At 44.6% G+C, this 72089-nt stretch overlaps 2 protein-coding genes across 2 annotated transcripts in view; one reads left to right on the forward strand and one right to left on the reverse strand.

Moving 5' to 3' along the window:
* Positions 1-11712: 11712 nt before the first annotated feature.
* On the forward strand, positions 11713-58703 carry LOC146350504 (uncharacterized). The gene is made up of 8 exons (XM_084845135.1): positions 11713-11827; positions 22104-22897; positions 34870-35031; positions 45600-45780; positions 46612-46763; positions 50777-50803; positions 52506-52624; positions 58262-58703. The coding sequence occupies exons 1-8, from the start codon at positions 11713-11715 to the stop codon at positions 58356-58358; spliced, it is 1647 nt and encodes a 548-aa protein (XP_084701261.1). The 3' UTR covers positions 58359-58703.
* An 11478-nt stretch (positions 58704-70181) lies between these two features.
* The window catches only part of BLOC1S2 (biogenesis of lysosomal organelles complex 1 subunit 2), a 5421-nt gene continuing 3513 nt past the window's right edge, over positions 70182-72089 (reverse strand). Inside the window, exons 4-5 of the mRNA XM_084845137.1 lie at positions 71166-71270; positions 70182-70678 (exon numbers count right to left, since the gene is read on the reverse strand). Coding sequence (XP_084701263.1) covers positions 70647-70678; positions 71166-71270 — 137 coding nt within the window. The 3' untranslated portion in view covers positions 70182-70646. The remainder of the gene's footprint in view (positions 70679-71165; positions 71271-72089) is intronic.

Genomic DNA, 72089 nt, shown 5'->3' on the forward strand with positions numbered 1-72089 from the left:
TGGGGTGGGTTAGGGTATTTTAGAAATATGTTTTAAAGTAAAATTTTATTGTTTTAAAATTGTATTGCTGTACATCGCCCAGAGTGGCTGGGTGACCAGCCAGATGGGCGATTAAGAAATTCAATAAATAAATAAATAATCACAGCTCTCAATGAGGAAACGGAGGCCAGTTACTTCCACTGGTGAAAAGCTGTAGCGCGATTCTGAAAGCTGTAAAGAGCACAATAGCACTCTGATGTGTCGGAAAGGCATGCTAGTTGCTCTAGCTACTCTCCATGGGGATAGTAGTGCCAATGCAGAAAATACCAATGGGGAAATGAGTGAATGGGGGTGGGGAGATTACCTTGACCACATCACTGCCAGGTTACAAAGGCATGCCCAGAAGTTAATGCAGAGGAATGTGGCACGCTGCAGCAGAACCACCTGGGAGCCGCTTTAACTAAAAAAAAATGGAGTAAAATGACTTTCCGATAATGTGACTTTTGAAGGTGGAAGCTGCTGGTTGGCAGCACACTGGCCACGACATCATGTACCACAAACAACTTCAAAACACTCCCAGTCCTCAGGAAATCCCTTGCGAAGACAGCCCCAAGTTGTCATTTTTATAAGCAATAGAATGTTGAGGCTTATAGGTTTTATTCTGGTTATACATTTATATTGTAGTTTTAACCTGTAATCATAGAATCATAGAATAGTAGGGTTGGAAGGGGCCTACAAGGCCATCAAGTCCAACCCCCTGCTCAATGCAGGAATCCAAATCAGAGCATCCCTGACAGATGGCTGTCCAGCCTCGTCTTGAATGCCTCCAGTGTGGGAGAGCTCACCACCTCCCCAGGTAATTGTTGTATTGCTCCAACAGTCAGGACATTTTTCCTGATGTTCAGCCAGAATCTGGCTTCCTGTAACTTGAGCCCATTATTCCGTGTCCTGAATTCTGGGATGATCGAGAAGAGATCTTGGCCTTCCTCTCTGTGACAACCTTTCAAGTACTTGAACAGCGCTATCCTATCTCCCCCCGATCTTCTCTTCTCAAGGCTAAACATGCCCAGTTTTTTCAGTCTCTCTTCATAGGGCTTTGTTTCCAGTCCCCTGATCATCTTTCTTGCCCTCCTCTGAACCCTCTCCAGTTTGTCTGCATCCTTCTTAAAATGTGGTGCCCAGAACTGGACACAGTACTCCAGATGAGGCCTAACCAGTGCTGACTAGAGGGGAACTAGTACTTCCCAGGATTTGGAAGCTATGCTTCTATTAATGCAGCCCAAAAGAACATTTGCCTTTTTTGCAGCCACATCACATTGTTGGCTCCTATTCAACTTGTGATCTACACCAATTCCAAGATCCTTCTCACTTGTCGTGTTGTTGAGCCACGTATCCCCCATCTTGTAACTGTGCATTTGGTTTCTTTTTCCTAGGTGCAGAACTTGGCATTTATCTCTATTAAATGTCATTCTGTTGTTTTCTGCCCAGTACTCCAGTCTATCAAGATCACTTTGAATTTTGTTTCTGTCTTCCAGGGTATTAGATATCCCGCCCAATTTTGTGTCATCTGCACATTTGATTAGCATTCCCTGCAACCTCCTCCTCCAATTCATTAATATAAATGTTGAAGAGCAGTGGTCCCAGGACTGAGCCCTGCAGTACCCCGCTCATTACCCCTCCCCAGTTTGAGAAGATCCCATTGATAAGCATTCTTTGAGTCCGATTCTGTAGCCAACTGTGGATCCACCGGATCGTTGTTTCATCTAGTCCACTTTGAGCTAGTTTGCTCATCAGGAGATCATGGGGCACTTTGTCGAAAGCTTTGCTGAAGTCAAGGTATATTATGTCTACAGCATTCCCACAGTCCACAAGGGAGGTGACTTGATCAAAAAATGCGATCAGATTCGACTGGCAGGATTTTTTCTTGACAGATCCATGTTGGCTTCAAGTAATCACTGCATTGTTTTCAAGGTGCTTACAGATGCTTACAGATGGATTGCTTTATAAATATAATATAATATTTTATAAATATTCGTAATATATTTTATATTGTTTTATGCTGCACTTTGCGGTTTTAATTTTTTTTAACCACTCAGAAAGCTTTGACTATTGGGTGGTATAGAAATTAAAGAAAGAAAGAAAGAAATAATAAAGGTGAACCTCTCTCTCCCTCTCTCTCTCTTTTAGCAGCTCATCTTAACTGAAGGAGCACTGCGTTACAACATCCGGGACTGTTTAAGTTAGAGAAAAGGTGAGTAAGGGTTGACATGTGTTAGAATCATAGAATCATAGAATAGTAGGGTTGGAAGGGGCCTACAAGGCCATCGAGTCCAACCCCCTGCTCAATGCAGGAATCCAAGTCAGAGCATCCCTGACAGATGGCTGTCCAGCCTCGTCTCAAATGCCTCCAGTGTGGGAGAGCCCACTACTTCCCTAGGTAGAATGTGCTCCCATTTGTGCAGATATGTGTTTACCCTTGTTCAGGTTCCCATAGGCACGCATTTGTTAAGCACAACAGGGACCTTTAGACATTGGTCATAGAGCATCTATGGTTTAGAGAAGACCTCCCCACCTAAGAATCCATACACATATGCAAGAACTTTGCACATTTATTGATTATTGACAAGAATTTAAAATGCACAACTGATTTTGGGGAAATTAACTTGGTAAAGCAGCATCATAATAAACACAAGCATAATAATAGTGAACCTGAAGATATTCCTTGAGAACTGTACATTGCATGGGGATATCAGCTGTGTTCTTGGTGGAGCCAGTTCCTGAAACCCAAAGCAAGGCTGCAGACATGCATGAACAGTCCATTCTGCAAGAGAGGGGTGGATTGGAGTGATAACACAAGGAAGCGGGGAGGGGATTAGGTAATGCAGAGCCCCTAAGGTAATGCTTCCAAGTAAGCATGATTACCCAGCACTCAATGAATGAATATTTACAGCGAGAGATAGCAATTGAGCCCAGGTTTGCAACAGTGCAGTTTCATAGCAGCGGGACTGGCTCTCCTCCCTATTCCTGAGCTCAATGAATATTTAAAGTGAGAGGCAGCGACTGAGCCCAGGTTCACAAAAGCACACTTTTGACAAAAAAGGGCCGGCAAAGGAATTCTCCCAACTCCTCTGCTCCTATACTCGGCAAAGTGCAATTGAAAGCAATGAGTTACTTCTGGGTTGACATTCAGCCCTTTGCTTTCCCCACACCCTTACCCTCTCCCCACACAACTTTCCTTTCAACCAATCAGCACCACTTCCACCAGCCTGCACCGAAGCCAGCTGAGGTCACACAGACCTCAGAAATGGTGGTTCAGCTATTAAATAAGGATGGCAAAACGATAACAGATGACAAAGAAAAGGCAGAGGTGCTCAATTCCTACTTTGGCTCAGTCTTCTCCCAAAAGAGGGTCTATGACTGCCCTGGCAAAGGCAAAGTACAGGCTGAAGGGGCAGGATTGCAGCTTGAGATCGATAGGAATATGGTCAAGGAACACCTAATTGCTTTGAATAAGTTCAAATCTCCAGGGCCAAATGAACTGCACCCTTGAGTAATAAAGGAACTGGCAGAAGAACTCTCAGAACCGCTGTCTGTTCTCTTTGAGAAATCATGGAGGACGGGTGAAGTGCCAGATGACTGGAGGGGGGCTAATGTTGTCCCTATCTTCAAAAAGGGTAAAAAGGAGGAACCTGGGAACTACAGACCAGTCAGTCTGACATCAGTCCCTGGGAAAATTCTGGAGCAGATGATAAAGCAATCCATCTGTAAGCCCCTTGAAAACAATGCAGTGATTACTCGAAGCCAACATGGATTTGTCAAGAACAAATCCTGCCAGACAAATCTGATCTAATTTTTTTAACAAGTCACCTCCCTTGTGGACCGTGGGAATGCTGTGGACATCATATACCTCGACTTCAGCAAAGCTTTCAACAAAGTGCCCCATGATCTCCTGATGAGCAAACTAGCTCAAAGTGGGCAAAGTGGGATGAGACAATCTGGTGGATCCACAGTTGGCTACAGAATCGGACTCAAAGAGTGCTTATCAATGGGACCTTCTCCAACTGGGGAGAGGTAACGCGTGGGGTACTGCAGGGCTCAGTCCTGGGCCCAGTGCTCTTCAACATTTTTATTAATGACTTGGTGGAGGAGGTGCAGGGAATGCTGATCACATTTGCAGATGACACAAAATCATTTGGGCAGGATAGCTAATACTTTGGAAGACAGAAACAAAATTCAAAGTGATCTGGATAGACTGGAGCGCTGGGCAGAAAACAACAGAATGACATTTCATAGGGATAAATGCCAAGTTCTGCACCTAGGAAAAAGAAACCAAATGCACAGTTACAAGATGGGGGATACGTGGCTCAACAACAGGACAAGCGAGAAGGACCTTGGACTTGTTGCAGACCACAAGCTGAATATGAGCCAACAATGTGATGTGGCTGCAAAAAAGGCCAATGCTCTTTTGGGCTGCATTAATAGAAGCATAGCTTCCAAATCCCGGTAAGTACTAGTTCCCCTCTACTCAGCATTGGTTAGGCCTCATCTGGAGTACTGTGTCCAGTTCTGGGCACCACACTTTAAGAAGGATGCAGACAAACTGGAGAGGGTTCCGAGGAGGGCAAGAAAGATGATCAGGGGACTAGAAACAAAGCCCTATGAGGACAGACTGAAAGAACTGGGCATGTTTAGCCTTGAGAAGAGAAGACTGAGGGGAGATAGGATAGAGCTGTTCAAGTACTTGAAAGGTTGTCACAGAGAGGAAGGCCAAGATCTCTTCTCCATCATCCCAGAGTGCAGGACACAGAAGAATAGGCTCAAGTTACAGGAAGCCAGATTCTGGCTGAACATCAGGAAAAACTTCCTGACTGTTAGAGCAATACGACAATGGAACCAATTCCCTAGGGAGGTGGTGGGCTCTCCCACACTGGAGGCGTTCAAGACGAGGCTGGACAGCCATCTGTCAGGGATGCTCTGACTTGGATTCCTGCATTGAGCAGGGGGTTGGACTCGATGGCCTTTTAGGCCCCTTCCAACCCTACTATTCTATGATTCTGTTCTATGATTCTATGAAACTCCCAAACTATGCTGAAGCTGCTGTGACAGAAAAAAAGTCACAAAATGAGTTTGAAAAAAACCCCAGATTTAGGGCAAGAAACGCCATGCTAACTATGTGTGTCATCTGACACAATCAACTTGGGGGCAGAGTAGAACTGGACTAAAAGCCCCGTGTAGATTAACCCCCTTGTTAAAATGACTTATAACAACAACAAAACAGAACTAAAAATGCCATACTCAGCAGACAGCAGCACTGGTAAGAAATAAAAAAAATAGGCATAGCGCTACCCGTAACAGAGGAAAATTGTGAGAATGGGTTTTCCATCCTACTGATGGGTTTCTCAGTTGCCCTACTCGCAAAACCCTTTTCAGCCCATTCATATTCATATTTCCACTTGGGGCTGATGTACACTGTGCCCGCCATCACAACACATTCGGTGTCCTGTCGGGTTAAACGCTGTTGCATTAAAACGTGATTATCCATACTCAGCCATTTTCCCCGTTGCGGTGCTTCATTGAATGTGTGAGCTCGGTTCACACTCAAGCACTGTGCTGTTTTCCTGCTCTTAAAGATGGCGGCTCTCATTGGAGGATCAGAAACTGTTCCTGTTTCTGCTGATTCCACGCCTGCCGCATGGCAGTGGTGTGGGAGAGGCTTGTCGTTTTCTGCATGTTTTCCTGGCCTTGGGGAAAATGACCAGCTTGTCCCTTGCTGCCACCGCCACTGTAGCAGGTGGGGGTGGAGGGAAGGAGGAGGCACCTATCCTCTTCTCCCCTCTCACCTGCTGGAGGCGAAGGTGAGTGGCTGGGGGGTGTCTGCCAATGCTCTTTTCCCTGTGCCAGCCCTTGACAGCCGGCATGAGGAAGAGGGGCAGTGGCGGCAGCACCCAGCGCTTGTGTTGGGGGGGGGCGGCTGCTGGCATCTTCAAAGATTCGAAGCTTCACGTCAGCCCAGTCAGTAGTTGGATGGGCGACGCCTGGGAATCAGGCTTCCTGCATTGAGCAGGGGGTTGTTCTATCCCTTCAAATGGGGCTAAGTTTTATCTCCTTCTATCCCCTGCTTCGGCTTTTTTTTTGTTTTTAATTAAGGCATTATCTTTGAAGAATCGTGGCTTATCTCTGTGGTTTTTTTTTCTATTTCAGGCATGATCTTTGAAGATTTGAAGATGTGAAGCTTCAAATCTTCAACCTGAATTAGAAAAAAAAAAAATCACGGCGAAGCCACGATTCGTCAAAGATAACACCTTAATTTTTTTTTTTAAAAACCCACAGCGGGGGATAGAAGGGGGTAAAACTTAGTCTCATTTGAAGGGATAGAACAACCCCCTGCTCAATGTAGGAAGCCTGATTCCCAGGCGGTCGCCCATCCAACTACTGACTGGGGCCGACCCTGCTTAGCTTCTGAGATCACACAAGCACGTGCACATCCAGCCCTTTGCTTGTTGCTGAGGAAACACTGAATGCTGAGGAAGCTATGTGATCAGTAGCTGGAAGACAACATGGGGCCATCGAGAGCTGTGATTGTACAGGAGGGAAATACAAACTCGGCCGTATATGGACAGGCAGGGGAGGGGACTACGACAGATATGGTAGCAAAGGTGGAAAATCAGAACACATTAGGGGGAAATACCAGGGTATCAGGGTATTGAAAGCGGGAGCACAGAAGAGGGAAATTCTGGTTCCAATTCGAGGTGGGCACTGCGTAGTGTGAAAGATGGGCGGTGAAACCTCATTGGAAGCAAAAAAAAACCCATAAGTGTAGATCAGCCCCAGGTAGATGTGTCCTGGAATATTCAGAGGGGGAAATCACTTCTTTGCATAATTTATCAATTTTGCTACCTGCCTAGCTTGAGGTCATTGAAATATTTATGCAGCTTTGTTTGAGAGGATAATGCTATATCTTGCCTTACATATATGAACTAAGGCTCCTAAAATATTCTCCTTTGCTAAAGGTCAGGCTTTCCACAGTAACTATGTTTCTGGAAATGTGTATGCATATGACTGCCACTTGTGTGCCTGTGTGTGCAGGAATTACACTCTGAGCTATTCTACGACACATGACAGAGGTGTACAGAATTATGAACAGTGTGGAGAAAGTGGACAGGGAGACACAGAACCTGGGGTCATCCCCTGAAGTTGATTAGTGGGGGAGTCAGGTTAGATAAAAACTAGTACTTCACACAGTGCATAGTTAAACCATGGAATTTGCTACCACAAGATGTAGTGATGGCAATCAACTTGGATGGCTTTAAAAGGGGATTACACAAATTCATGGAGGACAAGGCTCTGAATGGCTACTAGTCATGATGGCTATGTTACCTCCAGTACCAGAGGCAGTATGCCTATTGTAAAGGAAGGCAGGACCCCCAGGCTCTACTAGCCCTCTTGATCCCCTGCCAATACCTCTCTGAACTGGCTCGGAGGAAACCAAGAGGAACCCAAGCCAAACCCAAGAGGAACCCCCAACCTTCTCCCCACCTTGGGAAGGAAACCGTAGCCACTGAATTTAGCACTGACCCAGTAAAAAACTAGCAGCAATAGTCTGAGATATTTATTTACATGTTACGGGGCAAGGGAATGGGAAGAGAAACAAAACAAAGTACAGTTTAGAATTCCTGCAAGTGCCAATTCCCTGTATGGAAACCCAACATAGAATAAAACATTAAAAGACTACCTGGCCTAGCTAATCACACCTCGTGGTAGGATTCTTTGTCCTAGCCAGCATTCCAACACCTTCCACCAGGACTGAATAAAGCCAAAGGACAAAAGAAGGGTGGCCACTTGCCTCTTTTATCTAGTTACTGCCCAGCTTCTAGTTTGTTCATCCCACCCTTCCCTCAAGGAGGATGAGATGGATTTTTCACACCTCTCCAGCTGTGCTGGCCCTTTGACATTCCAAGCTGGTTTATGACCTTGAGTTCTGATAAGACCTCCAGCCTGGCGCCTTCAATCCTGGGATGGCCCACATCTCCTCCAGGTAGCCTGAATTGCAAATCTTCCTGCCCGATGGATGCCTGCCTGCCTGACTACGGAGACCAGGGTTCACATCGCAGATCATCTACGAAGTTCACTGGGTGACCTTGGTCCAGTCACAGTCTGAACCGTGCCTACTTAAGAGAAGGATCAGTGCCAGGCCAGAGCTGTTCTCCAAGCCCCCAAGCTGATAACACTGCCAAATATTACTCAGGCAGATAACATAAATACTCCTATTGTAAAAAAAAAAAAAATGTACTGGAACTACAGTAGTTGCGGCGATGCTATAGTTCAAAGTTCCTGCTTTGAACTACACCACTGGAACTTGGTCTCATTGCTCTGAAGTCAAAAGGGGCCTTGGCTTAAGTGAAGACTTCCAACTCAAGCAATCTCTTAGCAAACAACCTGGAGAGACTTGGCTTGGGGATCCAATTTTTGTTGTGGCAGGGCATTAGGAATGACATAAAACGGGCTAACAAAATAACATTTCTATTTAGATACTAATTGCCTAACTCGCTTCAAAATTTACTGTAAGTAAGCCAGCATACTTGGGAAAGAACATTAATCTTGGGGGATAAAGGTTCAAGTCTCTGCTCAGGTATGAGCTCGTTGCTGGGTATGGGTAACTCTTTCTCTCATCAGTTCTCTATCTGTAAAATGGGCACGGTATTGACCAGCACAAAGGGCTGAGGAGTAAAGAAAATGGCCCCTCTCTCCTGAGTGTCCTGCTGTAGCTGGTTCAGATCCCATGCTAGGCAAACACAGGGACCAATCCAATAAGCAAGTCCATTCAGCAGACAAATGGTCAATAACAATGGTTACAATCCAGTATGGGACCAAGTGAAGGCAGGAGTGGTCAAGATACAGGCAGTAGTCAAAGCACAGTATCACCAGGCAAGTAGGTGGTTTCCAGAAGAGAGGTCTGAGGTTCAGCCAAGGTCAAAACATGGGAGGGTAATCAAGCAGAAACACAATCCAAAAGACAGAATCGGGCAGAAACTAAACTAAAGATTTAGAGAAACTAAAGATAAGACATTGTTCCAGCAATTGCTAGACTGAAACTGAAGACTTTTATAGCCAGAACTCAGCTGCAGTTAATTACAGGCCCTCTGGCAAAAGTCCTACTCCTCAGGAGGACCTTGCTTCTGAGGAGTCCTTTCCTCCTGAGGAGTCTACCTTTATAATTGAGCACTCCTTCTCAGAGGAGTCCTACTGGCTTGCCTCTTGAGGCAACAATGCTCTCTGGGGCTAGGTGGTCACCCAGCTTCCACCTCAGAGGTCGAACTCTCCTCCTGCAGGAATGGACCCATGGCTATCTCCCCTGAGGGCCCAGACACCCCCAAGTCTCCTTGGCTCTATCTCTAGGAGCTCTAGCACCTTGTAGGAAGAGAATTCCTCCAGCCAGGGGGTGGGGGGGGGGATGACACCCAAGTCCCCTTTTCCTGCTGCTTTTCTTGCAGCACTGAAAAGCTGTTATCTCCAATCAGCAATGCAGAATGATCAAGATAACAGCTTTTCTCTACTGCATGGTGAGAAAGGGGCTCCCTTTCTCATTGCACAGGACATAAAGGCAGCTGCCGGGGGGGGGGGGGGAGAAGAGTGTGTGTGTGTGTGTGTGTGTGTGTCCATCCAGGCAAGCACACTGGGTGCTGGATGCAAGCATTGTGGCGGCCTCACCAACTTTGGGCTGTGGTCTTGTCCAGTGCTGGCGTGCTGCTCCCCAATGTATTTGCCCAGAGCCAGCCCTTGGGTTTAAAAAGTTTTCCCACTCCTGTTTTAGAGCATTTCTACACCAGCCTAAAATCCCAGGGCTTTCTGCTTCCATTTTAAAGGCAGGATCACGATGGGCTCCCTTTACAAGCACTTCCCTCCCCCCTTTCCCCTCTTATCTGTGTTCTATATGTTTCATTAAACAGCCACTAGATGGTGATGTGGTCTAGCTCCTCTTATTGTGGGATTTCCTCTTTTCATGAGGAAACTCAAGGTGCTGTAATTTGATAGCTCATATCTCAGATCCTTTTAAAAATGGGATAAAGGTCATATAGTGCGGGAGATACCCTGGAGCTTGACAATGTCATGAAATGGGCCCGCAAACTTCCAAGGGTAATCAGTCTCAATAGCAAGATAAAAACCCCATGTGGAGAAACCCTTAGTGATAGAGCTTTTAAAAATATGTAAAGGTTGCCTCTTTCTTCCTGACTTTCATTAATTTCCAGTCATTGTAGTTGCAATGAAAACTACATAAAAACAAATTATAACTGGGAAGAAATTAGTTGTTTCTAAGTGAGTTGTGGTTTTTAAACTTATTTTTAGTTGATTTTCATAGACTGGGATCTTGAGGCCAGAGGGGACAACATCCCTAGGTTCCCCTCAGCTCCTTCTGTCTTCATCCTGATGTGGATTCAGAAGAGAAGAGGATGGGCAGGAATCTTACAGCAGTTTTTTCCTGCTACTGAGCCAAACAGGGAAGGGAAAGCTTGACCTACATGTCTTTATATGTGAGTTACTGTAATTATGTTTTATTTATTTTTATTTGTTGTAAGTCATCCTGAGGTCTTTTTAAAAACAGTAACATGTATTGGGGTAGAAGTTTAACTAATGGAGGGAGCAATCCTATGGCTGCTAGACAGCCATAGGATATATGGTTTTCCAGGAACTAACCTCAAAGCCCGCACTCTGAGGTTGGTTCCTGGAGAACCGACCTCCCCCCGCCTTCCGCATTGCCTCACAGGCAGCACGGAACGGCCCTGTGCTCCGCACTTGGAAGAGTTCTGCGGAGCGGCCAAAACAGGGCATTCTGGGGGGTGTTCCGGGGTGGGGAAGTCAGAAATGCTGGTACGACACATCCTATGTGTTGTCTGGCAGCTCCTCCCCCACTCCACCTTCCCATGGCTGGACAGCCGAAATCTGCTGTCTAGCTGCAAATGCAGGGCAGAAGAAGTGCGGAGGGAACGATCCCCTCCATGCTTCTCCTGCCCTGCACTGGATAGGCAGTCGCCTATTCCCATAGGATTGTACCTTAAGGCTGCAATCCTATAGCCACTTACCTGGAAGTAGGCTTCATTGCACTCAGTGGGACTTACTTCTGAGTAGATATGTATAGGGCTGTGCTAGAAATGTTGTAGGCCCCTTCTGTAAATCTTGCCCTTGGGGATTCTTTGAGTGTCCCCAACCTTTTTACAGCTCAGTAGGATCATACAGTGAAATCAGACATGTTACTGTACAGGAAAGAAAAAAAATAACATTCCAGCCTATTTCCTCCCATTTACAAACCTTAGATTTTTAAAAGAACAAGAAACAAACCCCCAATATTATGCAAACACATTGGCATCTTATTTTCTCAGGAGGGTACTTTGGTAGCTAAGGTAGTCCAAACCTCTCCAGTCATCTTGACCTATCAACCAAGGGAGATGCATTCCACAGGGCTGCTCCCTTTTAAAGTCACAGCTGGCTGCAAGCCTACTTGCAGCTCTGTAGCCTCCAAAGGAACAGCCCTCTGGCAGCAGCAGGAGTGAGAATTCAGACTCCAGAGAAAATATACTTTCCTCTATTGCTTTCTGACTGGGCTGCGAGAATTTCTTCTGTCTCTTGTACTCCTTGGGAGCCCAGTGACAGTTTAAGATTTTAAATCCCATACCACTGTTCTCTGCACTTCAACTTCAAGGAACTCCTCTGGCAGCATGATTTTTAAGGCATTCCTACATGTCACTGAAGGACTTTAATTCATGGACCTGCTCTTCCACCAGCCAGATGTTTCACCCATCCAGAATGTTCAGCTGGCACCAATCATTCACAATAAGTGCTCAGTGGAAGAAAGGTAAGTGGCTAGAGCACACGCAAACACTTCATAGATTGCATGCCGCTCTGGAAGATCAGTGAGGATTTTTGCTAGCAGTAATGGGAGGTGAGAGATGGCATTACAGGCAGTGCATTTGACCTTGTTGAAGCAATGTTAAGGTGTTGAGTCCTTAGCAAATTAACAATGGAACACCGACTTAAAGGTTTCTCTTGTTTGATTGGTTTCAGTGCACTAGTTATTTTTGGATACTAAAATTGCAGTGAACCAGCTTGAATCCCATGTCATTGAATCCCATGTCCATCCACTTATTTTGTGAAGGCTGAAGTCCTTCTGTTGAGACCCTAATCCATTGTATAGTGGTCTTTCTGTGATCTTCTCGAGAAGACAGAATAATCTAGGAATCAATCAGAATTGGATGCACTTTTTATTCTTACATTCAAAAAGGTTTCCCTTTACATGTTTGAGAGTAAGAATTACCCTTTGGGGTTTCTTCAGGGGGTCACTATTCTCCCCTGATTGGAAAGAGGCAAGTCCAGAGCAGTGGCTCTGGTAGAGATGCAACAGGCAGCCTCCTCCAGAGTTACTGCCTCATCTGAGGTAAATTTGTTGTGTCTCTGCATCAGGAGTGATTTAATGATTCACTCATACTTGATGCAGAGATGTACAAGAATACTGCATCCCAGAGGAGGAAAGGCCAGGGCAGTAAACCATGTAGAGAGCCAGTGGGCAGCCCCTTCTTGGATGGGGACTTTGGGTTCACAGAAGCATATTCTATTTCTCATGGCACACCAGTTCTCATGATATGTTAGTGTATTTTGATACACAATTTGGGAATTAGTTTAGATTAAAGGCGTCCCACTGTTTGGCAAGGGTTGTCTGTTTTAAATGCTAAATCATTATAGAAAAATGGAGGATCCCATGGCCCAGAACAGCATGGGTTGTTTTTATTTTATTTTTGTATTTTAACACTATCCATCTTATTTTGCATTGGTAAAACTCAAAATTATGGGACAGGATATCTTTTAATGGAACAAATATGTATGTCAAGTAGACTTCCCAAAACTTAACTCAGAAGCTTATCCTCTCCTGCCCATGTGGCCAACTAATAAGTGTGGTCTGAAACACATTTGGCCATGATTTTGGGCTTCATGTTGCAGCCATTCTTGCAATTAATCCCTGGTTTCAGAACATAGCTTACCATTTTAAACTTTTGAGATGGACTTCAGAATACTGTGGCAAGTGAGATTCCTGGATTGTTTGTGCCGTGCCCGGTCCCCCTACCCCCGTGTTGCTTATCTAGCTACCACTTCAGGGAAGCATTTGGTAGCTGCTAACCACTCTGACCATACAGCTGTAAAAGACAAGGTCAGTGAACATGCTGCAGGGACACTTTAAGCATTTGCTCAGAGTTTATAACTTGGCCACAAAAGCATGCATATCGTTGAGATGAGGTGATCAAGGTGGTGGATCTGGGAAGAAGTTGTATTTTAGAAACAATTCATTGGATGAAGAATGGGTTAGAAAAACAAAACAGGAGGGGCGGAGGGGAGCCAGATACCTCATAGTGGCTCTAACTAAAGTTCACAGAAACATGACGAATCCAATCCCATGTTTCTCTCATAACACAAATGCAGGTTGCAGGGGCACTAGCAGAGGAGAATCAGAGGGCAGGAATCCTCTGTCCATCAATACCCTCCACACATTAACTTTCCAGGTAATTTTAAATGGATATTTTTGCCCCAGCTAAGCTGAAAACCAGAAGCTGGGGAAGAACTGGGAACAGGGACACTTGCAAGAGAAAAGCAAGTACCTTTTAATTTGTTTTAGAGGGCTTTCACTTTTGTTATTCTGAGAAATGTGAAGTGGTTGATGCGGTTTCAAAACTGGCAGCCCATGATTATACTGTAAATAATGGCTTGTTTGATAGTTATAGCTATAACTAACTCCCATTTCCATCTTTTTCCTTCTGCTTGTCTCTTCATTTTATAAACCGTCCATACTAGGAATATTTCTTTTCAGTGTCTGTACAGCACTCAGAAAAATAGATTTTAACACATATATAGTGGACACAACGTAACCATAGCTGAGCACTTCTTGATCCAGTTGAATGGGAGAGTCTTTAAAGCACATTTTAACTCTCCTATTAAAATTTATAGCACTTCAAAGGGCTTAACATTGTTTGGGTAGTGTACATTTCATTTATTAATGCAGTTTTTCATTCATCTCTCTATGAATGTGGATTCTACTGATGTAAAAGTGTCAATAGAATCCAATCAATACAATACAATGAATTAAAATAGTAAATAATATAAGTAACAATTACAAATTCATAATAGCAGCAGATACCAATAAAACCTAATACACCTGGAATAAAAAACATAAGAATTCCCCAACTGTTGCTGAACCTTATTAGTCAGGAAGCTCCAGAACAAGGGTGCCACCACTGAGAACCCTTGTGCCAGGCAACTAGGATCAGCAAATACAATACTGGGAGCAAGGCTCCTATGTGGTGGATGAAGTGTCCAGGAGAGGTGCATGGTGGGGATTCTCTGAGATACGTGGGACCTAAGCCAGGAGTGGGCAACCTATGGCCCACTGGGGATCCCCATCCAGCCCTCAAAAAATTACACACACACACACACCCCCAATGCTTCAATCAGGCTTTTCAAAATCCTCAACTTTTAAAAGCCTAATTGCCAGGGAGAATTTTCAGGAGGGGTGGGTGGTCAGTCACATCAGGGAACCACATGCCCTGCCTACGGCTGGCATGTCAGCCCTGACTTCCTAGCCCAGAGCCCATTTGGCTCTTGGCCAAAGATGGTTCCCCACCCCTCACCTAAATCATTTAGAGCTGGGGGGGGGGGGCGGTCAGATTCAGTAGTTTGTGCCCAGAAAGTGGGCAAACCTAGATGTCTGGGCAAATGCATGGTTCCAACCTAGATTTGTCCAGATAAAGAAATAATGGGGGAGGCCACTTACAGGGAAGGATTCATAGTTGGGAGGGAGGGGCACTTAACCCCTCCTGTGGCTGCAAACATTCCCCTGCAATGGCTCCGCGTGGAGGTTTTTTCTGCCCAAGAAGGCCCCTCCTAGCATTAGAGCCCAGAGGAAGGGGATAACTGGGGGGGGGGGTATGATTTCCAGAGCAGAATTGGTGGACACATGATTTAAGCACCCCTGCCTGTAACCTTTGTATCAGCAATAATTTTAACAAATTGAGTCCCCCCCCCATTATTTTCAATTCCTTTCCTAATTAGGCATAATTAGGGAAGCAATTGAAAATAAAACGGCCAATACCATACTGCCCTTACACAAATCTGCAGTGTGACCATTCTTACAATACGGTGTACAGTTCTGGTCACTGTACCTAACAAAGGACATCGTAGAGTTGAAAAAAAAGTGCAGAAAAGAGCCAGTAAAATGATCAAGGGGCTGGAGCAACTCCCTTATGAAGAAAGGTTACATCTGGGACTGTTTAGCTTAGCAAAAAAGGCAAGTAAGAGGAAACGTGATGGAGATGTACAAAATTATGCATGGTGTGGAGAAAGTGAACCCTGGGTCATTGGTGGGAGATGCAGGGCAGATAAAAGGAAGTACTTCTTCACACAGCGCATAGTTAAACTATGGAATTCACTTCCACAAGATGCAGTGATGGCCACCACTTTGGATGGCTTTAAAACAAACTAATGGAGGAAAAGCCTATCAATGGCTACTAGTCCCGATGGCTATATGCTACCTCTAGTATCAGAGACAGTATGCCTATGTATACCAGTTGCTGGAGAACATGGGCAGGAGGGTGCTGTTGCACTCATGTCCTGCTTGTGGGTTTCTCATTGGCAGCTGGTTGGCCACTGTGTGAACAGAATGCTGGATGAGACGGACTCTTGGTCTGATCCAGCAGGGCTCTTATGTTCTGTGGTCCATTTCTTGGGCCACTGAGTTCTGTGGAGGTATAGATTCTTATTACTTTGTTGCAAATGCAACCACCATCTTTCCCTTTAATTCCTTTCCTCATCTTCTTCCCCCACATCCACAGGCAGACCAGTTGCTCGGCTGATAGTCTGGTTAGAGGGCAGGGTGATGGAGCCATCACCCCAGCCAATCACAAGAAGGAATACTTACTCGCTTAGTTCAAGTTCTTCTGTTGCCAACTACCTTGAGGTCCAAAAACTACAAACAGTCCTTCCACTGTGAATTCATGAATTTAAACATACTTTAGATACCTCAGTTGTAGTTGCTGACCAGTGCATTACCATTTCAGGAGAGATGGAGAGACCTTCAGTGAGACTGTAGTACTTTGGGATCTTCAGTCTCCATCAAAGCAAATGCTGTTGTCTTAGCAATCAATGTGTGCATGTCTGGATACAAAGATGAGGGCAGCGGCTCATTCCAGATGGTCTTAGTGAGGAAGCTTATGCAGCATCTCCTAATGGATGGAATGATAGAATGGGCTCTGGTTGAAATTCAGAAAACACAAATCACAAAGATAAATAAACACAGTAAAACATTAAAAACAACCTTAAAAACCACAACAATTTAAAAAGCCAAAATAAAGATGCGTCTTGCCCCGCTTCCTGAATGCAGAGAGAGTGGGGACCAGTCATAACTCCGGGGGAGGGGGTGTTGCAGAGTTCGGGAGTAACACAGGAAAAAAGCCATTTTTCCCTCATGCCCAACAAGCAGGCCTCTGTAAGCATGGGTGTCTTCAAAAGGGCCTCTCCTGCTATCTTAATAACAAAGCAGGTTCATACTGAGATAGATGGTCCCTCAATAGCCAGGCCCTAAACCATTTAGGGCTTTAAAAGTTAAAATCAACACCTTGAATTGAGCCTGGAAAACAATTGGTGACCAGCGTAGATATGTCACTATCAGGGTGATATGGAAATGTAAGTGGCCCATGGGGATTGCCCACATGCTGCCTCCAGGACCTGCTAAATCTTGTTGGGAAGACAGGCTGGGAATGGAACTGCCACATTCTAGAGGCTGAGGACATAGAGAATCTACACAGAAGAGTAGAAACAGGGCTGTGAGCCATGGCAGCCTTGGCCACAGCCACCTTGAGTGCCATTTTCTGGGTAGAAAGGTGGGGTACAAATAAAACAAATAAATAGGGTGATGAGAATACAGTCAGCCTCATCCTGCTTTCCTTGTGCCTGCCCTCATTATTAACAGGATTGGGGGGGGGGGCATACTGCCTCAGATACTGGAGGTAGCATATAGCCATCAGGACTAGTAGCCATAGATAGCCTTTTCCATGAATTTGGTCAGTCCCCTTTGAAAGTTGTCCAAATTGCTGCCCATCACTTCATCTTGTGGTAGCAAATTCCATGCACTGTTTGAAGAAGTACTTCCTTTTATTTGTCCTGAATCTCCCACAAATCAGCTTCATATGATGACCTTGGGTTCTAGTATTATGAGAGAGAAAAATGTCTCCCTATCCACTTTTTCCACACCATGCCCAATTTTCCATGCCTCTGTCATGGCTCCCCTTACTCACCTTCTCCCAAGCTAAACAATCCCAGCTGTTGTAACCTCCCCTCATAGGGAAGTTGCTCCAGCCCCTTGATCATTGTAATTGCCCTTTTCTGCACTTTTTCCAGAGCCAAACTCAAGCACAGGCAAGCAGTCCAAGTCAAACACAGTCCAAGAGAACAGAAGTCAAGTGGTCAGCAGCATAAGAGATCCGGCCAAAGAGTAAGCAAGGTCAGGAAAACTAGATTGCAAGGTGCTGGAAAAGAAAAGTGTTGTTCCAGCAGCCAGCAGGTCTCAGATGACAGTTTATATAGTCAAGTCTCCCAGCCCACATCTAAGTACAGCTGAAAGCCTTTAGTCCTGGTTACAGACCCCTACTTCTGAGGATACCCTTGCTCTCAAGTATTCTTGAGGAGCCTGGCTGTGGGTCTTGGGGCATGTGCTTTGACTCCAAGAGGTGGCCTGTGCCTCCACTTTTGGCACCAGCACACTCCAGGGCTGAATGGATGCTCAGCCTCCTCTTCTGCATCTATGGGTGAGGTACAGCCCTCAGGGGCCCTGTCCAAAGGCTCCTCTGGGTCAATGATTGCTGAAGATCTCAGTGTCTCCACAACTCCCAGAGGTGCCTGGGTTATCACTAGATTCAGGGGGTCCCACAGGTTTTTAACTATAGCAGTTAGGGGATAAGGGGTGAACGAGGTCCCATGGAGCAGGTTGTAGGGAGTGCTGAGCTCTTAAAGATGGGATGAGATCCTTGGCCTGGGAGTCTACCCATGTCTGGAATGCATCTAGGAACGAACACTGAAGAGAGTATCTCCTCAGACTGGTGAAGGGTGTGACAGCCTTCAAAGCCATTAGCCCTAGGAACTGAATCTGGAAGTTTGGGTGGCTGGGTGCAACAGCTGTATTAGTAACCAACCCAATAGGGGTTCAAGCTCTACCAGAAGGCAGATACACATGGGCATCCACATTGTCTAGGAGAACACTGATGAACTTGAGGAGTCACGTTGGTATCAAGTGAGAGTGCCACATTGACACAGAGTCTCGGGGTGTTGCAGATGTGAAGCATAAACTTGGTCAGCCAGTTGGCAGTACATGAATGCAGTAAGTAGTCAGTTGTCTATGCATAGGAAGAGCGAACTCTCCTGCTGATGGGGATGTGTAGCAATGACAGCCATGCACTTCATGAATACGCTGGGGACTGTGTGGTGAGTCCAAATGATATACTGAAATGGGAGCAGTGGTCTCCCAGAGCAAAGCAAAGGAAGCAGCGGTGCTTCGGCTGGATGGCTATGTGAAAGTGAGCATCCTTCAGTCTAAGGATGTGAACAAATCCTAATGTGAAGGAGCAGAAGGAAATATGGCAAGGGTTACAATCCTGGATTTCCTGAGAACCAAGATCCTGAAAGGCCAGAATCAGGTGAAGGCTTCCACCTTTCTCGGGAACAGTGAAATTGTGATTGGGCATTGGGTAATAGTTCCATTGCCCCTGTTTGGGGGAGGGGTTTAAACTCTTCCTCTAAAGCAGCAGATGAAGATGTTGAATGGAAAGCATTGTCTAAGGGGAGTGAGAAAAACTCAGTCACATACCCATGTGAACAATGGCAAGCACCCAATATCCATGGGGATGGCACGCCAACAGAACTGCTGAAGTCTGTTGCTCTGTGCAGGTGCACAACCCATACGTGGGATTGCACAGAGACCACAAAGAGGAACACGCATTCTTCCCCTGGTCACCCTACTTCCACTGCCCCCTTCCTCTGCTCTTTCCCCTGTGCCTGATTAAAGATTGTAAACCCTCTGGCTGGGGCTTGTCTTCTTGTACTCTGTAAAGCACCATGCGCATTGATGGTGCTATATAAATAAATAGTAGATAATATTTATATAACATTTTAATCATCTAGTGTTTGTTTTCCTTCACAACAAACATGTGAAATAAGTCATTTGTATTTCTGTTTTAAAAAGGGGAGAGTGACATCTGAGACATGGATGATCACTTGCCCAATGACAGGAAAATGCTTCACACATTGCATACCTAAGCAGGGTGTACACCTAAAATGCAACTTGTGTGCACACAGCAGCTTGTTTATCTTAGCTGCATGTGTATGAAAGAGATACAATGTGGCAGGAAGTTGGCCCCTCTACTACATAAGGCTGCTAGGTTAGATACGTGAGGAGCCAAGCAGCTGCTCTCTGCCATGTCGGAGCAGCATTCCCAGGGGTGCCTGATTACCCAGTTCCCTTTCCCAGCGCACAAGTCATCAAAGAAGCGGAAAATATCCATTGTTTCAGAAAGGAAATGACTATTTTCTTGGAGATGGTGGGAAACATGGATGTCATAATTTGTTTAAAATAAGCTCTCTCTCTGAGTGAAATGTTTTTGTGCGCGGTGAAGGAAAGGCCACATGTGCTGTTCTGGGAAGGAGAGGGTGGGAGACATATAACCCAGGCCAAAAAAATGTGGAAGGAAGGTAGGCAAGAGGAAATGGAAATAAAAGGCCTGAGAATGGGAGAGTGATGAGTTAATCTTACCCCCTCACACACAGACACACCACTGGTCTGTCATCTGGTTTTGGACTAATTGAGACTAATTGGACCAAAGCCTTTGAGAGCTAGTTCCCTAAAGTTGCACACTGTTTTAACTGTTTTATTGTTTTAGTTATTTTGATTGGTATTAGCTTGTTTAATGGTTTAATATGCTTTTAGCTGTTTAAATTATTTATTGCTTTCTACTGTTTAAATTTATTTTATCTGTACGCCACCCTGAGATCTTAATGATATGGGGGGATACAAATGTTTTAAACAAATAAAATAATAAATAATTAGCTTAGCACATCTGATTCTAATTTTAAACCATTCTGGTCACTTTGAGAAGAATTTGAGCTCCCACCTACAGCTGCATGGCAGTACTTGCAGCTGAAGCATTGTTTAGCAACTTGGTTTGGACCAGATACACTGGGGGCTGGAATCTGCTGAGCTGGAATCCTTGGGAGACTGATCTAAACTCCATGTTCTCACAATTGCCAATCTGAAAGAGGCCATTCTCCAAACCACTTCAGTGGCACTGTTGTGTTAGCTGCAATAAAGACTTTGGCAGTGGATTTGAGGCTGTGCCTCATACAGCAAAAAAAGAAAGAAAGAAATGGTTGGGGTGTTTTAGATCCCTGCTCACCTTCAGGCACTGGGCATAGCCACCGCTTATAATTGCTGGAGGTGTGGCTCTAAGTCATCAGATATAGGCCTGCCCAACAGCACCCCCCTTTCCCCTTTGGGCCAGTTTTCACCACAGTAAACATGATTCTCAGTGACTCATATAGATTTCAGGGAGCCGCTGGCCTATTTGGTTGGATGGATCCCAGCTGACTGAGTGCATACACATAACCAGAAGACATGGCTAAGAGGCATTTTTAGTAGGGCTGTGAATGGACTCCACCATCCAAGTAAGGAGCTGGGGGCTGGGTGGTGGCGGCGGTGTGGCAGCTGAGCTTCTAGATCGCTCCGAAGTGCACTGAAACACTTCAGAGTGACCTGCTTTGCTTCAGGCTGCTTTATGCTCCCTCTGCTTCGCCTCAGAGGTGGCCTGAAGCTTCGGGCCAAAGCAGTGCACAGACCTAATTTTGTATGATATAAGTTTTATACATATATTTATAAGTGAAAGAAAAATTAAGCCTTCTGCTGCAAGGAACTAATAAGTTTGTAACTCAGAGAGTAGTTTCCTTTGCAGTAGTTTCCACCCTTAGAAAAAGATAGCTGGAATCCATCACAGCTGATTGTGGTGGAGATTCTCAGCTTTGATGATATAAAACCCATACTGGTGTGTACTTCCTCAATTTTTAAATTTTATTGCTCTTAGAATACTTTTAATCTTAATTTTGTTTAGTAAAGGCCAAATACTAAATTCTGTCCTATGTATAATTTTATGTGGAGTTTTAAATGTATTTTATTTTGTTCTCTTTTAATATAGTATGGTCCTATGTTTACTTTTAGTCTTCTGACTAATTCAACAAACTCTATACATTTTTTTTATTTGTATATTTTATTGCATTTTATAGTTCTGTGTGTGTGTGTGTGTGTGTGTGTGTGTGTGTGTGTATGATAAGCAGGATGAGGATAAAGACAGAGGGGAAATGGGGATTATTTATACATAAAATCAAACATCTTTCAATAAAATGTTAATTTAAAAATAGTCAATATTATCAATAGAAAACTTGAACTACCTATTTAATGTGAATAATACAGCTCTCCATCTAGATTCCTTTCCATTACCCACAACAAGATCGTTTTCAAATTAGTCACAGAAGCTCTTCTGAGGTCCCAAACTGTTCTTTATTTAGACCAGGTGAAACACTGGTACAGAGAATCCATCCATCTTTCAGAAAAAGCATGTGACAACTAAGCTAGATGCTCTTTCCTTAATGTGCTAGTTTTTTCACAGACAAGGAGTTTTGGATATGGGAGAGCATTCTATACTTGTGATAACCCCCATCTGCATTCTAAAGTGTTGCAATTCCAGAGGAGCTTTCCAAGCCTTGGCTGGGCCTGTTTCTCCTCTTTACTTATCTGGACTGGCTGGAGAGGAGGTTCCCTGCAGGTATGTGCAACTCCCCTTCTCTCTGAATATTTATAGCCAGTCTCTACATAAGTAGGACTCTGGGCAGGCCTTCTTACAAATTAAAAATGGCAGAAGACTGAGAGATCTATCAACCTCATTATGCCCTGCAGTAGTTGGACTGTACCACAAAGCTATGAGATGGTGCATAATGTTAAGGAGATCAAGGATTGCAATTGTTTGTGATTGTCCTCTTTTTATTTTTTTAATTAGGAAAAAAGATCCCACTATCTGATAGCAAGGTGGTTCTGACAAACATGAAGATAATAAGCAATGAAAAATATCTAAGTAAAGGACTAAGACATTATCCTCCTACAACTGCAGACACTTCAGAGGAACCAAGCACCCAGCTAGAGCAACAAGCAAGTTCAGTCATCATAAGCGATACTCCAGTAAAAACAGAGTACCTTGCTACACTCTCTGGCCTCAACAATTTAACTGTGAACAGCCAGATACCCAGATTGGCCAAACTTGAATCAGAAGACTCGGATGTGGAGTTGCCAAGTGGAGCCAATTCTCTGTCTATACCCAAAGGCTCTGAAAAGAGTTTTGTGCTCCACAGCAGAGATTCTTCCTGTGATTCTGGAGTGCTGAGTGCCTCTTCTTCTCCAGCGGCTAACCTTTTAATAATGAGAATGTGCAAAGACACTGTAGATGCCGGTCTGTGTATTTCATGTTGTAAAAAGTCAGCGCAACACTATACAGGGCAGACAGATGCATTACGGACTTCTGCAGTTTCCTTGGAGGAAGACACTGATTGCCTAGAGGGAAAAAATCCCGAACAGTCTTTTTTTGGTGGTAGCCAAGGAAAATGTTTGGAAGACAAAACCAGTGAAGGGGTCAACACATCCCTCCTCATTACTACACCTACAGAAGAGAAAAGGCCTGGTAATGATTACAGAAATGACAATTTAGAAGACATGCCACTTCAAGGGCATCCCTTAAGAAAATATCACACAAGTGACAGCTTGGATGACTACATGGATGAGTGCTGCAGGCTGAGTAAGGTAGGGACATTCAGTGCAAACTAGAATGCCTTGGATGGGATTAGTTCCGGAAATATGAATCTGCCTGCTCTCCCTGAGAGAAAGAGGCAGTTTCAGGGATGGGGGGAAGCTCCCCATGTCTCCTCCCCATATGTGCTTAGACTGAGCAATGAGGCAATGTGCTATCTCTTGGGTAGCATGGAGACTTCGTCCCCCATGGTGTGATGGTTTGTACTGAAGTCAGGAATTTTTTAAGATTACTTCTGTAGAGATACAACCACTGTTGTAATACTCACTGCTGCAAAATAATACCATAGCAGACTGGAATGTGCAATAAAACAATCTGGAAGCCAGATCCGGCTGAACATCAGGAAAAACTTCCTGACTGTTAGAGCAATACGACAATGGAACCAATTACCTGGGGAGGTGGTGGGCTGTCCCACACTGGAGGCCTTCAAGACGAGGCTGGACAGCCACCTGTCAGGGATGCTCTGAGTTGGATTCCTGCATTGAGCAGAGGGTTGGACTCGATGGCCTTGTAGGCCCCTTCCAACCCTACTATTCTATGACTCTATGATTCTTTACTTAACACTGTACAAGTCTTACAACATCCAATATTGAAATGTTTACTTCCCTGGGTTTCAGTTCTCTGCTGGCATTGTCTAGAATTGCTTTCCTTCCTGCATGCACCTGTGGAACCCTTTGGCTCCTGATATCATTACCAGTGCAGCCCCACCTCTTCCCTTTTTCACCTTGCTTCTGTCCTTAAGACGACAGTGAGCACTCCAGAGAAACTGCATGTCTTTGTATTAGTTATACTTGGAGTAGCTTGATCAATTAATTGTCACCTTGATGTGTGGGGAGGCTCATTTGGACAGTTCATAAGAAATCTTGTGAAACAACTCTAAACACACTGATTAGGTATTCGTTAATTAAAAAGAACTTTAGCTACAACTATTAACTAAGTAGTATTTTAACTATTAGCTAACTACATTTTATTAAAAGTAGTCAGAACGACTGTTGTAATTACTTTGAAATAGTTTAGTAGTTTCAACTAATTTTTTTTATAACTATCCTTCCCCGCCAAGTGGGGGATGAATATCAACTGAAGTTATTCCACAAATGAACTATTTAAGAAATAAACTTGGGCTATGCTCCTGCATGAAAAAAAAATAATGTGAGTGCCCATTTGTTAACTTAAAACATGAACTGCTTCAGTGGCTGGGGTTGCGAGGCCTAATTACCTTCCGTTACCACATGTGCTTGGATTCATTTGTATCTTGCACATGTCTGAACCTGATTCCATGTCCTGAGAGTTCACCCTTTAGAAACTACAGATGAATGGAGAATCAGTCTTGTACTCACTCTCAAAGTAACAGAAAGAGACAGGTTCACACGACACACTAAGCAACGCTGGTTAGTGTGTCATCTGAACCCGGACTGTTCTGATCAGGGTGGGTTGTTTTTCCCAAACAACCCACCCTGAGAACCCACCGTCTACAGTAGGAGTTGTTTTATTCACGATGGGTTGGTGTGTCATCCGAACCTAAACACACCAACCCATCATGGGTAAAGGGCATGGGGCAGCAAGCCACCCAGCAAGAGCATCAGAAACCCCTGCCACTCTTGCCGAGCAATTGTGGCAGCTATCACTGTCTGCGATCGCAGCCAAACCTCTGTAAGTGCCTCTTTCCCCTTACCAGGGACAGCCCCTCCAACCATGCTGAAACTACACTTTGGAGGGGATGTCACTGCCCCTACTTCATGCCGCCATTCCCCCATCTACGCTCCAACTGCAATCCAACTGTAATCCTGGTTGGAGACTCCTCCTTTTTTAAATTATCGCTTTGTTGCAGTTGTGACTGTCCAAAACAGAAACACTTCTGGCAGGGGGTGGGATCAGCGGGGAGGCACACATGGAAAGGGGTAGGCTAGTTTGGGGCAGAGCCATAGTCCACCCTTTAAAACATAGGGACTTAGCTGATGTGCCTAATTCTCACCGTGTTTTCTTAACATTATTATATTATTGCTATTATTGTTCAGTTTACTACTGTTCTGCATTTGCGGAACAGCAGGTGACTGAAAAATACTGTTGACCTGCCTGGAACTAGTTTGAGCAATCTTTGCTGAAACATGAGGTCGGTGTCTAGTTACATATGAAGCAGCGGAGAGGGCAGCACGGGGAGGTGTGGGGTAGGTGGGTGGCCCCTCCCAGGGTGTAGTCCATCCTTTAAAGCGTAGTTAACCACTTGGTAAGTGGGTAATTCTAAGCATTCCCCCCCGAAGGGGGAATCATATTTAAAATCACCAACTTCCCAACAGGAACTCCATGCTTTTAAGAGTGGACTACACCCTCGGAGGGGTCTCCCACCTACCCCACACCTCCCTGTGCTGCCCTCTTCATTGCTTCATATGTAACTAGATGCCCACCCCATCTTTCAGCAAGATCACTAAAGCTCCTTCCAGTTTTGACCACTGTCAAAATTAGAAGCGGCTTCAGCGATCTTGACGGAGAAGGTGAACCGCATGTGGGGCAACTGGAAGAAGGGGTGCTGAGGACCTGTCTTGTGTGCTTGTTAAGTTCCCCCACTACCTTCTGCTCTAGTATGACTTTTCCTAGAGGTGCATGAAGTTCCTGGTTCTATGCAGTACGGGATCCTGTTGGATGCAATTAAATCATAGCAGTTCTGATTAAACTGAGTGGAAATCCCTCACCTATAATGACAATGCCACTAGATAGAGTGCAGATGGTGTAGAGTGGTGTATCAAGGGTCTGACACTGGGGGATATTTTGGGCAAAATATTATAGGACTTTTATTTAATGCCAAAACTCAGCCCTGCCATACATTCCATCCTAAGAATTGGAAGGCTTTATCCACAAGACTGAGGTAGATTAATGGTGTACAGTCAACATGTTTTTAATTAGAACTTAAATACATGGAGACTGCAATCCTAGACACACTTACCTGGGAGTAAGCCCAGTTGAACTCCATCATATTTACTTCCCAGTAGACATGCCTGTCTGCATGTAGACCCAGTAGACATGCAGATCAAGATGGGTCCCCTGTACCCCTTTTAGTGGGTGCTCGACATGCAGTTCCCCTTCTCCCTCAAGCTCACTCTCTCTGCCTCTAGTTTGACAGCTCTCAAACTGGAAGTGGCAAGAGCGATCTTCAGTGAAAAGTGGAGTGGTTGTCTAGTTTCATATGAAGCAGTGGGGGCGGGCACAGGCAGAGGGGAGCTAGGTTGAGCACCCCTCCAAGGATGTAGTCCACCCTTAAAAGCATGGGAAGTGGGTGATTTAAAAAGTTTTTCTCCTGTGGGCTGGGGGGAAAAGGTTTGAAATTGCCCACTTCCCAATGAGATTCCCATGCCTTTATGGGTGGACTAACCCCTTAAGGGGGTCCCGCATTTGGCATCCCACTCCCCCTCTGCCCTCCCTGCTCTTTCTCAGGAAAGTAGACACATGTCCCCATTTAATAGCTGTCAAAACCGAAGCCTCTGGAGGGATCTTTAAAGGGAAGGGGAACGGCATGCATAGCACACCAAAAGAAGTGGTGCTGGGGACTCGATACAGGCTATTCTCACCTGCATCCATGTATGTGCCAAGTGGTGCTGGGGACTCGATATAGGCTATTCTCACCTGCATCCATGTATGTGCCAAGTGCAACATGCAGGGGTGCAGGAGGGACAAGCCGGTATCCTTCAGTTTCCCACTGTTGCTCACATGTGCATCTGTGGAAAATTGAAGGAAGCCCCCCGCCCCCAGAACACAGGGAAATGTGGAAAAAAAATTACAGTCCTATTTCTGCACAAAAACGGAACCAGGACATTTTTTTAAAGGGCTCCGACTGCGATCAAGGTCACAGTTAGAGCCGGGAAGGGCAACTTGGCAGCAGACAAGATGGGTCTGCTGCAAAGTCCCCTGGGATGCCACATGGAGGACTGAGGGGGGTGGAGGAGGCCAACAAGCCACGCACTGTGGGTTGTTTGCCTGATCATTAGGCAGGTGTGCTAACCACGCAGGGTGGGTTGTTTGCGAAACAACCCACCCTGCATAGCTAGTCACCCATCATGGGCTAGCATGATGTGTGAACAGTCCCAGAAAAAGAGAGTTGTGGTGGATTGTGGCTGCTGTTGTTCCAATGAAAATGGCTACTAGTAGCTTTAAGGTATCTGAGACCTTTTTCTACTATCAGTTAAGTTGAATTCGCTCTGCACGAGGGCAGTCAGCCAGAACCAAGCCTGAATGTCCCAGCAGGGGGAGCCCAACAATGTAACTCCAAACGTGTTTACTACTCAGTCTGAAGTCAGTCCCATTCCCCTCAGTGGGGCGTATTCCTTCCCAAGTATGCTGAGGCAGCCCGAATTAAGATGACATCTCCTTCCCCTCCTCTAGCACCTGGAAGGTTCCCAATTGACTTTTGCTGTGCTGCTGGGTTCACAAATAATAGGCACAGGGCTCTGATTGTTGTTGCAGATATTTGGGATGAAACAAAGACCATTTTTGAGCATTTTCCCCTTGGAACAGACCCACCATTTTTGACCAAGGCTTCACTTCCCTGTGAAATGGAGGTGCCTTTGATGCGTGACATGTGCACCTGGCATGTGCTGCACTCATTTTACAGTCTTCTCAGTGTCCGAATCAATGCAAGGCCACCAGCGAAGTATTTGACAGGGTTTCCCATGCTATCATTGTTGACAAGATGGTAAAACGTGGGTTGGGTGCTGCTACTATTAGGAGGATCAACCGCCCCCTGTGGTGCACCCGCCCTCTGGAAAGCCGCCCCCTGCACTGTTTGGGAGGCAGAAAATGTGACATCTTTCAAATTCCTCTTGAAAACGCACCTTTTCACCCAGGCTTTCTCTGGGCTGTAAGTACATCAAGTATGCTGCTCCATTTTACTGCTCCTTGATTTTTTTTACTGTAGTTGGAAGTGTTTTTAATGCTCTGTTTTAATGTTGTGTTTTTAATATTGCACTTTACTATTGTGAACTGCTGAGAGATTTTATTATATTCAGCAGTATATAAATGCCAGAAATAAATAAGATTTTGACCAAAATTCAGACAACCATATTCCTAAGTACAATAACACTGTGGCTTCTGCTGTAGACTTCCAGCACTGCCTGTTAGACCTCCTTCACACTTAAATTATCTGCTGTATTTTATAATGTTACTCTTAGACTGTGCCTGAGCACTAATATCTCATTGCTCTTCCATTAAGCTACAAGTCGAATTGCAACTTACTTTCCACTAGGGCTGTGCACTGCTTTGGTCTGAAGCCCAAATAACGAGGCGAAGCAGGCTGATTCGGAGGTGCCTTGTCGGATCAGAAGCAGATCAGAATAGCAACAAGGTGCCCTGAAGCAAAGCAGCTTGTCGACGAGGTGCCTCGTCCACCTCGGAGATTCATAGTTCTTCCTATGCCTTCTGAGCAGCCCAGACAGGCTGTCTCCAAACTGTATCAACTTGTGAAAGATCACAGAGCGGGGGGGGGGGAGGCAGAGGTGCCAAATGTATCAATTTGAGAGAGATCCAGCCACTGAGAGGGGCAGAAGACAAGGGGGGAGCGGGGAAGGGAGAGGGGAGAGGAGGAGGAGGAGGAGGGCAGGAGTGAGCTTTGCATTGAGTCAGCCTCCGTTTGCTCATTGTGAGAGTGGTAGTGTTACAGGAGAGGAGAGGACTAGAAGCTAGAGCAGTGGTATCCAAAGTGGGGTGTATGCACCCCAGGGGGGGCGCAAGACGATCCACTGGGGTGTGTGATCTGCCTGATAATTGAGCAGCCCCTGCTGCCCTGATGAGCTGCCATGGTGTGCAATGATGGTGGCGGTAGAATGGGACGGGAGCTGCAAGAGAAGCTCCACGGCATTTCTCTCTCGGCTCCAGTCCTATCCTGCCTCTGCTGCGGCCACTGGGAGCAATTGCACCACTCTCTGCCGGGTATGGTAGAGGAAGCCTTAGCCCTTCCCGCTCTCCTTTGGCAGAACGAAGCTGAGAAGAAAGTGCGTGCTATGACAGCTATGTTACTGTCTCCCCACCCTTCTGTAATAGGTTTACCAATCATTCTTGTTTGTTCATTTAAAAATCCAGAAAATTTCACTGTAGTTGCTCATTTTCCCCCTTTCAACTCTGTCTCAACCATTAGTTTGTCCTTACTTTGATTCTGTCTAGATATAGATAGATAGATAGATAGATAGATAGATAGATAGATAGAAAGAAGTATAAATGTATATATAAATATAGTACTCTCCTTTCCTTGTTCTTGGCTTCCCTCCACCTCCCCTTCTCAATTCCTTCTCTTCCCACTTTTGATCTCTTTTCCCTAAAACAAAACAAAACCAAAATTAAAAAGCCCTTAGGATTATAGTTAGTCCCCGCACCCCCTTTGCTTGTAGTTTAGTGTTTGCTTTTCTTTTGCTCATGTGTGTGTGCGTGTGTGCACGTGCTTGTGCTGTGCGGACAAGCAAACAGTGTGTGTCAAAGGATACACACAGTCCACATTTCCAAAAACAGAGGGCACTGCTGTGCCCTCCTGGCAGGGTTGCTGTGTTGCTTTCTACCTCTGTCCGTCCAGCACAGAACTGTCGTTGCTCTTCGTTCAAGTCAGTGTGCCCACCTGGCAGGGTTGCTGTCTTTGTTTGCTTCCTTCCTACCACCCAGTATTTTCCCAAGCAATTCAGCCAAAGAGACCCTGAGGTTATTGACTGTGAACAGGACAGTAGTTCTAGAGGAAACGGGTTATTTGCACTTCAAAGAAACCTACAGCAGAGTTTAGGGATAGTGACCTCCTCACCGCTTCAACACCTAACTTGATTATCCCTTTATGAACTTTGGTTTGAGTTTCTGAGAACAGCAAATTTCACCTGCGCCATGCACAAAACTAGTGGGCCAAACTGTCTGAGATTTGGCAGGTGGGATGCCCTCCAGAGAGGCTGTGTGTTCCCTAATGTTCATGCACTTCTGTGCAAGCAGTGAAAAGTTATAACTCTTTGCTTTGAGAGATTTCCTTGAAAAAATCAAATTTTACTGGCTAGTGGGCCAAACTGTCTGAGATTTGGCAGGTGGGATGCCCTCTAGGGGGGCTGAAAATTCCCCAAATTTCATGTATGTATCGTGAAAACTAAAAAAGTAATGGCCATTTGTGTTTTCCATTCCAAGTCAATGGTAAAACGCCAAAAACGACAGATTTGGGTATTTGAATCTCGCTTCGGATTCGGATCTGAGTCAAAGCAGATGGGGTCTGAATTGGTCACTTTGGAAGGTCCAAAGTGGCATCTGAAGCGAAGTGGGGCTGGTGTCCATGCACAGCCCTACTTTCCACAAGTAGGGGAGAGGTAACGAGTGGGGTACTGCAGGGCTCAGTCCTGGCCCAGTGCTCTTCAACATTTTTATTAATGACTTGGAGGAGGAGGTGCAGGGAATGCTGATCAAATTTGCAGATGACACAAAATTGGGCAGGATAGCTAACACTTTGGAAGACAGAAACAAAATCCAAAGTGATCTTGATAGACTGGAGCACTGGGCAGAAAACAACAGAATTACATTTAATAGGGATAAATGCCAAGTTCTGCACCTAGGAAAAAGAAACCAAATGCACAGTTACAAGATGGGGGATACGTGGCTCAACCACACGACAAGAGAGAAGGATCTTGGAATTGTTGTAGATCACAGGCTGAATATGAGCCAACAATGTGATGCTGCTGCAAAAAAGGCCAATGCTCTTTTGGGCTACTTTAATAGAAGCATAGCTTCCAGATCCCGGGAAGTACTAGTTCCCCTCTACTCAGCATTGGTTAGGCCTTATTTGGAGTACTGTGTCCAGTTCTGGGCACCACATTTTAAGAAGCATGCAGACAAACTGGAGAGGGTTCAGAGGATGGCAAGAAAGATGATCAGGGGACTGGAAACAAAGCCCTATGAAGAGAGACTGAAAAAACTGGGCATGTTTAGCCTTGAGAAGTGAAGACTGAGGGGAGATAGGATAGCGCTCTTCAAGTACTTGAAAGGTTGTCACAGAGAGGAAGGCCGGGATCTCTTCTCGATCATCCCAGAGTGCAGGACAGGGAATAATGGGCTCAAGTTACAGGAAGCCAGATTCCGGCTGAACATCAGGAAAAACTTCCTGACTGTTAGAGCAATACATCAATGGAACCCATTCCCTAGGGAGGTGGTTGGCTCTCCCACACTGGAGGCATTCAAGATGAGGCTGGACAGCCATCTGTCAAGGATGCTCTGACTTGGATTCCTGCATTGAGCAGGAGGTTGGACTTGATGGCCTTGTAGGCCCCTTCCAACCGTACTATTCTATGATTCTATAATAAAAAACGTTGTTGGCAGTTCCCTTTAAAAGAAAATATAAACCCTGCACCTATTTTTCTGACATTGGGAAGGTGTAATCTCCTTCTAGGGGGCTACTATGCCTGAAATTATCCAGTTCTGACCAAGAGAAAAAGTTAGGTTTTTTTTCTAATTTCCCATGGTAGTTAACAGGAAGCATAAATACTAATTTTTCCAAACCTTGACTCAGGTTTGGTGCTGAGCTGGAGTGGTCTGACTACAAATTGGCCAGCGCAGAAGTGGGAAGTTTTCCAAAATGCTGAATTGGGGTCTGAGTTGAAGTGGGGTGGGGGGGTCAGTGCACACTTCTTATGTATGTATGTAATCTATACACACACTCAAGCACACTGCATGCACGCACCACACACACACATATATTAGATGTTAGCTTAGACTCATGTGCGTGTGTGCACGTGCAAATTTGTGTTATTGGCCTGTGTCCCGGATCTTTTAAGACCCTAGCAACGCCCCTGTTTGAATGTGTCTAAGTATGGGGTGTCCATCGTGGTGCCATGGGGAACAACGTGCACACAGATACTTTTCTCAGCACCTGCCATGCTCCTGGCCCCTCCTGATTTTTATTAACTACTTTTGTTTTTAACTTGGAGGCTGGCTGCAAAGCAAAGTGGTACCCTTCAGCGCCTTCTTTATCTGGGTTCAGTACAGTTCTTTTGTGTTTTGGAGCTCAGATCTCACTTCTGTCTTGTACTTAGGTTCTTAGATAAGTTATTTTTCTTTTAGTCTCACCAGGGCTGTGTCTCCAAGACAACTAGGAGTCATTTTTGGTCCAGGCAGGGCTCCACGAGGGTATGCGTCACACCATTCTAAGTCACTTCACTTCCGGGTAGGGTGGGGGGGTTGGAGTGAACGTCATCTGAGAGGCAGGGGCTGCTCAACCGATAAGAGAGGCTTCCCCCCCTCCAGGTTCTCCCCCCCCTTCTCCCTAACAAAGGTGCGAAATAGTTGCTTCTGATGTGCACTTTAGGGGGAGAAGCCTCGCTACCAGCCCCAAGCCTCCTAACATGTTGGTGTGCTGGATCGCCTTAACAGAGGGGTGAAATAGTTGCTTCTGATTTGGGGGGAAAGCATCATTGAGCACAATGAGAGTTACTTCTGAGTAGGCACTAATTGGTCTGTGCTGGGAAACACAGGATGGGAGACAGGAAATACCCCTTGACCAAGGTCATGGTGAAAGGCACATCCCTGGGCAGGGTTAGCATACCTGTCCTGAGCTAAATGTGGGGGTTGGGGCACACAGCAACTATACTGCAGAGACTTAAGGAAAAGAATCGGACTTTAAGCAGTCTCAGGAAATCTGGTTTTTCCCTGATAAGCTCCAGGGTGGCTGCTGGATGGCCACGACGTCATGTATCCCTAATGACTTCAACACGCAGCCAGCTCGGAGTAAATCGCTGGTAGACACCCTGCAGTTTTCCCTCTGGGAATGAGTGTTTTGTGACCAGCTATGCCTACTACGGCAGCCATTTTGTGAGAATGCCCACAACAGGCTCTCAAAATTCCAAATGTGCTCATGGACCCAAAACACTGGGGACCTCTGATCTAAGTGAATCTGCTGTTATATTTTACTTTGTACATGATTATGCTGAATCTGCTGTTCTGCAATATATACTGGTTTTACATAGAATGTTTGTTACTTAATTAAAATGTTATGCAGTTACCAAAAATATCTTACAGATGGCCCCATACTGATTGGTTTTGAAGTAAAAAGGGGTCACCCACAAATAGAAGGGAGACTTCTGCATGTTGAGGTATGCAGAAGTATAAAACATTAAGCATTGACCCTAGGTTAGCCAGGTATCCTACTTTACAGAGAAGAGTTGTCCATTTGAAGGCATCCTCTGTTTGAAGGTATCCTCTAAACCTGTCCAGTCCAAGTCAGGTTTAAAGATAAAGAACCATAAGAAATGATAAGAAGAGAGAGCAGGACATCAGCAGTTCGCATCTGGTTAACAGACTGAGCAGGCACACAGGTCGTGTCTTCTCCATTGTAGTGGGATCTATTGTATTTCTATTTTAATTAGAGTAATTATTTCTAAATTTGCATATATACATATACATTAGCATATGCAATTTTTGTGCACTCTGTGTCCTCTTTTATGCTCTTTTTTGGTAATGTGTGGCCTCTTTCTTTGCAATAACTTGCCACTCTAATTGATTCCCTGAAAGCGGTTAACAGAAATTCCCAAAACTTGTTAGATGAGGACTGCACATGGATGTCACAACCTCACTTTCTTCCTTGATGGTTTGCATACCCTCTTCTGTGCTCTGATATGGGGGTGGAGGGTGCTGCAAGTCCCTTTTTTAACCCTCAAGAAACCAGGCAACAAGTGAAGGGGTGGCCATTGGTCATCCATTTCCCTAGCATGACACAACTCAGTCAATGCCATTGCACACTTTGGAAGTGGGGGAAACAGGAAGCAGAAGACAAAACAGCCTCCTGACCAAGCAGGGAGGGGAATGCTTCCAGGGATACGCGCAATAGGAAGACATGGAGTTTGTGAGGAACTGCGTGGTAATGGTGGTGTTGGGAAGGAGTGAGTGAACAAGACAGCAGAAGGAGAGAGGGAAGGAGAATGGAATGAGCATGACCAGGAAAGACAGACAGACAGACAGAGGAAACACACCAACACAACTGGGTGGGATACACTGGAGACACAGCATAACGGTCACAAGTCCCACTTGTAGAAATGCAATTTCTCATGAGCCGTTTTACATAACTTTTATGCATCTTCTCTGCAGAGGAGCTGATGGGGAAGGGCCATTGCAATCCTGCTCCCTTGTGTACCCAGTAGATTGTGTAAACAGGGCTAAAGATGTTAATTGTTAATAGTTTATTAACAGTGTGCACTTACTAGCTTGCCATGAGTTCGTCAAGTACAATATCCAATACAGACAATGATGTATTGGACTTAAGTCACCTCTCTTCCCATAAGCTGGTTGTGCTGATGTAAGATCAGGCCCAATTTCTTTAGCTGCACCAAGTCCAGGTGTTATGCAAATGCCAAAGCCCTTGGTCTACATGGACAACTTCTTTTGCATGGACTTAACTGGCGGCATCTCTACACCAGCCTAAAATCCTGCATTTAAAATAGGGCTTTCTGCTTCCGTTGTAAATGCAGGATCATGACTCCCTTTTTCACGTACTTCCTTTCCCCCCACCCCTTCCCCCTCCTTCTCCCCATATCTGAGTCTTCCATTCGCTTTCATTGATCTTGTTCCTCTTCTTGCCGCTTTTACTCTTTTCACGGAGGAAACTGAAGCGGAGCACAATGGGGTAATTTGATAGCTCATTATCTGCGATCTATTTAAAAATGGAACAAAGGGCATTTAGTGCAGGAGATGCCTTGAATGATCACAGCATAATGTAAAGAGCCCACAAACTTCCATGAAAGAGCAATCTCAATCGCAGGATAAAAGCTTGGTGTGAAGGAGCCTTGGAGCAGTAGCTGTCTGTTTAAGTGGGGAAGTTCCAAGTGCTAGTCTTAATTGGGCCACAATCAGGCTGGCTTGAGCTGATTCTTTGAGGAGTGTCCCCTTACAATGGCCAGCATGGGTGCAGTATAAATTACAGTATTTTCTGGAAGCAATAATTTTTACAGAAAATATCCAAATCCTTGGATTTTTTTCATTGTAGGTGAACCAAGGAAATGCCAAGGCCCTCAGCTCAGGCCTGGGTTATCTGGAGCACATCTGCCAACTTATTGAAAAAATTGGACAGCTACAAGAGCACAATCTGAGATTACAGAAAGAAATCTGCAGCTTGCAGAAGGAGCAGAAAACAAACCAACTAAATGAGGTAAGAAATGGTTGTATCTATCCACCTGAACTGACCTTCCATTACCATGTAACTCTCCTTTCCTTACCTGCACCACGTCCTAGTCTTCTCTGTCTACTATGCAGTATTTCCTTTTGGACATGGAAGCCCTTGGTCAAAGGCTGATACTGCACAAGAGACAGAAGAGAATGGAATGAAGAGAAAACAGGGAGTAGAGCTTCTGTTCAGCTTTCAGCAAATTATTGGCTGAGCACATTCCTCGCACTTGTTCTTATTTCTTTTATTGAAATCTATCTATCTATCTATCTATCTATCTATCTATCTATCTAGTTGGTTTGGGCAAGTTCAGTTTTTATACATAAATGTTTATATAGACATTAATAAATATTTGAAATGTGTATATATAAATTATTATTTACTTCCAATAAATATTCAAAGTAGTAATAGATCTGAGGGGCTAACATGACAGCATGGTCCCAAACCATTTAGGGCTTTTAAGGCCAAAACCAGCACCTTGAACTGGGCCTGTGAACTAACAGGCAGCCAGCATAAATGATAAAACAATGATATGGCAATATGATCTGAGCGCCTAGCTCCCACAAACATTCTAGTTGTCATATTCTGTACCTGTTGCAGTATTATTTAATTATTGCATTTCTATACCATCTTTCTGGAACCAACCAAGGCAGTTTACAAAAATTCAGAAAACAAGAATGATTAAAAAATATGAACATAGTAAAACATTAAACACAATATTTAAAACTGAACAGTTTAAAAAGCCAAATTAAAAAGTTGTGTCTTGACCCCCTTGCTGAATGCTGAGAGAGAGAGGACCAGTCACAGCTCCAGAGGACCTTTGTCCAATTCTGTGGGAAAATCCCCCGGCAACATCAGGAAATCATCTATGAGTCACTGTGGGCCTACCATTACAGTTGGTCCTCTGCACTTGCAAAGGGTAGAGCCAACCCACAACCCAAACCTTACCAGACAGTGATCTGTCCACGACAATGAACTGATCGTAGGCTCCCTCATTCCCAGATCACCGTCCCCCATTCCAGTACAATGTGGGTCCTACCAAATGTGTTGGGTCAGATATTATTTGACACAGTCCTCTGGTTGTTATGGTGGCCATAAAGTCCTGGGCCACTCCACACAAGGCAGCCTCAGCATCAATGTTAAAGTCCTAACATCGCCTCTGAGACCACCTCTGTCAGCTCAGGTAGGGAGACTGTCAGGTAATAGGGTGAATGGTACACTGACAGAAACACGATCTTGTCTCTGTTACCAGTACCAGACACAGACACTCAAAACTGGCCGACTACTGAATCGGGTATCTGGTCAAGGAGATGGTATATTTATAGACCACAGCAGCTGCCTGCTCCCCGCTTCTCAAGCCTTGATTGCAGCTGCACCCCATACCCCAGAGGACACATTTGGGAGAGGGTTACACCACCCCCTTCATCCAACCAGGTTTCTGTTATGCATGTCAGGACAGCTGTTTCTTCCTGGACCAGATCACAGATGATCACCCCCTCACACCAGACTGGCCTGCACTTATCAGCAGCACCTTGACATCTGAGGGGACCAGCAAAAGGCCAGATTGGGGGATGGGCTGGAAGGTGAAATAGTATATAGATGTCAGGACCGCCTTCCCAACACCTGACAGTCCCATCCCCTACCACCATAACACACTCTGCCCATAACTACTTCTATGGTGGCCCCTCCTGCCCCACCATTCTCCCCTCAAACACATGCTGGACTCCAAAGACACCACAACGTAATTAAAAACCCAATCGACTGCTGCTCCATGTTGTTCCAGTTGCTGATGTGTCCTACTCTGTTGTCTCTGCTGAAGCCACTTCCCATAAGCCTTCAGGGCAGAGAGGTGGGGGAAAGAAATTGGAAATGCTCAGCTCTTGATGATGGTCATAGTCCCTTTCCTGAACCAACTGTGCAATAAAAACTATGCCTTTGTCACATGTGTTTTTCTTCTTTGCTAGGGACTGATAGACAGGGCTCCTTTCTCTTCACCCTAGAACAATCTGGATTCATTCAGCTGGCCTCCAGATGGGGCTCAGGGTACTTCCAAACAAGGCTTATGTTTTCCCGCCATTTCTTCTATCTTTTTTTCTTACAGCAGAAAATCCATTATGGAAAAAGGGTGACATTGCTGCGTAATGCCTTCTGATTGGTAGCACTACATGTGGAAGCACCCTTAGGCAGTTAGTCAGGGAGCTTGAGCCCCCCCCCCCCCCCCCGTCTGGATGCCATGGTCTCAGATGAAGAGACTGATTCAGAGTTAGAAGGGCCTGATTTAGGGCCTGGCCAAGTTTTGGATTTCTGGTGCTGGGAATTCCTTTCTGCCTAGTTTCACAGTAGATTGCGATCAAGGGGATGCTGCTACTCCTTCTCCCCTCCAGCCAGAGCCAGCCTAGGAAGAAGCTGCTGAATTGCCCCACCTGAGAAACATTGCTTGATAAGGGATGAGGAGGTAGACTTGGCAGAAGAAGGGGCATGCCCAACACTGCCTCCTAGGCAACACCAATGGCTGGAAATGGAGGAGAGGAAGAGACACCCTATGAGGTGCCGTTCTCAACTGCAGGCGAAGATCCCCTGAAGAATTAGATAGACAAGCAAGGAACTCTAATCACCCCACCATCGCCTAAAGCTGGTGCAGAGACACAAGAGCTTTTGGGTACAACATAGCTGATCCGGGACACTCCTTTGCTGGATTACTCTTGAACCCTGAACTTTTGCATGCCTTGAATCCCATGCCTTGGGACTCTGCCTTAGATTATACTGCTGGACTTTAAGACTCTGAGCATTTCTAAATGAGGCTTGTATCCTGCACCCTTACCAGGGCTTCTCTTTCCAGATTCTTTGCAGGATCAAGATCAGCTCTTTTACACGGGCCTTTTTCCTGGGTTTTCTCTCTCTCTGCCATTCTATATGTTTCATTATATAACTACTAGATGGCATTGTGGTACAGTGGAATTGAACTTTTACACGCAGCTTCTATGGCGGGATAAAAAAAATACAGACTTTGTTAGGAAAAAAATCCACAATAATGATTGCAAAGAGCAGGAGATGCCCTGGAGGATGACGGTGGCATCTAAAGGACTCACAAACTACCGTAAGTGAGCAATCACGAGTGCACAATAAAAGCCCTGTATAGAAATGCCCTCTATTTCTGGCTCTGCTTGGATAATCTGATTTAATTTGAACTTGGGCTCATGAAGGACTCTTGATCCATGAACTCCAGTAAAGTGCTTGTGTTTGTGTCCTGCTGTAATACAAAGGTTGTGAATCCCTGATAAAGAGGTGCAGAGAAAATAAAGTTTATAAACTCAACAACCAAAATGCATTAAATGTAAGTACAGTAAGTCTGTGGTATTTTTATGCAAAGGCCAATTAAATATATGATAAAAAGTGACCCATTCACAACAGCAGAAATTGGTGATGCATTTACCTGCTATCCTTGCAATATGACTTATACTGGCAATGATACCATTCTGCTGCCTATATAAGAGAAATATGGGATTTTAAGATGCCACAATACTCTTTGCTGTTTTTTTTCACAATATCTCTGGAATTTGATATAATGTACATAACGTGCTTTGAACATTACATAAATGCTAAAAGGTGGTGATGGTGTGATACCAACTGTCAACAAATTCTTATTCTGCTGGACCACATGGCCTAGGGCAGGAGTCCCCAACCTTTTAGGGATTGTGGGCACATTTGGAACTTTTAAAAAGTGTTGTGGGCACCTTCACAAAATGGCTGCTGTGGTAGGCAGAGCCAGTGATAAAACACACATCACGGGAGGCAATCTGGTGAGGCTAAAGGACAAGTAATTTGCACAGTAAACAGAGTACAGGGTAGAGATGGGGTTTGAGCTTCAAAACACAAAACCTACCCTTTCAACCCAGAGTTTTTTGCTCTAAGCAGAACATCCATTTCATAGAAGGCAAAATATTCATTTCAGAAAAGGCGAACTCTCTCTGCCTCAGCCAACTCACCCCATAATTCATTCATTCATTCATTCATTCATTCATTCATTCATTCTCTCTCTCTCTTTCTATGCCAGCCAACTCCCTCCTCCACAATCTCTCTTCCTCTCTCTCTGTGTTAACCAACTCACCCCTCCAATCTTTCTCTCTCTGCATCAGCTAACTCTTTTCCCAAATCATAGAATTGGAGAGTTGGAAGGGACCTCAGAGGTTATCTAGTCCAACCCTCTTCTCAATGCAGCCTCTGCACTGCAGGATGCAGCTATAGCATCCCTGATAGATGGCCATCCGGTCTCTGCTTAAACACCTCCAGTGAAGGAGAACCCACCACCTCCTGAGGCAATCTGTTCCGCTGCTGAACAGTTCTCACTGTTAGGCAGTTTCTCCTAATGTTTAGCCAAAATCTGCTTCCCTGCAATTTCCACCTGCCTCTGGAGCAACAAAGAACAAGTCTATTTCATCTTCTGCATGACAGCCTTTCAGATATTTGAAGACCACTATCATGTCTCCTCTTAATCTTCTCTTCTCCAGGCTAAACATACCCAGCCTTTTAACTGTTCCTCACAGGACTTGGTTTCCTCACCATCCTGGTTGCCCTTTTCTGGATGCTCTCCAACTTGTTAAAGTCCTTCTTAAAATGGTGCACCCAGAACTAGACACAGTACTCCAAATGCAGCCTGACTTAACACAGGATAGAGCGGAACGATTACTTCCCATGATCTGGACACTATGCTTCTGGTAATGCAGCCCAATATTGCGTTAATTTTCTTAGCTGCTAGCTCATATTCCACTTGTGATCCACTAGGGGCGCAATCCTATAGCTGCTAGTCAGTGACTAGATGGCCATAGGATAGGTCAGTTCCCTGAGAACTGACCTTCACCCCCTTCCGCACTGTGTTTGTGCTTGGAAGAGGAGTGCAGAGCTGCAAAAACTGAGCGTTCCTCAGGGCATGCCAGGGCAGGGAAGTCAGAAATGCCAGTAGGACACATCCAACGTGTCGTCTGGCCGCTGCTTCCACTGCTCTGACTTTCTGCAGCTAGACAGCCAAAATCGGCTGTCTAGCTGCAAATGCAGGGCGGCTGAAGCGCAGAGGGGAAGATCCCCTCCACGCTTCTCCTGCCCTGCATTGGATAGGCAGTCATCTCCAAGTTCGGAGCGCGATACTATATCTACTCAGAAGTAAGTCCCACTGAATTCACTGGGCCTTACTTCCAGGTAAGCAGGCAAAGGATTGTAGCCTAAAAGTTTTAACTATGTTGGAAAAATCAAAGCAATCTTATCTATGCAACAAGTTGCAATCTGACCTGGATTCCTGCACTGAGCAGGGGGTTGGACTCGATGGCCTTGTAGGCCCCTTCCAACCCTACTATTCTATGATTCTATGTTAATGGATTATGATCAGTGGTGTAGTGGTGGTGGGTTGCGCCGGGGCATTGGTCTGGCACTTTTTTTGAAGCCAGCCCCCAGCTGGGTCGCAGTCTGCTAGGGAAGGAGGAGGGAACAGAGGGAGTCCCGACGGCTGCCTCTCATCAGCAGGCCAGACAAAGGGAGCAAGGGGGAGAGGGAGCCTGAGGCAACTCTGCAGCCTCCTCTCGCCCCCCCCCCTTCTCCTCCTCAGCTCTTGGCTTCTCTGCCTGTCCCTGCTCTGTGTCTGTGCACCCGGTGCTGTGCTCGTCTCCTGCAGCACTGGCCACCTGTTCAGGGCTGCTGCTGCTGGCCACGGCAGCAGCAGGAGAGGGGTGGGGGGCACTGCCACCATTATTTACTTATGGGGCAGGGCAGGTGGCTGGTTTGTGCCAGTTTTTAGGATTTATCACACAATCCTATGCATGTTTATTCAGAAGTCAGTCCCACTATGTTCAATTGCCAATTGGGCTTTCTCCCAGGTAAGTGTGTGTACGACTGCAGCCTTAGCTGCTTTCCCAAGATCTCTGTAAATTTAATTCGAAATAAACACCCATTAGATTGCACTGTTAATTCTTGAACAGTAATTTCTACAGTAAGCAGAATTGCCAAATGCAACCTGCTCTGTCAGCTACACTTTTTGGTAAAAGGTTGGCATGTATCTGGGCAAACAAACCCTGGTGGAGGGAAGGGAAACAGAAAAAAATCAGTTGCTGGGAGGGGAGAAAGAAGGTAGGGGTGTGTGTGTGTGTGTGTGTGTGGTTCAATGCAGCTGGGTGTGTGGACGTTTCTGTTGGGGGATGGAAGAAATAAAATGAAGGAGCTCAGGGAAGGCTAATGGGTAATGTTGGGATGCCAAGGGAGTGTGCAAGGGGGCTGTTTAAATGAGATGGGATCTGTCCATGAGGGCTGAGTTGAGAGAGTGAAGCTTCCATAGAGGATCATATTCTGAAAACCTAAAATGTTTGTGTGAGTGAGTGAAAAAGGTTAACACCCCTGCTTTTTTTCCCCGCAGACATCCAATTGAAATAGCCCTGCCTTACTCTCAGCTGCACTGAGTTTGGATCCCAGTTGAAGACTGTATGTCTTACAAGGTTGTACAATCCTAGAAGGGGCGTGGCTGTGAGGGGGCGTGGCTGTGACTGTCACCAGGGGACCCCGCACTTCCGAATTTGCCACTGCACTACTGAGGAGGGATTTTTCATGCAATGGTGTTTTGTTAATGGCTTACTCAGATGGCATTCTTACTCTAGAATCTACAATATTTGCCAGGCTACTAATAAATTCATATTATTAACATTCATATCATTAACATTCATATTATTATTAGTGTAGCAGCAGCAGCAGTAGTATTTACTAATACAGATTCTGTTGCTATCCAAACTGGTTAAGATTTCATAGTCCATTAATAGACAGAAAGTCCCTTATTAGTAGTAATGTGCATGGAGGCGGGGGGGGGGGGCTCATGACCCAGCTGGTCTGCTATGGTAGCAGTATCCTAGCCTAGCTTCTAGTATATGTGACTGTGCAGAAGGAACAACTCAACTCTTAACACCTGCTTGAAGCAAAAACACCTGCTTGAAGCACACAGATTCTCTCTCTGTGTGGGCGCATGTGCGTGTGTCACAGCTACCCAGTGGGTGATTTTGTTAGGGAAAAGTAACTTTAAGAGGGATCAATGAAGCTGTGTGTGTCTGCTTATCCCTTCCCCCTGTGGTTTGTTTTCTCTAAATAATCTTTAGAAGCTGCCTTAGTATAAGGGTCCACACCAGTGATGCAGAATCTCAGGTCTGGGAGTCAAATCCAGACTGGAGGCAGAGAACCCCTCAAGCCCTCAGGAGAGACACCACTTGAAAAGACAGGAACTCACAAGGAGCGCTAGATTGAGCCAAAGGCCTTCTTGTGAGAAAAGATCTAGTTGCACATAGGAGACTTGTCCACATTAGGACCTTTTCAGCTGCAGTCACTATCAGCTCACAGCTGAGGCTTGGGTGTGGCTCTGACAGCCTTTGCATCAGTGTAAGGCTGAGAGAGTTGCTGGAAACCATGTCAGTCAACCTTCCTGAAACCAGCTTCCCTTGCCTTTGGACTGCTTCCTGGACTGATTCCTGGTTGAGTACTTCTGGACTGAACTCTGACTCTCCTTCTGCCTGTTCCTTTCCTGGTGCGTTGCCTTGGAACCTTGTTGCCTGTGACCTAGACCATTGAGACTTTGTATTTTGCCTGATTGCTGTTTGTGCTGGCCACCTTGGAACTCTTAGACCCTTGAACCTGCAACTGCTAGGCTCAGACTTGGGAACTATGACAACAATATTTGCCCATCTCTAGTCTGCCAGTAGCTCATCTTTTATCCCAGGAGTTCTCAAAGATTCCAGGCAGTGGCTCTGAAATAATGTGTGCAAACTCCTTCAGCAACCAGGGATGCAATTCGTCTGGCCCTCGAGACTTGAATGCATTTAAAGTAGCTAAGTGCTGTCTAACCATGTCCTTACTTATTCTGGGCTGCAAATCCCTCCATGTATAATTTTTTCTACTTGTCCCACTTTGAACACAACGCCCCTTGTGGGAGAAGACTGAAGCAAAATAGCCTTCTCTCCATTGTGTGTTACTAATTCACCATCTTCCCTAAGCAGAGGCTCTGCCCTTTTCTTGAACTTCTTGCTCCTAACATAGCCAAAGAAGCCCTTTTTGTTGTTTTTAGCATCCCTCGTCAGACTCATCTCATTCTAGGCCTTTGCTTTGCTGACACCATCCTTACAGGTTCAGTCTATTATACTCCTCCTTGGTAATACGTCCCCCCTTCCATTTTCTATACATGACCCTTTTGAGTTCATCTCATCAGAGTTGTCCAGCTCCCCTATTTTTCCTTCTCAGGGGATTAGTTTGTGATTATGCCTTATATTTCAGTGTTCAGGATCTCCCATCCCTCTTGAAGTCTTCTTTTCCTTCAGGGTTTCTAGCCATGGGATCCCAGCCAATGTTCCCCTCAGCTTTTTGAAACTGGCTTTCCTAAAGTCCAAGGTATGTATCTTGACTAAGCTCAGTTTTCACAGCCCTCTCTATCGCGAATTCAAAGATGATATGGTCACTTTCCCCTAAAGTCCCTGCCACTTTCACTTCATCTACCATTTCTTCCCTGTTGATCAGGACAGAACAGTAGACCCCCTTATTCCTTCTTCCACCTTCAGAGAGATGAAGTTGTCAGGAAGACAAGTAAAAAAATGTATTGGATATCCCCTTCTTTGCAGAGTTAGACTTTCATCAGGCTTTCAGTTGAAATCAGTTGTGTAATTGGCTTTTGGTTCAGTGACTTGTTTCTTGCCATCTCTCAGATTATTGTTTTGGGTTTTTTTTAATTTTCTTCCACTTCCCTTCTTTCTCTTCCCCTCATGTCTCCCCCCCCCCCGAGTCTTGAGCTGCAAAAATTGCTGATCCAGTGACAAGTCCAGCCCAAGGGCTCTTATCACACCACCACTGCATCACGCCACTGCAACCCCCAACTCCTTCGCCTGTCCTGCGCCCCCTACCTTTACCACTGTCACCTTATCGGCTCTATAGCAGGGCCAGAAGAAGCAGTTGTGTTGAGCTCTCACAACACCTTGTGGGACTTCGTGTGGGTTTTGTGAGACCGATCGGGTTCTTGTGGGGGATCATGTGGGTCTGGCAAGAGCTCCATAGCCACTTCTCCCAGCCATGAGCAACAAGGGAAGGAGAGAGAGGACAGTCGTTCTAGAGAGTCCCGCTGGCAGGCTCTTCTGGCGGTGGCTCCTGCTCTGCCACCTGATGCAGGCGCCTCACCATGCTTCACGGGAGGGCTGGCACTGTCCAGTGATTTTCATCTGTGACTCCCACACAGGACCTTGTGTTGGTCACCACAATTCTTACAAGCTTTCAGATGGCACAATATTGTATATGGTTTGTTCTGCAGAGCATATAAGCACTCTGTTGATTAATTTAGTGATGTCAATGAAGTTCACAATTTCCTGGTCTAAATTTCAAATTTCCCCAGCTCGTAATGTTTTGATGTATCAAACACCATTTCCCTTAGAAGTTCTTCTTTAGCTCAGAAGGTAAAACTGAAATCTGCATATGCACAGAATGTACTTTTAGCTTAGTTAAGGGGGTTGTTTTTTTGTTCAGTTCATAGACCCTAATAACAGCTCAGGCAGAGCTAAGCAAACATCCTCAAAGGGTGATCTTAAGACTCCCAAGATCTGTGCGTAAGCCCAGGGAGCTGGGGACCAGGGGGAGAGCTGTGCAATCCCTGAGCTTGTATAACCAAGCACATGGAAGGTTCACTAACCCAAATGGGCCTATATAGTATGCAAAGACCTTTTTATCTACTCTGTAAATTCTATATCCTTCTACCTTGCTTCCAATTCAGTGATCTCTTTAGCACTCTATGGCTCTTTAGTCTAGATGTGAGAGGCAGTATCTGTCCTCCCAAAGTATAGACTAAATTGTCTATGCTTGCTTCTTGCAGATTATTTATTTTTATTTTTATTATTATTATTATTATTATATTTTTATTGAAAGTTCTTTCTAGTATATCTTATTGTACCACCAAGTGTTGTGAAAAGACAGCTATGCACACAAAAATGTTATCAGATTCTTTCAGGAGTCATTCTACAATCTAGCGTTTTTGCATCTTCAGTGCTTGCAATTCAAGCATCCTTCAATTTAATTTGCTTGGAAACAGAGAGGAAAATATGGAGCATATACAAATCAGTCAGAAGCCTATGCAAAATGCAAATGTTCAGAACATTAATGAAGGAGGATTTAATTCTCTGAAATGCTTAATTCATAAAAGTTTAAACCAAAACAGTTATCTGGGACAGAACTTAGATCCTTGAGAATGACTATATTCAAGGTAATATTACTCACACTTATGGTGTAGAAATAATCTGCAGGTATTATCTGCAAAATGCTCTATGTTCAAGGGTGGAGCTTCTGTCCCCTAGGTTCCTAGATTATGTCAGAAATAGCATTTATTTTGTCCTGTAACTGGTCTTGGGATAAAGCTGGCCATCTCTCTCTCTCTCTCTCTCTCTCTCTCTCTCTCCCCCCCCCCCCCAGAACACCAGTCATTTGTGATATCTTGCGGCGCCAGTTACATATTCTGCCTAGTTGCAAATTCATTACAAGCATATCTCCTCTTTCACCTGGTGTAGGAGTGTTTTCTACAACATTGTTCCTGTGGTGCTGCCAGCATTTTGTTCAGCTCGTACCAAGAGGTGAAGAATTTTTTTCCTGGTTGGAGCAGACCATACAGCTTATTGGTTCAGAATGGAAACATATCTGACCTCTCAAGCATTCCAGAAATAGGAAGAAGAAATGAAAAATCAAGGAAAGGTGGGTTTCTGTCTTCTGGACCAGAGCCTTAATGTACAACATGCTTGTTATGAAATACGTCTTTAATCAGCACCCCCACAGTCACAGTGTCTTTAACCATTGTGACCAGTGTTTCTGAGGCATGCAGACTGCTTTCCCCCTCTTATACAGAGCAGCCTTTTAAAGGAGAGAGTGCCTCTGAGCCTTGCAAAGTGCTCACATTTTTTGTTTGTTGTTTTTTTAAATTAGATTTATCAAATCCCTAATAAAATAAATTATCTAAGCTTTCCACAATGATTTAAAATAGGAAAATGATAAAATACTGAATGTACAGTTCCATTCGCGTACCATGTCTGGTTACCAGGCTGGGAGTAAGTTACTTCTGATCAGACATTTATGTGATTGTACTATGAGTCCTGGACTCTTCATCCAGATCTCTCAAATTATTCCTTTCTAACACTGGCCTTAGTTTGACTGAGGCATTTACTTTGGGCTTGTTCTCTGGAGGACCAATACCCCAGGTGGCATCCTCTAGTCTATGCTATATTTCTCCCTTCACCATTTCAGTAAAAGGTAATTGTAGAAGAATGTGCCAGCTCATAACAGCTGGCACAAGTATGAGAATAAAGGGTGCTTCCAGACAAGGCTTTTACTGTGTGATCACACTGCTTCATTCACAAAATTTTATGGGAGGTCCAGATTACATAATCTTCCCTCTCCCATGTTTTCCCACCGCTGCTTCCATCTTTTTTTATTACCAGAAAACCCCATTAAGGAAAAGAAGTCAGAATAGCTGCACAATGCCTTTTGAGTATTAGTGCTAGGAAGCACACACTAATTTTCTAATTGCAGGAGGAGATGTTTGCCCGGATCCAGAAAATAACCAGCTGATAATGGAGTTAAAGTTATCAAACGGAAGGAAAAGTGGAGAGAATGTGTATAGAAAAGGGTGTAGTATGACTGATGGCCAAGTTTATCTGCCAAAGGAGCCAGCCATGAAAAGGGTGAGTGATATATAGCTTTAACAGACTATAATCACTTTATCAGATGCAAATGGGTTGTATGCCATGAACACTTATGCTATGATAACTCTGTTAGGGTGCAATCTTATGCTTAGAGAGAAAAAAAGCCCTACAACTCCCATAATTCCCCAGCCAGTAGCACATGCATAGGATTGTGCCCTTCGTCTTTAGGTTGCTACAACAGACTACCTCCATTGGCTACCTCTCTGGATACACACACAGAGAGATTCAGGGCCAAACAGCACTTTATATTATTCATGTATTTTAAAAAGGCACACTTAACCTAGCCACTTTTATTTTCAGGAAAAAGCAGCTATGGAGTACCTGGCCCCTTTAGTTTTGTTTTGTTTTTTTACATTTATTTTGGTTATTTGTACTTGTGCAGTTGTGCAGCTGCAGGTATCCAAAAATATAGGGGCTTTGCCTTGGCTGCTCTCTTGTTTGTCAAACATATAAGGGAGCACTCAAGGCTACACTGTAGGAAGGCTGTTTTGACAGCCTGGCACAGTTGACAGGTGGGGAAATGGGGTGTATATCACACACACACACAGCAAGGGTGTCCCCAGGGTTCAATGCGTTCCCCACTCGCTTTGGGGTAGAGAAATGGGGTGGTTTGCACTTCTATATGAAAATGGGGTGCTGGGACTTGGGGAGGAGTGCATTAGAAGGAGGGGATCCCCAAGGGTCGGGGTGGCACTTTCAATCCCTGGGATCCTTGGCTAACTGGGTGATCTTGAGCATTTGACAGGTGGGGAAAGTGCTCAAGATCGCCTGCTTCATCAAGTTTTCCCTCCCCAATTTAGTCTCACTGCACTCCTTGGGGGTGCACCCCACCCTGAGACGGCAGGAACCTATCTTCATATAAAAGTACATCCCACCCCTTATTTGCTCTTGTTCTATTAGCTGCGTGGGAGTTTGACAGCTGTCAAAGGGGCTGTCAAACTCCAGCTGGGGTAGTGGAAGGTGCGGCAGGGTAGGGGGGAGGCAAGTGGATCTGCTTGAAAAGGACTCTCTTTGTCATAGAGAGTCTTGGTGATCAAGGCCACAGTCAGGAAGAGCTGCAGGGGTTTCTGCCGCTCTTGCCAAGCAGCTCGCTGTCCGATGCCCTTTACCCTTGCTGGGTTGGCACGTCTGGGTTCAGACAACATGCCAACTCATTGTGGGGAAACAACTCACCCTGATAAAACTGGTCCTGCGTCAGATGACATGCTAACCCGTTGTGGGTTGTTTCAGAAAACAAGTCAGTGTGGGTTAGTGTGTCATGCAAATGGAGTCACTGTGTGCCTGCGCAGAAAGTACCTGCCAAAAAGAAGTTACTGGCTCTCTTCACACCTGAGTTTTTTTTAGCAGCATTGTTCTTCTTTAATCACTGGTTTTCACGGGAGCTTTAGATGACACCACTGCTCTCCTACTGCTATCTCACAACTTCCCCTACCTCTTTCCCCGTGTTGTCTGAGAACAGGGAAAACCCAGCATTTTCTGTGCTTGCGACTGAAATTGCCACTTCCTCTCTGTGTATTTTCCCTAGACTGCTTTGTCCTGCTTTGTGTGAGTGTGTGGTACGGGGTGTTCCTGGGCGGTGTTGAATAACATTGTCATGACAACAAATTGGTGGGAAGGGGGGCAGGTCACTGACCAGGCTTCAAGTGACTGTGTCTGCCTTCCCATTCCAGTATGGGCTCCGAGATCCCCTTGAACACAGGAATGCTTACTTCTGAGTAAACTCATTGGCTGTAAGGCTTTCCTGTCCTCGGAGTAAGTGCCACTGAAATCTATGTGGCTGGCTTCTGAGTAGGCATGCATAGGAGTGCACTGTAAGTCTACTTAGAGTAGCAGTCTTAAGGTCTCCCATCCCCTTCAATGCATTTACTTGGAACCTCCCCCTCCCATTGACTCCACTGACTGCTTCTTCTCCCTTTTGCTCACCAGTTTGATGGGCTTTTTTCCTCCCAGGGTGGATGGGGGAGTCTCCCTTCTCAGCCATGCAGGAGAATGGCTTGACTGTTCGGATTTCAGTGTGTATTAACAATGCCTTTTCTCCTCCCCTGAATAAATTCATCATGCAGAGCTTGGAATGGTCATTTTTAATAGCTTCCTTTTGGGTTGTGGAGTTGTTTTAGATAAGGCAGTAATGCTGAGGTGGTTTTCCATAGTACTCCCTCCCACCTAGACAGCCGCTACCTCTTCTCCTAGCCCACCTTACAGGGTCGTTGGGAAGCCAGAATAAGGGGGAAGAGCAACAACAGCGTGGGGTGGAAAAGCAAACTGGGTCTAATGGGGAAGGTGTCCCCCATGAAGCCATCAATCATGTTACAGGAACCAATCATCAGGGGAGGGGAGGGGGCATGGGGCCAGCAGCCCCCTTCTCTCCTGATTGTTCCATGCAGCTCGGCCCAGCCATGAAAAGATATAATGCGGAGGGATGCGTTATGAAAGATGCCCTGTATAGAAGGCCAGTCTAAATCCTGGAAAGGATCAGAAATCAAAAGGAATGGTTTGTAGTGGGATAAAATGCCAGGTGTGAAGAGAGCCACAGATGGGCAAGGCCAGGGTTAGGGTTCTTGGCTGACAGAATGCAAACTGGGACACAAAAGAGATGAGTATGCAAGGGAAGGAAGGACCCTAGAATTCTATAGAGAACTCATCCCTTGTTTTTACAATGATGTATTATGGAATGTAGGTATATTTATATAACTTAACATATATTGTATTATATTGCACAATTGAGGCATTTTTGTTTTTGGAGAATCTATAACAGTGACTGCAGATTAGGGGTGTATGAAATACTCACTCCGTTCCGTTTTGTGGTGTCCGCTGGGGGGGAGAGGCGATCTGTCCCCCACCCCCCCGAATCCTGGCTGGCTGGCTCCACTCCGCAGCAATTCCATGGAGCAGCTGGCCGGCCGTCTCCAAAGCCCCAGCGATATGGCTGCCATTGCCATATCACTGGCTGGACTGACGGACTGCGGACGCAAATGGCGTCCGGCGGAGTGGACGACATTTGCGTCCCTGCTCTTTGACATGATAGGCTACGTAAATGTTTACGTAGCCTATCACGCGAAGGAACAGGGATGCAAACATGCCATTATTTCATGCAATAGGCTATGTAAAGATTTACATAGCCTATCATGTCAAAGAGCAGGGATGCAAATGGCGTAGCAGACGCCATTTGCGTCTGCCATCCGTCAGTCCAGCCAGTGATATGGCAATGGCGGCCATATTGCTGGGGCTTTGGAGCTGGCAGCAGGCAGGATCCTACCGGTGAGGACTTCGGAGGTAAGAGATCCAATCCTCCATGGACTTGTGGGGGCTGGATTCTATTGAATCTGGCCTCATTGGGGTCCATGGAGGATTTCTCCAACATCCCTACTGCAGATGTACCACCTCCTGGCCAATGGGAAGCTCACCCAGTGCTTACCTAGTTCCTAAAATGTTGCCTGTGCATTTTCAGTATTTTCTGAAGCCATCCATAATGCCTAGAGTAGAAATGTGTTACTTTAAAGTGAAAGCTGGGTGCTTCCAGATGAGGCTTTTGTTGTGCCAAATTCACAGGATTCTGGGGCGGGGGGAGGAGCTCAGACATCATCGTCTTCCCATTTGTAACCCTCTCATGTTCTCCCATCATTTCTTCCATCTTTTTCTTGCCACAAAAATCCACTAAGGAGGGAAAGATGGAATAGCTGCATAATGCTTTTTGATTGGTAGTGGGAGCCATCTGCCTGGAAGTCCTGCAGATGTTGTAAATTTTATGCATATTCCTAGATCTTCTATCTGTTGTCTGCAGAGGGGCAGAGTTATTAATATAGACGATATTATGATTAAGATTATTTTGGATCATACCCTAAGTCTGTAACCCTTAAATGACATCACATTTGAGAAGTGACATAAAAAAAACTTGCCAAAGATTATTCATAATGACCGTGGACGTTTTTGGAACTGCTCCCAGGTATTCCTCCATAATGTATTATGTTTCTTTTTTGTCCTTCTGTTTTTAGGGTTTTGACATTAGCAGAGGAACCTCAGTAAGTAATCAATTCGTGAAATATATTTCACCTAATTTCCATATTTTCCCAAAACGTCTTCCATCTTTTTTCTGTTAAGGAAGAAAAGATGGATTAACTACACATTGTCTTTTGATTGGTAGTACTAGGGGCTGTCCATCTGGAAGAACCCTTGGTTGCCCCTTCTTCTGTCCATTGTTACTCTTTCCTTTCCCTTCCCTTCCCTCCTCCCACTGTTGAAATAAGATTATACACTGTTTGGAGCAAGGAAGGACATATCTTTTTGTTTGTTACTTTAAAATGCCATGTACACTAATTCTTTCTATCTATCTATCTATCTATCTATCTATCTATCTATCTATCTATCTATCCATCCATCCATCCATCCATCCTCCCAGTAATTAGACTGTGATGGCAAGTTCTCTGTGGGTCACATGGAAGCAGCATATTCCTTCTGTCTAATGCTGGCATGGAGATCATCTATGAGACTGGGGATTCCATGTGGAAAGTGGTTCTTGCATGGCGGCCCTAACATGAGAATCTGCCCCTAGTCATCTTGAGACGGAGGACACCTCTGCTTTGTGTAGACCAGGGGTGCGGAGCCTCCAGCTTAACCTGGCCTGGGCAGTTGCCACATCTGGACAGCAGAGCCCCTTCGGCTCCTCCAGTAGACTGGGCCTTCTGCCTAGAGGAATCCCTGCTGTTATAGAATCAATCACAGAATAGTAGGGTTGGAAGGGGCCAATAAGACCATCGACTCCAGCCTCCAACCTCAGATAACAGTAGGGATGTGGGCCAATGGCAGGGGACTCCCGTGGTGCTGGGGGGAGTGACCGCTTTTCCCAGCGCCAGCCAAGTCCTTTTGGATGGTGCACAGCACCCCTGTGGGGATGGTGCATGCTGCATGAAGCCAGGTTCGGCTGGCTTTGGGTGGGGAACCACTCTTCATAGCACTGGCTGAGTTACTTCCCGTGGTACGCGAAGAGCAACCACTCTTCCCAGCAGCAGCAGAGTGGTTTGCACGGTGCCCCCATGGGGACGAGATGTGTGGCATGCAGCCAGGGACTCAGCCAGTGCCAGGAGGAGTGGCTGCTCCTCCTAGTGCCACCCACGTCCCTTTCTCCAAGCTGGGAGAGGCGTGGAACTCTGTGACCCTCCAAGCTTGGAGAAAGGCCAAATGCCCAAGGGGGCGATGATGCCCATGGCTGTGGCCATGCCTGCTGATGTCATCTGGCCCACAGAGATCCTGCTGGTGGTGGTGGTGGTGAATCCCACCCCCACCAATACAGTTCTGCACCCCTGGTGCAAACAGTCACTTAGACCCCTTGGAGGAAGACAGGCTAAAAATCAAAAGAAGCCCATCAATATGGTCCTTGTTATTATCCTAGTTCCATTGAAGGCAATTGCATTATTGGGATTTCTCTGTTTCAGATTTTGTTATGCTGTGCTCTCCCATAGTTCACTGCAAATCCTCACTGACCGCTCTTTTTCTGTACACTGTCATGGAGATCTTTTTTGGTTGTGTGCTCTATTCTCTGCCTAAATTAGCCCTGTTGTCTCAAAATAACTGACCATAAAGAAGCTGCCCTGAACTTCCCACCTTTTGCAAAAAGCTAATTTTCAGGCATATGCATTCTATTTTTCAGTCCTCTGAGAAACATATGTGAGCTCTCCTGTCTGCTCACATTGCATTATCATGTCTTTGTACCCCCTCCTTCTGTAGGGTGAAAGTCAAGCCTGGAGAAGAATGAGAGACCTCACGTGGAAGACTAGGGAAAAGAACGAGAGCAGGCTGGGGCTGTCATCAGCTGCCTTGAAAAGGTCAAGTCCTCAGCTGCATAGGTAAGCCTCCTAGGATGTGAGCATTCATGTGAGCCGCAAGCAGTGGCAACAGTGGCAAAGATTCTAGACAGCCTTTCTTGTTCTGGACAGCAAAATAGTTGTTGCATAATTTAGAACCTGTGTGGTTTAGTGACTTGGATGGACTTAGGAGACCTGAGTTCAAAGCCTTGCCCATATATGAAATCAGTCAGAGCCTTGGACATGTTGCTAGCTCTGCTTGGTTATCTCACTAATAAAACTGACATATTAACTTCACAGGTAGCTGAGGAGATGAGTAATATAAGGGTTATTAAAGCTGATGATAATAATAATGACTGTACTATATGTCTGAGTGGTTGGGTGCTGTAACAGTCCAAATGTTACAAGCTCTCTTGTATTCCAAGAGGGACCTTGTTTTTTTAAAAACTATAGGCGGAGGAAATAGGTCTTGTTTCCACACACAGGGTGTTTCTACATTAAGCAAAAAACCCACAAAAATCTGCGACCTTTCCAGAGCTTCCTGCTTTCAGTTTCTTTGCGGGATTAGGAAGGGCTCCTTTACATGGCAGACACCTGGTTTGAAATGAGGGAGTGCCTTCCTCCCTCCCTGGCATGTGTGCAAAGGAGCGGGGTGGGGGGTGGGGTGGGTTCTTGTTTTCATAGCTTAACTTCAGCTGTACTCTTTTCTTGCAGCCCCCAGGAAACCTCTGACTTACTTCTGAGTTGACATAAAATGTAAGATTGTGCTATAAGTCTGCAACCGTTGGCACACTTACGTGGGAGTAAACCCCACTGAACCCAATGGGACTTACTTCTGAGTAGACATAAGATCACCCTGTAAGTCTGCAACCCTTGGCACACTTACTTGGGAGTAAGCCCCATTGAACTTAATGGGGTGCTCTGAATCAACAGACTTCTGAGCTTGGTGGGATGGGAGATCATATGTGTCTCCCTTCGTTGCAGGGAGGCATTTTACCCTCTTCTCCCTCCAGCTGAGAAATGTGCTCAAGCATTTGCATGGCAGACACCTGGGAATGGAGGAAAGTCCTTCCTCAGCAATACAGGAGCGGAGGCAGGAGTTGCAATCAACAGGCGATTCTTGCCCTCGCGTCTGTCAAATCTGCTCCTGCACACCCTTCTCCCATCCTCAGTGCCTTCATCATCCTGACCACGCCCCCAGCAACTGAAAACAAACACCCACAGCAGGCAGACAGAGCGGTTTCTCCTGCTATTGGAGAATTCACAGGGAGGTCATGCTGCTCCTGTTCTGTGGGGTGGAAAAAATACCACATTTATTGCGTTTGGGGAAAACACAGGATAGGTTGGGGGAAATTGCAGGAGACACCCTGGTGGGTAACAGTGTCATCTAAAGAGCCCACAAACTTCTGTGAGAGAGCCATCTCAATAGCAGGATAAAAGCTCCGTGTGATGAACTCCACAGATGTGTTATGCAATGCTGTGAACTCCCCATCGTGTTTCTTTAGCTGGGAAACTTGCCAGATCTTTAGGTCCTTCCTGAAATGACTGCAGGTGCCTTTTTAGTTTTCAGTGGTCTGAACAGCTGTTTAATCATTTGATATGGCTGTCTGACATTGTAAGCTCCTAAATAGCTAATATGCATCTGGCATTTAACTTGGAACTCAGTGGAGTTCCAGTTGCAGCTACAGAGTCCTTTATTAATCCCCAGCTTCTACAGCTATTAGCTTTTACAGCTGGAAAAGAAAACTGGGTTGGGCTAAACAAGTCCACTGTTATTGTTTGGACAGCTGAAAGAAATACAAAGCAGGAGGAGGTCAGAATTGGTGATGTGAGCAAAACAGCTGGAGATCAAATAAACAGATGTGAACATTTGTTGAAATTTGAATCTGGACCCCTGCTTGTTGTTGTGTTCAGAAGCAATAGCTTCTCATTTCAACTCACTCAGAAACAGCAGCTTCTCATCCCCACCCACCCCCAAACTGCTGTGATCTGCACACTACATAGAACACAGAAGATTGTGTGATGTGCTAGTCCATCTGCTGGTATAAATCAGCCCCTTTGCATCAGTGTAAGGGCCAGACATTCAGCAGAACCAAATGGCAAATCCTAAGCTGTACAATTCTAGATTCAAAGAACTGCAGTTTTCAGCAAATCCAATGTTGCATGAGTGGAAGTCCATTTGTGTGACAGTGTTTTCTCCCTTTCTCTTCTGGGTCCCCCAACCCTTCAGAGCAGATTTGAAGGAGCACAGGAGGCTGCACTGGGCACCCAATCAGCTATCTGCATCCTTCGAGGGCCAATTAACACATGATGTATTTCACATGTACAAATATTCCACTTATTAACAACATGATGTATTTTTTAAATGTGTTCAGCATGTTCAGGCCCACCCTGAAGGGATTTCCTAATTGGCTAAAGCTTCCTGCAACATATACCTATGAGGAGAAATTCCTGTTTCCCATTCATAATGTGTGAAGCAACCTCCAGTGCTGGGGTAGAGCTGCCCCAATCAGCAGAGACTGGCATGCTGAATAGAGCTGCTGGCATTGAGCCTTGGGCAATGTTGTGATGATCTGGTTTTCCTAAACTTAGAGCTGCTGTGGTATAGTTGGCTATAATTAGGTTATGATCAGGGGTAGGGGAACCCCTGGATTCAAATCCCTACTCAGCCATAAAGGACATTGGGGGAATTTGGGCCAGTCAACGTCTCCCAGTCTAGCCCATCTCAAAGGGTGGCTATGAACAAAAAAGTGATGATGATGATAATGGTGGGGGGAGTCCTTGAGGAAAGATGGAATAAAAATTAGTAAGGGGCAACCTTGTCTCAAAATACATTTTTTTCCTTCAAGCTTTCCTTTAGAATATTTGAAGAACTATAGGTTCTTTTTTAGTGTTCTTGGGGAAAGAAAACAAAACCTTGGGGAAAGAAAACAAAAATTATAAATGCAATAAATAAATAAACTTACGGAGTTAAGCATACCTCCTTCACTGCCAGTTTCCCACCCTCACGAGTGGGCAACTCCATCCCTCACCTCACCATTGGCTATTCTGCCTAGGGCTGATGGGAGATGTACAGTGGCAAGGAAAAGTTTGTGAACCCCTTAAGATTGTCACATATTTCCAACCTAAAATGCTACTAGATCTTAATCTAATCCCATAATCCTAAAGAATAGATAACCCAATTAAACAAAGGACACACAAACATCATGCTTTTTCAGCATTTATTTCTCCACAACTGATTCAGCATTCAATATCCATGTGTGAAAAAGTATGTGAACCTTTAGATTCAGTACCTGGTGGCACCTCCTTGAGCAGCAATGACTTCAAGTAAGTGTCTCCTGTAACTGTTGGTCAGTCTCTCACATTGGTTTTGAGGAATTGGGCCCATTTCTCTTTACAGAACTGCTTCAACTCAGTGACATTTGAGGGCTTCCTTGCATGAATAACTTGCTTCAGGTCCTGCCACAACATTTCGATGGGGTTTAGATCTGGACTTTGAGTAGACCATTCTAAAACATGGAATTTCTTCTTCCACAGCCATTCTTTTGTAGATCTGCTTGTATGTTTAGGATCATTGTCTTGTTGCATGACCCACTTTCAGTTCAGCTTCAGCTCACAGATGGATGGTCTGACGTTCTCCTCTGGAATCTTCTGATGCACTGCAGAATTTATGGTTGTGTCAGTGATGGCAAGCTGTCAGGTCCTGAGGCAACAAAGGAAGCCCAAACCATCACATTCCCACCACCATGCTTGACGGTTGGGATGAAGTTCTTCTGTTTGAAATCAGTGTTTGTTTTTCACCAAACAATGTTCAATGTTTCTCATTGAGGCCAAAAAGGTCTACCTTTGACTTGTCTATCGAGAGAACACTGTTCCAGAAGTCTTGTGGATCATCTATGTGATCTTAGCAAATTTCAGACAGGCAGCAATGTTCTTTTTAGAGAGCAGTGGTTTCCTCCTGGCCATCCTGCCATGAACACTCACATTAGCCTGCAGATCCTTGGATGTTACTCTGTGATTGTTTTTTACTTCCTGGATGATGTGCCAGTTTGTTCTTGGAGAGATTTTGGTAGGATGACTGCTCCTGGGTAGAGTGACTGTGGTCTTGAACCTTCTCCATTTGTAGACTGCCTGTCAGTGGATTGGTGGAGCCCCAAATCCTTAGAAGTGGTTTTGTAACCCTTTCTAGACTGAGCAGCAGCAATAATGGCTTTTCTGAGGTCCTCAGAGAGATGTCTTTTGATCGTGGCATGATGTGTTTCCACACACCCGTATGGTGAAGACCAAACTCACAAAGTTTCTGATCCTTTTATAGGGTAGGGCCTCCCAAATTAACCTCTGAAGATCTACCTAATTACTTTAATACCTGATTCTAATTATTCCCTTTAATTGAGCTGATGCAACAGGGGTTCACTTACTTTTGCACATACCCTGACTCTTAAATACTCATTGTTGCTTAACTTATACATAATTTTATTTCACAATTGGTTAATATAAACCCTGTTGGATATTTAGAAAAGGACTGGTTTTGATTCACAAAGGCTATCATGGTAGAACTATGGAATTTCCATAATTATCATTAAGGTTTACAAACATTTTCTCACCACTATAGGCCAAAACATCTGGAGGGCCACAAGTTGGCTATCCCTGCACTATGCCCTTCCAAATGAATCAGGAGCTATAAATTCAGTGCTCCCTGGTAGAAAATAGTGGTCAGTATCTAATTTAACACTACTGCTAATGTAAACAAAGGGCTTCATTACACAGAGCTTTTATCCTGTGATTGAGATTGCTCCTTCACGAAAGTTTGCGGGCTCTTTACATGACACCATGACCCTCCTGCACTAAATGCCCTTTGTTCCATTTTTAAATAGATTGCAGATAATGAGCTATCAAATTACCCTGTTGTTTTCCACTTCAGTTTCCTCCGTGAAAAGAGTTAAAGCGGCAAGAAGAGGAGCGAGATCAATGAAAGATAATGGAAGACTCAAGTACAGGGGGCAGGGGAGGAAGCGCATGTAAAGGGAGTCAGTGGTGATCCTGCATTTAAAATGGAAGCAGAAAGACCCGTTTTAAATGCAGGCTTTTAGGCTGGTGTAGAAATGCCCAGTGTTACAATAGCATAAACAACCTTTAGTGCAATGCCACTTAGCATTTGTGTGTGTACTGGGTTTTCCGGATAAACCCATTGTACCAGCAAATGCTAAGTGGTGGTGTGCTAGAGATCACTTATGCTAGCACAGCATAATTTATGTTAGTAGTTGTGTCCAATTGGATATTGCCCAGTGCCCCTTAGCATCATTTTCAGTTAAAGGCCAAAAAGGCTTCTCCTGTCTGTAGAAAGCCCTCCTCCTCCACAAAGGCATGCTTTTTGTTTGTAAAGTGGTGGTGGGGATAGGCAGGGAGAAACATTAATGTATATTTGTTTTCCCCCCATGTCTGTTTGTTTGTTCCCGAATGAAGCAAAGGTTCAGGCAATGGGTTGTTTTGCTCTTTATTGCTGTACCTTTTAGAAAGCTGCTACAAATGTTTTGAGAGTATCCCGTTTTGGAATTTTACTCTAGTGTATGAATGGAAAATAGCTGTCTGTTTTGTAATCACATTCAGCAACATGCAGAAAATGACAGCCATATTTTCATTGCCATAAATATTAATTGCAACTTTTACTCATTTGTTCAGGCCCGATACTGTGATTTTGGATTTGAAGAAAGTAGAGAGGAACTCCATGATTGCTATGAGGCAAGGCTCAAGGAATGAAAGTGACTGGCCTTTCTGATTGGGAGATAAGGTATGGGAACCACCTGAGGGTGGCTAAGCAAATTTCCCCCCACCATGGAGCAGTGATGATGTAACTCAGCCGTTCTGGACATTCTTTATGTCCAAAGTGGAGGAAGAGAGCTAAGGCTAGCAGATCAAGCAAGGGTCCCTGCTAGAGTTCAAAGGGAAACTGCTGAAGGCCTGATTTTTCAAGGGACTCTGGACAGACAGATGGAACAAGGAGTTGGATAAGTCATGGAAACCAGTCAAAATGGTTCTGTCCAGTGAAGGAAGGAGAAGTCAGTGTGGAAAAGCAAAGGAAGGAAGTAGTTCCTTCCAAGACCACCTCAGCCACACTCACAATGTAAGACATGTTATTATTTAGTTTCATCTGTGAAGAATAGTAATAATCATAGGATCAGAATTTAGCTACCAGGCTGTTAGTCAGCATTAGGGATGGGTGAACTCACCAGAGCCCAGATTGTGTGCCACTCGCCGGACCCCTGCTGAGCTGGGCAAGTGGGGGGATTCCAGGGGGCCGAGCCAGCAATTTCTTTCCAGGCTTTGAGCCCCAGCCAGACACCCATGACATCCCTAGTCAGCATTTTTGGAGCAAAGTTCTCTGGGACCAGAATAAATTCTTAAAATGTTTGACCTCTGGAGAGGGCTTAGCCTAACAAGTGCCAGAGTGGCTTGTGTGTGTGTTTATCCTGTAACAAATTGGTCCGCTGCCACATGCAGCAATAAAGCATCCTGATGAGCCACCATGTCCGTTCTCACTGCCTCAGAAAGTATGCTTGGTGAGGATGCGGCATCATTTCAGAAGCATTGTAGGTAAAAGCCTCCTCCTACCATTAGAAAAATGGCAGTCCCCGTTTCATAGGACAGCTGTTTATTTATTACCCACAATACCTCTGATATAATGCTGTGACCTGATGAAGCTTCATTTTATTGGCATAGGGAGGTAACATGGCATCCTGAAGGGATGCTGATTTAGAGCTTTATCACTACATGCTGTGGCAATCCTATTTGTTATAAAAAGAATGTACTCTCAAGCATTCTTGTGTTAAGGTAAACCCCTCCAGTGAGCAAAGATGTTAAGAATTTCTCTTGGGCCCCTTGGAGGTGAGATTACCTGACTGAGCCAACCAAATAAAATACTACCAAGACCAAGGTTGGGTGCCATGTCCAAATATTACAAAATATTACCATGCCATGAAATTGAAGGAATGAAGATGGACCCTAAAAGATAACTTTAACCCATGGTTTATGAAAGAACAAAATTGTTGTAAGCTATCACTTTCTCAATTACCTTGGTGCATAAAATACTTCATTAAATTAAGAACAAAATAATGAAATATAAAAAATCCAGTGATATCACCAGTGATGCTTTCATGGGATAAACTGGGGGAAAAACTGAGCGCAGCTATATCCCCTTTTAATCACCTTACAATTTTGTGAGTAAAACATGGAATTACAACTTATTAGGGTATGTTAAAGTTTGGGCAATGTATCAGAATGGATGACTAATAAAAAAAGAGAATGGAACCAGAGCAACCTCATTGGTTCCAATTTATTTATTTATTTATTTTATTTACATATTTATATCTTACATTTTAAGGAGAGCCTTCACAGAGTGCTTATAATGTCCCACAATGCAAATGTGCAAATCTTTGCATAATACAAACATACAAGTTTTTTGGAAACAATTTAAAGAGCAGTCCTATGGCCCCTAGACCCTGGGGCGGGGGGCATAAGATTGTTCAGTTTCCTGACAGGGCTCTGACCTCGGAGACAGGAAACTGTGCTCCCCATCCCCTCCCCCTTGTAGCCGGTGTAGAGAGAACCACGCCGGCTAACTCTCCGTGCTCAGAAAATGGAGTGTGGAGATAGGGAAAAGGGGGTGGTCTCAGGGGCGGGGAGGGGAGGAGACCAGGGCAGCTGTGGTACGTGGTTTCCTATGATGTCCATCCCCCTTCCCTCCCTCTCCGAGGCGCCACTGCTAGACAGGCGAGATTGCCCATCTAGCAGAAATGTGGGGCAGCTGGAATGCAGAGGCAAAGACTGCATCCACTGTCCTCTAACCCTGCATTGGATACTCAGCAGCCTCCCAAGTTCGGAGGCTGCTGACTATCCACATAGGATTGCGCCCTGAAAGAGATATAAATAAAGAGATATCAATAGAGTAACTAGATATGACTTCATTTTAGATCCAAAAACAATAGTATTGGAACTATTTCATTCACAGGTTCCAAAACTTAATCAGCCAATGATATTGACCCTATTAACAGCAAAATTTATTATTGTAAAGAATTTGAAAAAATGCAAATGCTTTAGATCACATGTAAAGAGTGGATGAATAAAGTAGCACAACTATTAAAAATAACTGAGATTGAGACGTGGAAAATGTGATCCTAAATTTGTTAATTAATGGAATTCTATTAATTGAGTATTGGAAATCTAATTATGATGTGGAGATTAATATTTATTTGTGTTTTATTATTTCCTCATTATTAACCAGTTTTATTGGGGGCTGTGTTCATGAAAATGTATTTATCTACTTCCACTTTGTTTCTTGCCTGTTTATCTGATTGGTTTTATCATTGCATTTTATCAATTGAGCTTTTACTATTTACTTCCTTAATGCACTAATTACCTTCAGTCATTCTTGGTTTACATAATGTAACAGTTATCTAATAAAGCATATAATGTGGCGGCTACATTCATTGTACCTATGTATTGATATACATAGATAACACTTGATTATGTGTTCTTTCAATTGCTCTAATAAAAATTATTTTTTAATAATGAAAATTTTGGTTCAGCACTAGTAAAAATGCTGTAGATGAGAACACTGGACTGAGCCAACCCAATACTTTACTCATTATCTTTGTTTATTCTGTGCTTTTGTTTCAGAGAGGGGGAAGTTTGAGCTCTGAATAGTGTCAAGCTAAAAACCTGCAGGAAATGACTCTATTTATAATGTTGCAGAATGATCTGGTAAATAGAAGCAAAGAAACTATTTCTGAGATGCCAGTCACCTCTCCTGTGTAATTATTTACGAATTTAAACCTTTGTATCAAGAATGTAGGTGATTGCAGTAACTCTGTTAAGTTACTTTCTGAGCAGTTCCAGAGGACAGTTCGTGTTAGTTGTACTAGAAACAAACAAAACCACGAACAAATTTATTATGCACACTTTTTGAGTGTTAGAAATGGGCAACAATGCTTGTTGGTTAATTGTTTGGGCCACTGGGGGTTGATAGTTATGACAATCCTTCTGTCCTCCTGACTAATCCTCTCACTGGTAAATAAGGGGTTAACTTGCTTAGCCTGTCTTTAATTGCCCTTTGTCCCTCCTATATCTTGACCACTTCCCTTATCTCACCTCCCCCCTTTTTTTTCTCCTCCGTCTGCAATGAGGCGCCATTTTATTTTCTGACAGCTGAGATGATTATGTATTTACCTTTTTCTTTTTTTTTACTTTGAATGAAGTTTTTTACCCTTTTTTCACCTTGACTATAAGTCTTAACAGACTGCTATCTGCAAACTTATCAAACTGCTTGCCAATATTCCCACATTGAGAACGTCACCAGATGCACAAACTTCTCATCAGTGCAATCATTGTAGTAAGCAATGTAGCCAATGATCGTCATTTCTCTGACATTAACTTCTTAGGGATGGTTCATTTTAAGGAGCAATGGAAGCAACTTCCCTCTTAGTGTTACATATTGGCCTGATCTTGCAGCAGTAGCTTACCAATAGTACAAAAGTAATGACAGGGAAAGGAATCTTGCTAGGGATTGGGAGCCAGAGTCTTTTATTCCTTTAATCAAACAAAATTGTTAATGTTCTAGTATTGGGTAGAGGTGAAGGGGTGGGGGGAAGTGCAAAGCAGAAAATGTTTACCTCAGGGGAGGAAGTAGCTTGGTGTGAGTTCTCCATTTTTTCTGTTTTAAAGTACTACAGAAGCGTAGTAGAACAGAAATACTCATCCTAGAAAGTAAAAAAAAACACCCTTAAAGACCAAAATCTGCATGACATCATGCAGCGCTGTAATGTCAGAGGGACTGTCCACCAGATGCCCATGACAGACAATAAAACCATGTCATGCACCACTAAGAGAGCGGTTTAACACTTCCCCCTCTCCATATTCAAGATGATAATCTCTACCCTTCCCACAAGCTTTTGTCCTATGGCATAAAAGATAGAGCAGAGATGGGGAATGTCAGCCCATGAGCCAAGTTTGGCCTATCTGCCCCCGCATCCAGCCCTCCAGTGAGTCCCCTCCCCCATTCTGAAGTACCACCCCTGTGAAGAACGGGCAGGACTCAGGAGAGCACTCCCAACTGAGGAGTGCTCCTTGAGGCGGGGCTCAGCCAGCTTTGCTTGCCCCTCACCTTTCCTGACAGAGTCAGGCAACAGGTGCGCAAAGCCAGACTCTGATAGAGGCAGTGGCTGTCAGCTTTGTTCATCTGATGGGAAAGGTGAACTGTGAGTGAAGGCAGCTCTGTGAGAGACTGGGATGTGGCAAATGGGGTCTGGGCAAGCACGTCACGTTCCCATGCTGATAGCAGGGGTGGCACTGCCCACTGCTGGCTTGCCGCTTCTGTTATGCTTTCTTGAAGCCAGTTTGGCCCTTGGCCTGAAAAAGATCCCCACCCTTAACACAGAGCAAGGGTGGATAGAAGTAGATCTGGATCTCCTGGTAGAGTTCTGCGTGACTTGCAGTAGATTGGCAAGGATTTCTGACTCCTAATTGTTAAAAGTAGCAGCAACAAAATGATTCCCATCCTACCCTAAATTATGAAAGCTTGGAATAAACAGGAGTGGGTGTTTATGTAGAAAGACTGTGAACCTTATTCAGTTCTGGTAATCAAAACAAAATCCTAGGCTCAGAATTCTTTAATTCTATGTACATGTTTTTTTCTGCCAGGTTCCAGTTCGTGGATCTCAGGATTCTAGTAAAAAAACAAAGTAGATACATCAAGCCTGACATAGATATACTGTACATATAGTGCAAATAGCAGTTCAGGTGGCGGGGAGATTAACTGGAAAAGCAGATCAGGGAAAGACCGCAGCTCCTTCTCCTAGTGTGGCCATTAACACTTGGGAGATCCCATTCACTGATCTCCCATGGTAACATCCAGTTTGGGTGGAAGATGCTTCACATTATAAGTGTAAGATGTTAATGAAAACACTGATACGGAAAAGGCCAAAATAGTTGGGGTGTGTCCTCGCTGAATGTGTGTAGCTGTCTGAAAAGATGCTATACCTTGAAAAGATCTGTAGCATTTCTTTACATCCTGTATACAAGATACGTCACAAAAATCAGCGAAACGTTTCCCAGCGCAGATCAACTTGGCTGAGAAGTTGGCTGCGCTCACAGAAAAGCCCAAAGAGACATGGAGACTATGTAAGACTAGGCAACCCTGGTCCAAGCTCTTTTGCCACCTGAAGCAAGAGAACACATGCCACCACCGCTGCACCACATGCCCCTTTCCCGTCCACCTGCTGCTGCCACCACATTGGCCCTGTCCCATGTCTCCCCTACCTTTGTTGGCACCATGGCTCAGTGGAAAGATGTGTAGCTGGACGAGGCAGCCCCCGTGGGAGCTCATGAGACACGGCTATGTTCTACGAAACTCAGCCAAGATCTCAGAAGAGCCCTGCAGCCACTTCCAGCTGCAGGGCTCTCAAAGGGGAAACAGAGGGTGGTTGGTTGCTCTAGAGAGCCCTAGTGGCTGCTCTCTCTCTGGAGACAGAGAAAGGCCACAGCAGATCAGCTGGCAGGATTCTTTAGAGCATCTGCTGATGACCTCCTGGCTTAGGGGGAGCAGCGCAATTTGCCACTCCTCTGGCTCTGCTGCCTAATAAGAGCTAGCTGGGAGGCGGGGTATGACTGTGTCCGTCTAAAGTGTGGTAAATGCTTTGCTAAGTGAAGGGATGGTTTCTGCCGCCCTTATGGAGGCAGTAGTATGACCACTCCTGAAGAAACTCACTCTGGACACAATTGTATTTGACAAAGACTGCTTGGTTGTGAAAAATCCTCTCTTAGGGAAGGTACTTAAGAGGACAGTGGCAGGGCAACAAGCACTCTTGGGGGATAGTGATCATCTAGACCCACCTCAGTCTAGGTTTTTGGCCTGGCTACAGGACTGAATCAGCCCTGGTTGCCCTGATGGGCGCTAATCAAGAGAGCAGTGGGGAGTGTGACCCTGTTAATTCTATTTGTTCTCCCACTGCCTTTTGATTATGGATGTCACAGGCATCTGGCTGGGGCTTGAAACCCAGCAAGAAATCACTGGCTCAGCCCCCTGGACGTTAGTCCATGAATCCCCCCGCTTGCCCTGCTCAGTGTGTGCCAAGCTGGGCAAGCAGTGGCCACCCATTCCTCACCAAGCCACCATTTTGTGGGGGAATGGCGGCTTGTCCATCTGCGCAAATGGCAGTCGTAAAAGGGCCATGTACTCAAGATTACAGGTGTAAACGGACCATTTACACCTGTAATCTTGCATACATGGCCCCTTTACAGCTGCCATTTGCACAGATGGACATTTTCAAAGACAAGCTGCCATATTCCTGCAAAATGGTAGCTCAGTGAGGAACAGGTGGCCATGCACTGCTTGCCAGGCACTCATGGACCACCCAGCTCGGCACACAGTGCAGCAAACATGGCTGGCCAGCAGGGGACCAGTGAGCAGTGCACAAGCTGGACCCCAGTGAGTTCACCCATCCCTACTTCTGGTACCATCCACCATGGTATCCTCCTGCACCAGTTGGGCACTGGAGCACTGTGTTCGTGGTTCCTATCTTGCCTGCAGGGTTGATGTCAAAGAGAAATTCTAGGTGACTATTCTTGGACCCTTGGCAATGGAGCTACAGGGCTCCTCAGAGTAGCACCTTGTCCCCAATGTTGTTTACCATGTATATGAAGCCACTGGGAGCGGTCATTAGGGGATTTGGAACCCAAGGGCCATCAGTTTGCTGATGACATACAGTTCTATCTCCCTGTGATATCTGGATCAGGTGAGGCTGTGCCTAGACTCAATGATGGGCCCAATGAGGGGCAATCAATGGAGGCTGAATCCTGGCAAGGCAGAGGCCTGGTGGGCGAGTTGTTCCCGAGTCCAGTTTATTGCCTATTCTGGATGGGGTTGCACTCCCTCTGACAGATCAGGTTCATAGTCTGGGGCACTCCTGGATCCATCTTTGTTACAGAAGGCCCAAGTGGCCACACTTGGAGTGCCTTCTACCAGCTTTGACTGGTATGGCAGCTACAGCTTCTCCTGGACAGGGATAACTTAGCCACAGCAGTACATATGCTAGTAGTCCCAAGACTGGATTACTGCAATGTGCTTGATGTGGAGTTGCCCTTAAAGGTGGTGCAGATATTGCAGAATGCAGCAGCTTGACTGTTTTTACATGCTGTAAAGGGGACCAGGGTATTTGAGAATGCCGCCACCTCCCTTACAAACCTGCCCAGTCCCTGAGGTCATCAGATGAGGCAGTCCTGGTGGTTCCGCATCATGACTTAAATTAGCAAGGAGAAAGGTTGATTTAAATCAAGTTTCCCACTGAAACTTTTTCATGTATTTCCTGAACAGTGGTGCAAACCTGACCACTACGTCGCGTTAATTTACAGCCAAATAGAGTATTATTTACATGGCTTAATTCTTACAAGCAGTCTTTGCAATTTTCTTAGTTTTTATATTTTGCATTCTTTCCTTTTTTACCTATATAAGGAATGTCTTTAAAATATTCCTATATAGGGTTGTTCTTATGACCAGCATCCATGACAGTTGTAGGTTAACAGCACAATCTTATTCATGTCACCTCAAAAATAAGTTCCACTGAGTTCAATGAGGCTTACTCACAGGTACGTGGGTACAGGATTGCAGCCTTAATATGAGAATGCAGGAAGATACAGACTGGACAATTTTGTCTTCCCCTTTTCTTTCTACTGTTGCTCTTTTCTGCTTCACTTGGACCTGACCCAGCCTTTCCCTTACAAAAAACAAAGCAGCAAACAAAAATGAACTCCCCATGGTAAAAGCAAGGTTTGATAGTCACTGGGCAAAAAAAATATTAATCAATTTTGGGGATTTAATTTTTTTTTTTTTTATCCAGCCTCTTATATTCTCTTCCTCTCTCAACTCCTCTGCCTTGCATGGCCCAGCTTCACCACCACATAAGCACGAAACAACAATCCTATCCAGCCTGTGTCTTTGCATGTGACTTTAGTCAGAGAAACAGAAACTGAAAAGCCTAGAACATTCAAAAAGCAAGAGCTGGTAGTTAAGCCTGGACAGAACCATTTTCATGGGATGAGGTTAATACCCATGTCTGAATGGTAGGTAACTTCATTTTTATGAGACTGAGTGTAGGTTTAGCAAGTTTATGATGAATTTAATTGTAACTATGTTATTTTTTAAGTGAGAAATTTAGTATGTTATTCGTATTTTCTAAAAAATAAAAAATCATTATTTTTATCCACCCTGGTTTGAAGTCCAGAGTAGCGCTTTCAGTGAATTGGCTTCCTCACTATGGAACTCCCTACCTGTTCATGTTAGGCAGGCACCAACATTGCTGCATTTTCTGTGCCTAGTGAAGAGATTTTGAATTAAACAAGCTTCCCCTGATTGAACAGCCATGGTTTTGTTATTAATGTCATTTTAAAGATGTTAATTCTGTATTTGATTCTTTTTTCTTCCTTTTTATTGTTCACTGCTCAGGAATTTTATTGGATATAGAGTGGTATATAAACCTTGTAAATAAATAAGATCCATGATAGGATCTCCTGACATCTTTTTCTCTGTTCAAAAGCAGCCAGAAATTTGGACTAGTGTTGGCGGTGACAGCGAGGTGAGGATTATTTGCCTCATGCATACTTTCTTCAAATTAAATAGTTAGTCCTTCCAAAGCTGCTATTAGCATATTCTTCTCCATTGCTAATAGTAGCATCAAAAGGGAGGATTTAAAGTGGAGAAATGGTTCTGGTATTTATTACCCAGAAAGCTAAAATTTGGTACACGTGTAAAACATGACCCCCTTGGTTAAAAGGGCCATATGAAAACAGGGCATTTTAACATCAAACAGCTAAACCCAAGTCAATGTACAGTCACAGAAAAGCCCTGGGTGCATATGAGAAAGTGTCCATGATGTTAGAAGTAGGCTTGATAACAGTTGGTCAGTTCTTTTTACCTCAGGAAAGATACCTTTTTAGCTCTGGATCAGATATATTCAGTATGTCTAATGTGCTAAAGTGACACCAGTATACATTTTAGTTTCTACCATGTAAAAATGTTTTTTTAAAACTGTTTTAGATTTTTCCTCTTCTAAAATTTTGTATCTTTATACTTGTGCAACAGTGGCTAATAGTAAACACAGAAAATTTTGGCTTGTAATATAAAGTTTGTATTAAAGATTCTTGTGTATTATTTGATTTAAATACGGGAAATTACACATTATACCAAACTGTTAGTCTTACATTGTACTGAGCAAAATTAATGCAGAAGTACAGATCTCCTGTGCTAGAATGAGGCAGATTAGCAGAGAAATGATCTCAGGTCTCCCAAGTTCAGGAGCAGGTGAAAAGCTCAGTAATACATGCAAAAGATCCTAGGTTCAATCCCAGGCTGGGACAATACCTGTCTGAAATAATGGAGAGCTGCTGCCAGTTGGTATAGAGCAGGGGTATAGAACTGTTTTTGACTGGCGGGGGGCGCAATTGTGTAAATACATATATTTATAAAAGCATCTGAGACAAGTCCCTCCTGCACAAACAAGTTATCTTAGGTAGTTACAGATGGGGTTTGGATGATCATAGTGTGAAGCAAATTTCATTCCTCGGATGCTAACTCACTAGTCTCTCCACAAAGCAGGAGCTCCTTGGAGGCAACTCCAGTTTTATGTTCTACAACCCTATCACGACTTTGGAAATTGTTCCCTTAATGTCTTTAACAAAAATGTTCTTTCTGTAAATATGCTATCAATACAGTTGTTGCTCAAGACAATCCTGTGAACTAGATGTTGAAGATAACTTCAGATTGCAGAATTAACAGGAATCAGCCATAAACATCTGCAACTAGCTGGCTGCAGAGTGTCTGGAAGTGCTTTCTGCCAGGGTGCTCACCCCTGCTGCCACTTTAAATGAAGGTCTTCCAACCATGTTCATGCTCAGTGAACACAAGAAGCATATGTTGGAAAAAGAAATAGGAAGAAATCATGTGTGAGATGATTCACATTACTGGAAACCACAAAAGCATCTTCATTTCTTTCAGGTTCACAGAAAAAAAGAGTTCCATTCCCTAGTCCACCCAGCCAGAATCTGGAATATGTTATTCATTCATTCCTATACTGCCCAATAGGTGAAGCTCTCTGGGCAGTTCACAAAAATTAAAACCACAAAGTGCAGCATAAAACAATATAAAATATAAAAGCTTAAAAACACAAAATAACAATACAACCAGAATAAAACCTAGCAGCAATGCAGAGATTTAAAATGCAGATTTAAAACAGAAAGCTAAAAGACCAGGAAGCTAAAATGCTAAAATACTGGGAGAATAAAAAGGTCTTCACCTGGTGCTGGAAGGAGTACAACGTAGGTGCCAGGTAAACCTCCCTAGGGAGCTCATTCCACAGCTGGGGTGCCACAGCAGAAAAGGCCCTCTTCCTGGTAGCCACCCACCTCACTTCCTTTGGCAGGGGCTCATGGAGAAGGACCCCTGAAGATGATCTTAGGGTCCAGGCAGGCACACACGGGAGGTGGTGTTCCTTCAGATAACCTGGCCCCAAGCCGTTTAGGGCTTTGAATGTTAATACCAGCACTTTGAATCAGGCCTGGAAGTGGACTGGCAGCCAGCGCAGGTGGGAAAGTACTGGCATAATGTGATCTTGTTGGCCAGTCCATTAACAAACTTGCTGCCCTATTTTGGACTAGCTGAAGTTTCTGGACCATTTTTAAAGGCGGCCCCATGTATAATGCATTGCACTAATCCAGACCAGAGGTTATCACAGCATGGATAACTTTATCTAGACTATCTCTGTCCAGAGAAGGGCATAGTTGGTATATCAAGCCTAAGCTGAATATTCTTTGGCTGCTAGTACAGCACCTTAATTTAAAGTGGAAGTTGTGATGGGAACAGTGCCAAGAGTATCCCTCCAACTCAGGGCTGGAGAACCTCAGGCCCAGGGGCCAAATGTGGCCCTCCTGGGGTTTCCCAGATGGCCATGCCCCTTCCCCAGTTTCCCAACTTTTGTGCAGTTCTGCCCCCCCCCCCCCATTCCAAAAAGGTTTGAAATTCTTCTCCTCAGGCTTAGTTACTGGTAGTAAGAGCTTTAAGCTGGCATTTTTTGTAGCTTTGCCCCCATCCACCACAGGAATGCAGCCCCCAAATGCTGCTCCAAAACTGAATTTGGCCCTCAGGCTGAAAGAGGTTCCCCTGCTCTAATTCCTCCAACTTTAGGAGTTGCCCCATGGTGCTACTTCCCACTTTAGCTTCCATCAGTCTTTGGAGTTTCTTCTCTTCATATTTTGAGTTAGTTTATCAGCTGATGTCCTGACTTGGTTGTGTCCACCTAAGTCCCACTGGAATTAATAGAGCTTATAACTGTATGCAGGACTGCAACCAGTTGTCACCCCATGACAAATAACTGCTGAGTCAGGGACAAGTCACAGAGTGAGTTCTTCCTTTGCACACTCAATCTAACCAGGTCCAAAAAGTGAAAGCAGTCTGGACTGATAAAACAAGCCTCATGAGTGGCTGTGAGAGTCAGGCATGACACCACTCCAAAGCTGAAGATCATTTTTCCCAGAAAGAAAGAGCAAGAAGAGGGCCATCTTAATTCCCAGGTTTTTTATTTCTCAAAAAGCATGGCAGGAAAGATGCTTTACAGCAAGGCCATACCATTTTAGAGACAACCATGGCACACTGGGAGCTTCCATGTTTACAAATCAAGGCTTTACTGAGCATAAAAGTCATGTTCTTGCTCAATAGGGAAGCAGGTGCAGAACTTGTATGGAAAGGATTATTGTGGCAGACTGCTGAAACAGTTAACAGTGGCTTCTTGTTAAGTTTTCTGTAAAATGAGTAACAAAAATAGTAAAAAGGAACAGATTCTATAAGAGAAAGATTTCAGCCTTAGTCAAGAGCAGCCACAACTGCTCTTAAAAATTCCCACATAACTCTAGTCAAAATAATTTTTGAAGCTCAAACTCTGTAAAATTCAGCAAGTCAGTGATGTGATCCAATTCCTTATAAGTCATATATTCTAGAAGAAAAGCCTCATTACACAATGTGCTTCTTTCATCGTTTCTCCAGTTTTTTGTACTTTGCTTCTGCAGGAGACAAAACACACAACTATCAGTACAAGCAAAACAAATAACGAGTTCCCTTTCAATTATGAATCTATGATATATGTCCAAGCCACAGTTCTCCTACCACCTTTGGGGGGAATTCAATATTCTGCAGAAATTACAGAATTCCCATCATGATTACACACTGTGATCAGACATTTAAGCCATTCTACTTTCAATCTAACCCAGAATACATAGTGTAAGAAAAACAGAATTTTTGCAGGAAAAAAGGAAAATGGCAAAACACATAATACCAGGATCCAAAGATCTATTACATCCAATGGAATTTTCTTCTTTTAATTAGCAGACCCCAATGCCAGATTACAAACTTCTTTTTGAAAAATCGCTTCAGTTTCAGAAGAGCATGGGATGCTGCTGTTCAAGCAACATACTTTTGAAGGTCCCTTGGGCATACAGAGTTGCATAGTTCTTTGGATCCAACATGGCAAGTGATATCATAAATAGCTACCAAGTTTCTTTGAATATGCATCCAGCTTGTAGGCGGCCTGTTCCAAAGCTGCCACCTGTTCTTCAATTAGACTGATTTGTTCCAGATATGGCTGAAGTCCAGCATCTTGGAAAAAGTGGAGTAGGGCAGGGGGGCAAATAAACAACCATCAGTTACTGACTCACTGAGGGTGAACAACTTCTGTCACCTCTTGTGTAATTAGATTTGAAACAGAGTGGCCAGAATATAGATTGTAATTTCCACATTCACATAGTGAATGAAACTATTCCTACAATAGTTTTTTTTGTGAACCGCCCAGAGAGCTTCGGCTATTGGGCGGTATAGAAATTAAATAAATAAATAAATAAATAATATAAATAATACAATATCTTAAAGTCATCAATAAAAAAAAAATCAGTACCTATACAGCAGTGGGATAAAGTGATGTGTTAAGGATAAGGATCTTTTAATTTTATAAGCATAAGAATTGAAAAACATTTGTATATCGAAATCACTGAATAAACCAATATGTAAGCGATACATATGACACATCACTCCAAACCACAATGAACATCAAGCAATTGCGCATCCAGTTTATAAGTATTTAACAAAGGAAAATTTATAAACAAACAGATATTAAAATGTGAAATGTTTCGGCATAAAACACCAACTTCAGTCACAAATGAGAGTATAAACTAAGCCAGAAGGCAATCAGGAACAAGCCAAAATTCAGAGACAGAGATTATCAGCACCTGCGGTAAACAACCAATAAAGCCACATTAATAAGCATCATGGCTTGTTTCATCTCATCCTTCACATTGATATAGGCTTTCAACTGCTCAACGGGCTCCGTTCAAGCGTTAGCACAGAGATCTTTGCCAAGACTGCTCTGCCAGCATGTTTCTCCCTCATATGAAGAGACCGTGTATGCAAAACAATATAAAC

The sequence above is a fragment of the Heloderma suspectum genome, chromosome 3 (genome assembly GCF_057233095.1).
Source record: "Heloderma suspectum isolate Gila_16-S chromosome 3, 16-S_ref, whole genome shotgun sequence".
Classification (NCBI taxonomy): domain Eukaryota; kingdom Metazoa; phylum Chordata; class Lepidosauria; order Squamata; family Helodermatidae; genus Heloderma; species Heloderma suspectum.

Bases quoted from the DNA above. Each gene is read 5' to 3' on its own strand.
- LOC146350504 (XM_084845135.1), top strand. From the start codon at position 11,713: ATGTCACTGAAGGACTTTAATTCATGGACCTGCTCTTCCACCAGCCAG. The intron at 11,828-22,103 runs GTAAGTGGCTAG...TTTTTTAATTAG, and splicing joins AAGTGCTCAGTGGAAGAAAG to GAAAAAAGATCCCACTATCT. The intron at 46,764-50,776 runs GTGAGTGATATA...TTCTGTTTTTAG, and splicing joins AGGAGCCAGCCATGAAAAGG to GGTTTTGACATTAGCAGAGG.